Source organism: Gymnoscopelus microlampas, assembly GCF_963454915.1.
Source record: "Gymnoscopelus microlampas genome assembly, chromosome: 8".
NCBI classification, from domain to species: Eukaryota; Metazoa; Chordata; class Actinopteri; order Myctophiformes; family Myctophidae; genus Gymnoscopelus; species Gymnoscopelus microlampas.
The window spans coordinates 15,399,136-15,460,854 of record NC_139945.1 but is presented as its reverse complement, the minus strand read 5'-3'; the positions used below and the strand labels follow the sequence as shown (position 1 = coordinate 15,460,854).

The following is a 61,719-nucleotide window of genomic DNA, read 5'->3' as shown; positions in this document are numbered from 1 at the left end:
GTCCTGCCAGCATCCGAAATCGACAAAGATGTTATTCAGATGATAACTATAGATTGTATTTAGTCTCTTGAGGCTGAATGCTGCATCAAAACAAAAACTGAATGAAGCCCCATTGTCTGATGTTAACAGCAGTAGATGTGGAGTGGTGGGCTGGGATGGGCCAGGCCACCCGTAAAACCAAGCAAGATAAAAATTCTTCATCAATTCCATATGAAGAGGTCACATATGGCGGTCAGAGGCTTGGCAATGTTGAAGATTCAAGATTAAAGACGTTCTACTGTATATGTCACTGACTTATACAGGTACAAGCAGCAACATGTTGGGACTTGTCCAACAGATGTGTTGGTGGTGAACATGAAAGACGGTGGTGGTGACCATAGAACTGGCCCAATCTTGGCAGCAAGAGACATGGCCAAGGTAAGATGATGGCTACTTCAATGATGAACCGAGAGGTCACTGGCGGCAGACACCTATCGTTCCACGGCATAGACGTCAGTACCTTTCTAAAGACTTTTCTATGACACCATCCACCGAGGCAGAGCAGTGAGGCAGCTCCTACAGTAGTAGTACCTGGTGTTGTCTCCCTTGGGATAAATCCAGTCAGTGAACTGCAGGATTTGGAGACAAGCGTGTAACTTGTAGGATTTTAGTGACTTGATTGAAGGTTTCCATTGCACACCACCTGAGAACTCGGTCAAACTCTTCTTAGCCTCGGAAACCCTTTTTTTTTGTTTCAAAAGAAAAAAAGCCTGGGGGAACCTTGCAGGAACGGTGGTTTCTAAACCTTGTTATCTCCTAACCAAACAGAGTGCAGAGGGGCGTCGCTCTAAATTTGGTGACGTCAGCGTGTTCCGTGCACAGGCCGGGGGGGGGGGAGCGGGGAGCGGGGACATAGATTGATGAAGCAATAGGAAGCGGCGCTGGTACCGAGCGCAAGGCTTTGGATCCGCCCTTCAAGACCTTCTATAGGGTTGGCTCCTCTTGTCTAAACTCTTCTTGCCTTTACTCAGGTTGTAGGAAATTCTCTTCTAGCTCTACTCTGCTCCACCACAACCTCACCTTCTCCCTCTTTCTTCTCTTCCTTTCCCATCAGTTTCTCATAGTCCCGCTCACACTGACACAGCAGCTCTAGGATCTCCTCTTCCTTCAACCGTTTCAGAGGATTATTCATTGCCTTCTGAAGTGAGGCACCTCGCCCGAGGAAGGTCTGAAAGGCAGAAATCTGCAGTCTCTCATACTTCTCCAAAAGAAACTTGTCATCGGGGGGATAAATTCGTTGGTAGTTACCTAGATGTAGTTTTTCATGCTCCTCCCTGGAGATCTGCTTCTGGACCTGTGCCAGATGCTCTTTCAGTTCTTTTTTCCTTTTTTCCAACATGTGCTTCTGTTTCTCCCTGCCTGAGTAATTGGCTGACAACCTCTTCACGGAACCGTGTCCATAGAGCCGTGTCTGAGCCTCCACCTTCTGCTGAACCAGATTACGCTTCTTATCAGTAGCCTTAATGTTGAGCAGTGTAAGGGCATCGAAAAGCATCCCCTTCTTCACGTCGTAATCTACCTTCCGTTTAGTCCCAAAGCTCGGAGTTCGATTGATCTCCAGCAGCCAGGGTTTGAGCTTACGATCCAGGATGATATCAAAGCCCAGCACCTCGAAGCAGACACTGTCACTCCCTGGTGGCTGACCAGGGCGACACATGCGGTAGGCATATGATACATGGGGCTCTGCCACAATCAGAGTCTTAACTACCAGTTCAGAGATGTCGCCCCAGAACTTGGCCACATCATAGTTCTTGACACGGAGGAACTCAATGAACCAGCTAATGGATCTCTTGTTGCCTTTGTCTGCCGTCTCGCCATGCGTGAATTTTTTGTTGTGTCTGTTGACAGAGTAGTTTGTTAGGTGCATGTAATGCTGGCTCATGTTGGCCTCATTGGGTGCACGATACTTTTCAGTGCACATTCGCACCAAGCCATCATTGTAGAGAAAGATGCGTAGTGGATCACAGGAAGTAACCAGGACGTAAATTCGGAGGTCAAACTTGTAGCCCTCCAAAAGGAAGGGCTTTTCGAAGTACTCCTGGACAATTAAGTGCTTATGAGCAGGTATCTTCTCACAGTTACGGATCAAATAGATCCCGCGACCCTCTGCTTCGTTGACGGGTTTGACAATGAACGTCTTCTTCTTGTGTTTTCTGCGAAGATCTATGGTGTAGTTCTGGAATTGAGTGTACTCAGCAGGGAAGACCCACACCTTGGGGGTGAAGCTGTACTCATGAGGTTGGCACTTGAGCATTTTGGCCATGTTTCTTGCGAGTAAGTCTTTCTGGCAGATCTCTCCCATTCCGGGGTAGTGGTTGATTCTCTGGTAGTCCTTGAGCTGAGCGATTGTATTCTTCTGCACCACTGCATCTTTCCATATGAGGTTAACCACCTTGTCCTTGTCCCAGGTCTTGAGGAAAGCCAATTCAGTGATGACGATTTGAATAATCTCGAATCTGGTGCCACCCACGTAGGCAGTGACGGTGCACTTCTTCTTGGGGCATACCATACTTGTCTCACTGCTCTGGAAGTCTGCAGATGGCCCATTTGTGAGGGATAATCCACCACATATGCCTCCTCCCCCTATCCTCTCCTCCCCTTCCATCTCCTCCTCTTCTTCAGATGATGAGTAGGAGTTGTCAGTGCTACTCCCACTCGTTAATTCACTGAGTTCTTCTGGTATCTGTGTCCTGATTGTCAGTGAGGACACAGCGGCTCCCCCGGCTTGGAAAGTCTGAAAGGCAGCAGACAGCAGCCCATCATACTTCTTCAAAAGCTTCTTGTCGTCTGGAGGGTAAATACATCTGTAGTTCCCCAGATTTTGCTGTTCATGCATGTGGATTGCAGCCTGTTGATCTTTCAATCTTTCTTTACTCTGTGTCAGCATGTGTTGCTGTTTCTCCCTGTCTGACGAAGTGGCTGACAGCTTCTTCGTGGGGTCATGTAAATAGAGCCGTCTCTGAGCCGCTTCCCTCTGCTGAGCTAGGTTACACTTCCTATCGCTGGCCTTAATGTTGAGCAGTTTGAGGGTGCTGAGAAGCACCCCTTTCTTGACGTCATAATCTATCTTCTGATGAGTCCTAAAGCTTGGAGTTCGATTGATCTCCAGCAGCCAGGGTTTGAGCATATGATCCAGCAAGATATCAAAGCCCAGCACCTCGAAGCAGACGCTGCCACTCCCTGGTGGCTGACCAGGGCGACACCTGCGGTAGGCGTGCAATAAATGGGGCTCTGCCACAATCAAACTCTTCACTACCAGTTCAGAGATGTTTCCCCAGAATGTAGCCACATTGTAGCTGTTGGCACGTAGGAACTCGATGAACCAGCCGATAGATCTCTTGCTGCCTTTGTCTGCTGTCTCGCCATTCATGAAGTTCTCACTCTGCCTGTTGACTGAGTAGTTGGTTAGGTGCATGTAATGCTGGCTCAGGTTGGCTTCATTGGGTGGATGATACTTCTCAGTGCACATTCGCACCAAGCCATCATTGTAGAGGTAGATACGTAGCGGATCACAGGAAGTAACCAGGACATAGATGCGGAGGTCAAACTTGTAACCCTCTACCAGGAAGGGCTTGTCCAAGTACTCCTGGGCAATGAAGTGCTCTTGAACAGGGAGCTTATAATACTTACGGATCAGATAGATTCCGCGGCCCTCTGCTCCGTAGGAAGGTTTGATGATGAACGTCTTCTGCTTGCCATTCCTGTGTTGCTCTTTGACATAGTTCTGGAACTGAGTGTACTCAGTGGTTAAGTTCCACGTCCTAGGAATGAAGCTGTACTCCTGAGGTTGGCACTTGATCATTTTGGCCATGTTTCTTGCCAGTAAGTCTTTCCGGCAGATCTCTGACATCCCAGGGTAGTGGTTAATTCTCTGGTAGTTTCTGAGCTCTGTGATTTTCTCGTGCTGCACCAGTGAATCAGTCCAGATGAGGTTGGCCTCATCCGCGCCCCAGGTTTTGCGGAAAGCCATTTCATTGATGACTATATGTAGAATGTCGAATTTGGCCCCAGCCACATTGGCTGTGATGGCGTTTCTGTTCTTGCGGGAAACTTTCCTCTTCCCATTGCTCTGGCAGGAACTTGCAGATTGACCATTCTCGGATTCTCCTTGATCCTCTCCATCATCATTGGGATGGGAGGATATGTCAGAGGCCAGCAGAAGATTGAAGTTGTGAGCCTCGCTCCCCCCGAGACTCAGCCGGTGAGTCGTCTGGTCCTCAGTGACTTGTTCAGGCATTAACTGGCAGAGAGCATTCTATTGTATTGTACTTCTTTCTGTGACTCTTGCACATTGACATGCCTGTGCAAGTCAGCTGTATGGCTGTTACCTGCCTTTGAAAGATCCGCTATTTCGACACTGTTACGTCACTGTTACATCACAACGGGCATGTCGTGACATGTGCACCAACATCAAATGAGCTGACACAGAAAACGTAGGGCATTCCTGAAATATCGAAAGCTGATTCATTACAGTTTCTAGGACCCTAGTCATTTATGGTTGTGTCGGGTCAGGGGGTGCAATTGTCTTTCCACTCAACGCTCAAAATGTGCAGGTTTGAACCCGATTATAACCTATTCCGTCCACCATATATGGCTTGCCAACTCTGTTTTTGATTTCCGTCAAAAGTGGTTCTAGGACTGCATTTGCAGAACTTAGTGAAACTGCAGCATCCGGTATCGTATAAACGGGGTCATGCTTATGTTCCCTCAGCCTTATGTTCCCTCAGCCCTATGTTCCCCCAATCCCAAATTAGACCCTATGTCCCCTTAGCCCTATGTTCCCCAATCCCAAATTAGACCCTAAATTCCCTCAGCCCAATGTTCCCCAATCCCAAATTAGACCCTATGTTCCCTCAGCCTCAGTTTATTTAATTTCGTTGGCTATCCCTTGGCCTTATGACAAGGGATAGCCTAAAATGTGTAGAATAAATAAAAAGTTTCAACATTTTTTCAACTAAAACTTGCGTTGTAGCCTGCGAAACATTTATTGGCAAGGCGCCAGACATCTACTCTGTAGATGAGGCCGCAGCGATTTTTAAAAAAGGTTGTCACTGTCGGGTGGAAACCTTGTATGTCCAAAAGGTTACTTTTAGGTAATCTCTCTTAGATTCAGAGCTCCACGACAAAAACTTTTTCCCCCTTTTTTTGCCGATGGGTCTCCTGATTGCTTTTTAGCAAATGGAAAGAAGAAACTGTGTTCCATTGGATCCAATACAAAAAAGGTAACAAAATCTAATATTTTTCCTTGGTTCAATATTCATAAAATCCACAGACACACTTAACCACTTTAACTTTCACTTTCAAATAAATAAATAAATAATTTGTGATTCGACTCGTTGTGAGCTAGTAGATCGGCTCTTCTTTCCACAATTAAAATACATATCATGTAAATATTAAATATTAAATAAAGGTCGACCTGAGCAATACTTCTTCTGTACCAGACAGTACGAAAGGTGAAGGAGAGACCGTGTATGAGAGACAGTAGGAAAGCCAAGATAGAGAGAGTGTAGGAGAGACAGTGAGTAGGAAAGCTGAGAGGGATACAGTGAGACAGACAGAAGTTGTAAAGCTGCCAACCAGGGAGAAGGTGTTGGAGTGAGAGACAGTAGGAGAGCTAAGAGGGAGACAGTGTAGGAGAAACAGTATAGGAAAGTGAGAGAGCGAGAGAGACAGTGTAGGAGAGACATCCCGTAGGAAAGATGAGAGGGAGACAGTGTAAGAGAGACATCCAGTCAGAAAGCTAAGAGGGAGACAGTGTTTCAGAGAGACAGAAGGAAAGCTCAGAAGATAAAATCTTAAAATCTATTCTAAAAGTTACTGGCAGCCAGTGCTCTGATCTCTTGGTCACAGCAATGAGTCTGGCAGTGGCATTCTGTAGCAACTGCAGGCGGTGTATGGATCCCAAATCATTCAAAAATGAATGAAAATAGCAGATCTACAAGCTCACAGCTGTCGATGAAGTTTGAAATAGTTCAGTGGGTTAATCGATGCCTTGATATAACACGAAATAAAATGCATTAAAAAATCGATTATTCAATTAATTGTAAAAAGTAATCAATAGAATAATAAGAAAATAATCAATATTTTGCAGCCCTAATTAATGTATTGTATAAATGTATCACTAACTGAGCTGAGTTATTGAATTGAACTAAGTCCTAGACAGATATACGATTCAATTATTTTTGCGTGATTTGTTTGTGTTCTTTTTCATTTTAAATACAATCTCATGGGGTGGTGTAACACTGACTGTATAAACACTGGACGTGACAACAATTTCAAACACAAGGGGGCACCGTTTTACCACTTATTACAAACTGTAATTTCATTTCTTTGTTGGGCCTATGCCTACATAACCTTGTGTCACCAGTTTAATGCCTACATAGTACAAGTGACACTGACAGCTTTTACAAAGTCCACCATGATACCCTCATCACCCATAAAGTATCTCTGGGTAACCTGGGTCCATTCAATCAACTTTATAAGAGGAATGAATTGAAACACATGGCCAATAAGTCAAATAATGTAGTGCCTTATACGCTAAGTTCAATTTAATAATTATTTCAAGATTTAAAAAAAAAGGCAATGTTCAGTATTGAATAATTCTGATTTCCCTACATGGATTATTTAAATATATACGCATCGTATGCTTATATAACCCTATAGCCTGGCTCCAGACCATAGACCCTGCAGGCTAATATAACCAAGTTAAAGAAAGTACTTACATCTTAAATACCTTATAGACAGTGCTTAAATCCAGGTGTATATAAAAAAGGACTTATTTTTCTTTGTGTGACAATTTCCTAATGAGAAAAGAGCCCTAGCACAGAAACTAGATACTTTTATTTCAAAGGGGCATTAAAAGGCATTAATCCTTAGTGTTCATTTATCAACTTTCCTTTTGGTTACATTTGCACAGTGATGGAAGTAGTACATTTTTGATACATTGCACTACTGAATGTGTACACTTCTCAGAGTTACCACAATGGCAATAAGCTATCAGCTTTTTTTGCATTTCATCCTTTTGACTGACATGTATAAATATTATGTTCATGTATATGCTTTGTTCTATTTATTGTGTCTCTACTTCCAGCAGATGGAAGTAGAGGTCTAATTCAGCACACATCTGTGTTCTTACTTTCTTTCTTTTACTCACTAAAAGGACAGCTTCAAGCAATGTATACTGCTGCAACTCTCATGATAATAAGACAAATATCCTTAGTGAAACCCCTCACTAATTACAGAAAGAGAGAATATTCCTTTGCTGTTCTTTGTCTGGACTCTCACCTGTATCCAGTCCGCTGAACCTCTCTCAGGAGTTCTCAACCCCACACCGGCATAGGACCCAGCACCAGGGTCACTGAATCACTCATTCTCTCCACCGTGGCAAGGTCACAGCAAGAGAAGAGGAGGAGGTGGCCCTTATAAGGACTGTTTTTTTGACATGTGTGATTGCCTGAGGTTAATTTCACAAACTGATGGTTAATGTACAAGTAGATGGAATTACCTGCTTGGCATTGCTGCCTGTCGCACCTCCTCCGGTGCCCACGGGTCAGCTGCAGGGTCATCAGCTAGGAACCACCATTCCTCAACGTTTCGCTCCTTTAATCACTAGAACGTCTCCTGGTGGCGGAGCAGTGACAGGGACGTCTCCCTGTCACCCCCTGCAGCTGACAGTTGTTACCCCCTGCGGCTGTTGTCGGGGTTAGTTGTTCTTTCCCCAGCTCCTATCCTTCCTCCTCAACCAGAGCCAAAAGCTTCCTTTCTCGGCCTCTTCTGCCAGGTCTTTTATGGCCTTCCTCAGCTTCCCTCCTGTCACTCCTGCATCCCTCAGGAGGCGTGTGACTGACTGCCCCACGTAGCCTCGGCAGCCAACCTCCACTGGGTAGATGGTGGCCTTCCAGCCGGCCTCCCGGCACTCAGCAGCCAGCTCTGAGTACTTGGCCTTCTTGCGCTCGAAGGCGGCCTCAATCCCCTCCTCTGATGGCACTGTCAGTTCGATGAGGTGCACCGCTCTTGCCTTGGTGGACCACACCACGATGTCAGGGCGGAGAGATGTAATTGTGATCTCCGTGGGGAACCGGAGCTGCGTCTTGAGATCAACTCTCATGTCCCACTCCTGGTCGGGGGAGAAGGGCCTCGATGTCTCTCTTGGCCTGTTGTTTCTTCGTCCACCCCCTTCCATGACAAAGCTGGTGTGGTTCTCTGCTGGTGATTCTTTGCTGCCCCGTCGGCGCTCCTCCAGCACCTCAGCCAGTTTCCCCAGGACTTGGTCGTGGCGCCATCTATAGCGCCCCTGGGAGAGTGCGATCTTGCAGCCTGACAAAATGTGCTGGAGGCTTGCGTTGGGAGCACTGCAGAGTGAGCAGCATTCCTCATTCCCGAACCATTGATGCAGGTTACGAGGACAGGGAAGCGTGTCATAAGTAGCACGAATGAGGAAGCTGATCCTTGCCTGTGGAATCTTCCACAGGTCAGACCAACTGATCTTCCGGTTGACAACTCCCTCCCAGGTTGTCCAACTTCCTTGTCGGCTCTGTGACACGGCCTTGATCTTGTAGCGCTCTTCCTCTATCCTTGACACCTCTGCCACCACCATCTCCTTCCTCTCCTTACGGTTAGCCTTGGACCAGAACCGTGGCGCTTCTCCCCATCCTAGCCCTGTTCTTCCTGCTTGGACTCTACCCATGATTTCTCTGTGCTGCAGCCTACTGACGGCTTGGTCAACCTCTGCTTGGGCGTTCCACTTTCTGCCAGTGGGAACCCTGGCGTTGGCGTTCCTCACTGACTGGTCTGTGGACTCTCTTAGCTCGAGGACCAGCCTGGACTTCTCCTGCATGTAGCCGAGACTGATGGACTGCAGTGGAAGCTGCAGTGCATTCTTCCCAAAGAGGCCAGTTTCAGAAAGGCAACGTGGCAGTCCCAGCCACTTTCTGATGAATGAATTGGCTTTTCCATCCATCTTACTCACGGCGGATGAGGGGATCTCGCTCATTTTCAGGGGCCACATCACCCTTCTGTAGAGTATCATCTGGTAGCACCAGACCTTGTACTTCCCAGGGAGTTGGCTCTGGTCAATCCTTGCCAGACCGTCCGTGAGCTGTTTCATGACGGTCCTCCCCATCTGTTTATCAGATAGCTCTGCGGTGTACTGCCTCCCCAGACTTTTGAGGGGTTGTTCAGACAGGAGGGGGATTTTCTCTTCCCCGACGACAAAGATGGCATTGTCGTTTCTGACTCAGTAATCAGTGCCAAATCTCTTGTTCATGCTGCCAGTAAGGCAGAGGAAGTGCCTCCACACGTCTTTTCATCACCTATCTTTTGAAATATTGAAATACAATTCTAATAGAACTCAATGGGGGTCGGATCTTCATTATTGTATGTACTAGACCGGTCACCGGCCTACTCGGGAGCGATGCAAGTCAGGAACAATGCAAATAGGGAACGCATGCCCCACCCGTTTCTGCAATACACATTATACCCGTCTGCCCATCTGTCCGTCCGTCCGTCTGTCTGTGTCCCTTTTGTGCCCATATATAGAGATCTCTGTAGCTGTCTGTCCGCCTGTGTGCATGTTATGCCCATATATGGAGACCTCTATCTGTCCGTCTCTTTTATGCCCATATATGGAGATCCCTGATGTCATCAGTATGGCCATATGGGCATATCGGTTGGATCGGCAGTTCTGGACAACTGGATCTCTATGCCTATATATGGGCATATCGGTCGAATGCATGAAATCTGAGACACATTGTTATCAGACCCGGTGGTCTTTTTGTTTGTGATTTTTATGTTTATTTTTGCTTTAAATGAAAATGACTACTTAGTCAGGATCGATCCAAATATACCTGTTGTACCCGCCTGTCTGTCTGCGTCCGTTTTGTGCTCATATATGAAGATCTCTGTATCTGTCGGTCTGCCTGTGTCCCTATTATTACCAGATATGCATATGGATATCTCTATATCTGTATGTCCTTGTCCCTTGTGTGCCCATATACGGAGATCCCTGATGTCATCAGTATATGGCCATATATGGGCATATCGGTTGGACAACCACCTATCCGAACATGATCCATGTGATTCTCTTTTTCTTTTGTTTTCTTATTTTTTAGATGATGGGAGCAGGGTCCACTGACATTGCATTTGTTTGTCTTAATTGTGTCTCACATCTCACATGACACTGGCCTGTTTTTCTCTCTGCTGCTGCTAGAGGATCTCATCGGTAAAAAAAATACATATATATATATACTAGAAGTTCGGGCCGCTACGCGGCCCGAACGTCTAGCGTGACGCGTCGTTCACTTTGCAGTGCCACCTTACAGGCACCTCACAGTGTGAGAGAGAGTTTTGTGCTCTCCTAAATCCACGGCAGGCTTTGAAAGTACCCACTTCAGAAAGAGGTGACGTGCATCACCTCTCCAATGACCAAAACCCACTATGGAAGCCGTCGAACTGGTGCGATCTGACGGCATCCTAGAATTTATAGGTAGGATGTGATGTCATTACGTCACACTGGCGTTGTGTCCATATTCGGGACGACCGTCTCATCGTGATGTCAGATTACGTCACACTGGCGTGATGTCAGATTACGTCACACCGTCACACTGGCGTCGCATACGGACAACCGACATGGCGCAGGATTCAAATTGTATATATAGATTTGAATCACCCTCAAAAGGTTATTTTCTCTTCTCTTCTCTATTCTTCCTTTCTTCTTTCGCTTTATTTTTTATATTATCTTTCTTTTCTCATTTTCCTGTCTCCTCTTCTTTTTTGCTTGGGTGCTTGCTTTGCACAACTAACGCAGCCTTCTCTTTATTTGGTCTTTTAAAGGGGAAATGAGCATTCTTCCTAAATCCGGTGTATTTACACAGCATTTTGCGTGTGGTGTTCATTAATATGCGCTGTACCGTCCAAATAAAAGTATAAATAAATAAAGGCTTAAATTGCACCGGCATTGCCGACAATTTCTGACAATTTCCTATACTCATCATCACTGATCGGTATATCTGGCATGGTGCCCTGATAAACTGCTGCACCCATGTCTTGGGCCGGTGCATTGTACACCTGCATAGTAGATGGACCGTGGGACAAAGCGTTGATCTGCTGGACGTGCTGATCCTGTGGGGCCTGGATGTAGTGCCCTTGCTGAGGGTAAGGCGGAGGCTGTGGGTACAGGTAAATTGGCTGCTGCCCTCGCTGCGGGGTGTAGATGGTCGGCACCTGCAGCATCCGGATGTGCTGTTGGGTGGGCTGCTCCTGTGTCTGGGTCAGGGCGTGGTGGTTAGGCTGAAACTGGGCCGGGACATACTGGTACTGCTGCTGCTGCAGCAGCTGGTTTAGCTGGCCTTGGCTAATGATGGGCAAGGCGGTTTCTGGTGGCAATACAGTGATCTGCTGCTGGGCCGACACAGGCCTCCCTTGGATGGTGGTGGCGGCTGTGGGCACCGTGGACTTGACACTGCTGCTGTTGGCGGTGGCCGGTAGAATGGCCCTGTTGTTAAATACCAGGTTGAAACCATTGTTAGTGTGCTGCCCCAGGACGCTCACAGACTCAGACATCTCCTCCTTCTTAAAGACTGTGGTGCTCCTGCGCTCCTCAGTGGATGGATCATGCTGCGGTGACAGGTCCTTGGAGTGGAGACACGTTTTGATGAGGGCTTTGGCCTCCTCCACCACGGGCTGGAGCTTGGGAGTGGCCCATGCATAGATGCGTCCCGTTTCACTGACCAGTAGCACGACAACTTGGGTTCCTGTCAGCGTGGCGAGCTGTTGGGCCTTCTTTATCAAACCATTTTTCCGCTTGCTGAAGATTGTACGTCGCCTGAGGGCGTTGTTAACATATGCATTTGCTAACTTTACACGCCCCCGCGACGTCTTGGGCTTTCTTGCCTTTGGGGCTGCAGTCTCCTCCCCTCTTCCACGCATCTTCCTGGGCTTTTTAGCCCGTTGGACCGCTACCTCCTCCCTTTGTCCTCTCTCACGCTTCATCGCCCCCCTCCTCTTACTGCCTTTCTTAGTTGAACCAATGGGGTCTTCATTCTCTGCCGTTGACTTTGATACGTTTTCTGAGCTATCCAGACTATCTCTGCACATGACTCCCTGCCTAACGACTGCCGTCTGGTTTAAGTCGACCAAATTGGGACGAGGCTCGCTCCCAACGACTCCAGGAATGGGACTGTCTAAAACTGGCCTGTTTGCTGCTGATTGTTGCAACAACACAGACTGACCCATTATCCTTTTATGGAAACTGGGTATCAAGACCAGGCGAAGTAGTTATCTTATCTTCTCTGGTGGTTCTCTCTCTGGCACTTGCACGTCTGACACCTTGTCATAAGTGTGGCTATGAAGTTGCCTTTTAAAGAGATAAACTCTGCGACGTCACCTCTACATCACGACATACGTGTACATCGTGAACATGGCTGTGACGCGTCGCCACCTAGTGACAAACTGACAAACTGCGCGACGCGACAGTTTCTGTGTCAATGTAAACATAAATAAACAAACAAACTAACCCAGTGGTGGAAAAAGTACTGAAATGTTTTACTTAAGTAAAAGTATCAATACCACAATCCATAAATACTCAAGTTACACGTCAAAGTCTGGTATTTAAAATTAACTTGAGTAGGCTACCAAGTACCTAAAGTAAAAGTAGGCTACTCATTATGCAGAATGTCCCATTTCACAATTAGTTCAATATGTGTACAAATCTTTTGAAAATAGCTCTACAAGCCCAAAATGTGTCGCATTGTGTCGCATCGATGTTGTACTTAAGTAGGCCTACAGTAGGCTATTTGAGCAGAATTTGAGTAAATGTACTTAATTAGTCAGCCTACTTTACACCACTGAACAAACCACAATTGCGGCCGGTAGGCAGGCTATAGAATGGGTTTACTTTTTTTGTTTTTGTTTTGTTGTTTAATTTTGAGAGAGAGAGAGAGAGAGAGAGAGAGAGAGAGAGAGAGAGAGAGAGAGAGAGAGAGAGAGAGAGAGAGAGAGACATTGTTGCCATGTCCGCTTAGTATAAGCGACTTGTTTTTCTGTAAAGTTGCTTGTAAATATTGGTAGTTGCCTTTTTTGGGCTTGTTTCCTAAAATGTTGTTTAAACCAGTGCGTGGTTCTAAAATATTTTCATGTCAAGGACCCCCAAATGAATATGTAATTATCCAAGAACCCACAATCTGAAAATATTTTGTGCCAGGGACTACAAGATTTATGTTGTTAAAATGTTTCAAAAATATTCAAAATGTTTTGCTTTTCTTTCAAGATTTGTTTGAAAATAACGGATCTACAAGCTCACAACGCGTTCTTTTGGCCTTGTTTTCATAGACCTGGTTGCCTATTTCTCTCACAGAATTTGGCAACACGGAGAGAGAGAGAGAGAGCAGCATCCATTCTCAAGCTTAGGCTAACCTCGCATCACCAGTCAGGCAGAAAGACGTGACAGAGAAGAGGGAGGGGGCAGAGAGACATAGAGATATACAGAGAGAGAGAGAGAGAGAGAGGGAGAGAGAGAGCAGCATCCATTCTCAAGCAGCAGCAGCAGCATCATCATCCGCCGTCGTTATTCTCTCCTATCTGGACCACTATATTTACCAAGAGGAGAGTCGTTAACAACAACAACCAGAGCCTTGTTTTCAGGTAAATAAAACGCATCCTTTTCCTAAATACCATCATGTCAGTATTTATTGCTCTATAATATAGTATATTATTTGGCTTTTCGTGTTGTTGTTTCGCTGCAGGCTGCGTTAAATGTCTCGTTAAGATGGAGATGCTGCTGAGATTGAGAGAAATTGGAGATATAATCACATCGTATGGTGTTTTCCCCCTGGATTACATGACTATAATATAATAATAACGTGTATGAATGCTGTCATCGTTGGCTACGATTTAAGGAGGCCTGTATATAATGTAATATAATTTAAGGAGATATAATCACATCGTATGGTGTTTTATTCCCCTGGATTACATGAATATAATACGATAATCAGTGTGAGTGAATGCAGACAATCGTCGTTGGCTGCTGTGATAATTCAAACGGCGTTAATTGTTATTTCTACCAAAGAGCGTCTTTTCTTCATTGTTTGTCAACGGGGCGTTTTTTTTCTTCTTTCTGTTTGAATGCCAAACGCTCGCCCCGGAAACACAGTCGCCCCCCCGGGGCAAATCCGGCGATCTCGGAACGGTCGCCACAGCTAGTATTCCTAAACCTAACCAGTGGTGTAAAGTAACTAAGTACATTTACTTAAGGACTGTACTTCAGTAAAATTTTGAGGTATTTGTATTTTAATTGAGTATTTCCAATTTCCAATACTTTTACTTGTACTCCACTACATTTATTTGAAAACTTTAGTTACTAGTTACTTTTCAGATATAAATTATTACATTATAAAACATACATTAACTACTTTAGCCCCCTATTTGACTCTCCTTCTCACAAGGCGTTGCAGCGCGATGCCTTGTGAGCTTGTAGATCTGCTATTTTCACATATTTAGTACTTTTACTTTTGATACTTTAAGTACATTTTGATGCCAATACTTTTGTACTTTTACTCAAGTAAATTGAATTCTGGACTTTTACTTGTAAGGGCGCGCTCCCACCGCACTTTTATTTTACCTCTGGGGCAGAATCTGCCAATGCTTTGTCAATGCAAATGCGTGGATTCTTGGGAAAAATCCGCAAGACCAGGAATCCACGCATTTGCATTGACAAAGCATTGGCAGATTCTGCCCCAGGGGTAAAATAAAGGTGCGGTGGGAGCGCGCCCTAACAGAGTATTTTTATATTGCAGTATTGGTACTTTTACTTAAGTAAAGAATTTGATTACTTTTTCCACCACTGAACCAAACCTCAGTAAACAATGCCTAAAACCCAACCTTATTCCTAAACGTAACCCCAGTAAACTATGCCTAAAACCTAACCTTATTCCTAAACGTAACCCCAGTAAAACTATGGCTAAACCTAAACTTGTTTATTTCTAGCCTTATCCTCAGTAAAACAAATACAAGAAAAGAACCGAGCGGTCCGCGAAAAAAATGGGGGCGAGCGTGTTTTGGGGCGAGTCTTCCGGTTACCTTCTATTTAACTACGCACATTGGCACAATGAAGTCACGAACGGATCACAGTTTGAGCTACGCACGTCACACAAAAACATCAAATAATGAACAACGTGGATTTAAAATAAACGTGATGACATGCTATTGATTTGGCATTTCTTTGCATTTGGACTGTTATTGTTTTTTTGTAAGATGGAGGATCATAGCTGCCTGCTGCTGCTGCTGCCCCAGTCATGGGCTGAGGGAGGCCTCCCATTCCCACCTGCATACTGTACATTCTAGACTAGAGTGTAGACCTATTATCTAGTGCAGGGGTCTTCAACGTTTTCAGGCCTAGGACCCCCTAGCTGAGAGAGAGATGAAGCAGGGACCCCCTACTCTATATTGTATACAATTGTGTTTCAGATTTATTTTTATTTTTTTACGTAGTCTGCTCTTTTCCCCCTCTACATAGCCTCTTTGCCAAAAATAGCCGATCTACAATAGCTTGTAGATCTGCTATTTTCGGCTAATGTTCCCCTCAGAAAAGGAATTCTAGGGTTCAAGTGGTTAATGTAAAAAAAAAAGAAATCCTATCACACAAAGATTTGGCGGACCCCCTATAGTAGCTCTGAGGACCCCCTAGGGGTCCCGGACCCCCTGTTGAAGACCCCTGATCTAGTGGTCGAAAAAGTACTCACATGTTTTCACATGTAAAAAGTATCAATACTGCAATGTAGAAATAGCCTATTCTGTTATAAGTAAAAGTCCGGACTTCAAATTTACTTGAGTAAAATTACAAACATATTGGTATCAAAATGTAGGCTACTTAAAGTACCAAAAATATAAAGTACTTATTATGCAGAATGTCCCATTTCACAAGTTTTCAAATGTGTAAAATGTAAAAATCTTTTGAAAATAGCAGATCTACAAGCTCACAATGCGTCGCATTGCAACACATTGTGAGCTTGTAGATGTGCTATTTTCAAATAGTTGAAATATAAGGCTGAATGTGGTTAATGTATGTTTTGTAATAATGATCAAAATCTACATAGTAACTAGTAACTAAAGTTATCAAATAATTGTAGTGCAGTAAAAGTATAATATCTGCCTCTGAGATGTAGTGGAGTAGAAGTAAAAGTACTGAAAATTGGAAATATAAAGTAAAAATACCTCAAAATTGTACTTAAGTACAGTACTTGAGTAAATGTTCTTAGTTACCTTAAGCACCACTGGTACATCTTCAGTGTAGACCTATTAGCCTACAAATGAACTCTGAAGGTGTACAAAAATAAATAAATGAACACCCAGTGTTAATTTAACAGTATAGGCTACTGTGCACTGTTTTATTAGACCGGAGTGGTGGATTCAGCTACTACACAGTGGGGTCTGGGGACCCCCAGGGGTCCTTGAGGGGGTTTGATGGGGTCCCCAGCAAAATTAGTTAGTATAACATCAAAATCAGTTCAACCACTTTAACCTGCATACATTGGCAAATAGTAGATATACAAGCTCACAACGCCTGGCGATGTGATACATTATGAGCTTTTTTTTACTGTTTTTGAAACATTTTAACACATCGGGTGCCAGCATTTTTTCATAACAACTTACCGTGGGTGCCAGCATTCTCCCCATTGACTGCGCTTTGCTGTTTAAAATGTCCGCGTGCGTTACAAGCAAATCCACGCAAAAAAAAGCATCGATTCATGTTCTGCCATGAGCCTGGCTACAGGCTGGAACCATAACATTCCACTCGCGGGTTACAACGGGGGGGGGGGATCGCGCATCGCGCATGACCGTTTTTCCCCACAGGAAACAGATTTGGAGATATAGGCGTTTCAAAGTAGGAAATAGACAGGAAGCGGGTGGGGGAAAAAAAAGTGTTTCCGGTGAGCGATCTGGCACTTCCTTCGCAGGATTACAATGGGTGCTCCCAGAGCTGCTCTAGCCCCGCCCGCGCGGAGAAAAACGAAAAAAACAAAAAGACTGAAATCACGGTTCAGACCGTGAACGGCACCGAAGCTTCGGAACCGCCACTAAGTAAACACACGGTTCAGACCGTGTTTGGCACCCGATGTGTTAAGAACACAAATCTTGCATGAGGGTCCATGGCCCAAAATCGTGTCAGATGGCGGTCCGCGGCCAAATCCTTATTAATGTGGGTGTCCTTGACATGGAAAGGTTTGAGAACCACTGCTTTAGTATGCGGACCCCCATCTCTGGGACCGCAATTTATACAGTAAAATTCTCACGGTTAATTTAATCCTGAGATTGGTTACATTTGTGCACTAAAGTACACTAAAGTACACTAGAGTTTCAGACCTGTAAAAGTCCATAATGGTTCCTAACTATCAATCGGTTAGCCAGAGATCCCCTGGAAGGATACAGGACGCGCGTTGTTGTGAGCTGATAGAGATCTTCTCAGTGCACCATCATATCATCAGATCTCCAAACAGCCAAATGGTCTCTTATGGCAGTGGTTCTCAACCTTTTCAGGCCGCGAACCCCCAAATCATATTTGAACTGGGGACCCCCCACCCTGACAACTACAAGCACTTGGAATCAATGGAATGTAGAAGTTGAGGCATTACATTTAGTTTGTCTCGGTTCGATAGCCTCTTTCTTATATTATTTGACAATTTGGCCAATGTTAGTTTAACCAGTTTTTATAGTATAGTTTGTTGATTACTTTTGACTAGACCATACCCGGTCGGCGCAGCGCATCCGTGGGGGGATATGCGCACATGATCTGGCAACCCGGGAGCCAGTCCCATAGCTGGGCAGGCCCGTAACCATGGCGACAGTGTTTCACACAAAAACGCTAATAAGAAGCTGAGATTTGATGAAATTGAAAAACGGGCTTCACAGTTAAGTTCAGATGGTAATGGTCAATGGCTGTGTGCAAAATCAGAGCAATTGCTCCAGCCAGTGAGGAGAACCGGGTAGCTTCACCTACCACTACAGAGAGACAAACAGACAGAGGTTACTAGAATTATAGTAGGATAGTAGGATGCAGTAATGGTCTATTTAATTTTCATTTCTTTCTTTTATTTCCTTTTTTTTAGGTATTAACACATCGGGTGCCGATCACGGTCTGGACCGTGTTTTCACATAGTAACGCTCTGGTGCCGAACACGGTCCGAACCGTGTTTGGTGTCTTTTTGTTTTTTTCGTTTTTCCCCATACGGGAGCTTTGGGATCACCCACGGTGAATCTGACAAGGATGGGCCAGATGCATCATCGTGTCAAAAAACATGGCGCACATCCGCTTCCGCTCTATTTCCTTCTCTAAAACCCCTATAACTCCAAAACTTTTTACGCTGGGGAAAACGACTCATTTTGTGTGCACGATCGCTCCGCCATTTTTACTCGCGTGAGCGATGTTATCGTTCCAGGCGTTAGCCAGCACCATCGGCTAAAATGGAGACATGCTTTTTTTTCTCATGGAATGCACGTCGTGGGGTCTACAGTTTAAACAGCGCTGCGCAGCTCAACGGTGAGATTTCGGCACCGAACGTAACCCCCCCCCCAAATCATGTGGTAACTCCCTGGGGGTCCCGACCCACAGGTTGAGAACCTGAGGGGGACAGTCTTCCAAAATAATACATTCTTTTTTTTAAAAGGCGCTCAGGGTTCTAAGATGCCCACTATTCCGGTAACCCCCTCAAGGACCCTTGGGTCTCCAAACCCCACATAAGATTATGTTGTTTTATTGCTTCACAAAATCCAGATGTTGTACACTGTACACTGTACACAGGCAATGCCAGTATGAGAATGGTAGGTCTATCTCTGTTTACGTGCAATTAACCACTTGAATCCCAGCATCCTTATTCTTATTCTGTATACACTCCATACTTTTGCTGAAGTATGGAGTGTTTAAATACGTCCCATGTTTGTACAGTGGGGAGACTTTCCCAGAACCCAAAATGAACTTAAATTAATAAGGCTTTGCCCTGAAAACGTAGGGCAGTGGTTCTCAATGTGGGTCCAGGGACACCCAGGAGTCCTTGAGGGGATAAAATCTACAAGCTCACAACACGTTGCTGTTAGATCTGCTATTTTCACAATGTTTTGATAGACTAGACCGGTGCCTGTTGGGTACCGGCCTACTCGGGATGCAAATAGGGAATGCATGCCCCACCCTGTGATGCAATACTCGTTATACCCATATATGGAGATGCCTGATGTTATCAGTATATGTCCATAATATGGGCATGCCCATATATGGGCATATCGGGGATCAGTCTCTAGAAAGTCCTTAAATGTCTGGAGAATATTTGGATAAAGTGGACTGACTAAGTAATCAAGTAATGGCAGGTGTGGGGAATTCGGTATTGGGAATCGTTGGGAATCCAAATGGGGTGGGCTGGGGTTGTCATCTTGCAATAAATGCAAGGAATCTCTGTACGTACGTATATATGTACGTTTGCAATACACATATCTCGAGAACCGTTCGACCGACCGATACATTTCAAATTCTGCACGCACGTCGCGGATGACCCGAGGGAGTGCCGTGCCTGGCGTCGAGTCGGTCGGATAGGCGGTTGTACAGAACCGCCATAAAAGGCTCTGGCCCAAATGAGCCAATTGATTTCCATGGCAACCCCAGCCTATAAGCTTGATTTGCCAAATTCGCCACACCTGTTGAATTCCCCACACCTGCCATTTGATTACTTAGTCAGTCCACTTTCCACAGGCAGTTTGCACATTCTTCACACATTCTCCACAGACGTTTACCACTCCACAAGGACTTTCCAGAACCCCGATATGCCCATATATGACCATGCCCATATATGGCCATAAACTGATAACATCAGGGATCTGTCTTGCTGATATTGCATAACAAGGTGGGGCATGCATTCCCTTTTTGTATCGTTCCCAACTTGTATTCTTCCCGAGAAGGCCGGTGCCCAACGCTCACTGCTATTGATAACATGAGGGATCTCCACATATGGGCATAAAAGGGACAAGGACACACGGATATAGAGATCTCACTAATGGGCATAAAAGGGACACAGGCAGACACAGATACAGAGATATCCATATATGGGCACAAAAGGGACACGGACAGACAGATGGTTACAATGGGTTCTCTAACAGCGGGTATAATGTTATCGCATAACAGGGCGGCTCATTTGGGCCTTGCACTCTTGAGACATTCGGTTCTGGACAAACGCCTATTCGACGACACAACGCCAAGCGCGGCACTCCCTCCGGTCGTTGGCGTGTGTGCCGCGTGTGCCGAATTTGATTGAGTCGATTGGTTCTTGTGATACTTGAATTACAGGTGTACGTACAGAGATTCCATGCATTTATTGTAAGATGTTGTCCATATAATTATGTGCCCAAAATAGGGATGCTAGATTGTGGTTAATTTCACTATTATGGCTAGAGGTTAGACCAATGCGAGAATAAGAAAGGCTATTCAGATCATAGGTTTTACTGTCTTCACCTACAGATATACTGTTTATAGAATTCTGCACTAAATCTAACATCATCTTCTCTTATGGGGGTACCTGCCACAAAATCCTTTCAGATGATGGTTCTTGACCTACAACATATCAATTTGGGGTCCTTAATATGAAAATGTTTGAGAACCACTGCCGTAGGGTAACTAGCAGAGGTGACTATATAATCTTATTTGAATGCTGCTCGCCTCCTAGCCTCTTTGTCCATAGAGAGACGTCAGTTTGTCTACACTTGCTGTTAAGAAGACTAAAGGTGTAAGGACAGGATGGAACAATGAATGATAGTGTTGGCTAAGTGAAGAAGAGTGATGAGGGAGCAGAAATGCAAACAATATTTTAGAGTAATAGATTTCTTTGAGGTTGACTCATCGATCATTCTGATTGTTAAGTCAAATTTATGGCTACTCATCTCTGATTTCAGAGATGAGCTACCTGCATGGATATATTACTTATCTGAATTAAAAGTTATTCTGTTTCTGGCAGGAAAGACAAATCCACTGGGGCAGAGAGTTGAGAACTGCAGCCACGTTAAGAAGTGATTTTATGTCTAACAACCACGAAATAAAGACCAGATAACAATAGTCATATTTAGAGCCAAGAATGGAGTATTTTATTTTCTAAATTATCTATTTTGTCTTCTAAATCCTTACAGTCTTATGAAAAAACAGTGGTTCTCATACTTTTTCATGTCAAGGACCCCAAAATTATGTGTATTTGACTACCGACCCCCATATCAAAATATGTTGTTCCAGGGACCCCCAGAATCAAAGATTTGAGTTAAAAATGTCCGCTTTAAAAATATATATATATTCAAATTTTTCATTTTATTCATTTTCAAGAGTTTTCAAAAATAGAAGATCTACAAGCTTGTATATCTGCTATTTTTGAATAGCCAAAGTATTAAATATTGGTTAAAGTCATTAAAATCTAAAATGTCACAGATACTTTCCTGGTTTTAATGGGTTAATTGTGGTGGGTGTGAGGTGTTTTCATCTCCCTGAAATCTTCCTAGGTTCTTACTGTGTTTGGGAAACACTTGATCTAGTGGACAGTAACATAGGTTATAAGAATTCCACGATTGCAAAAATGTATTTCTCCTACTCACAAGTACAATCAGTGTTGCCAAAACAAATATAATTCATATCCATGGAGTCATAAACCACTTGAAACAAGTCCCAGAGCCGTGCTGATGCTTTGGTCAACATAATTCATCATTTAATCAGCGCTGTGTATTTTGTCCATGGGCACTTTCAACATGGCATCCTTATTTTGGGCATGTCATAGGCAAACATTTTCTTTTTTAAGTAAAAGAAATAGCGAAAATAGTAGATCTACAAGCTCACAACACATCGCATTGCAATGCATTGTGAGCTTGTAGATAGATTGATTTGAGCATTTTCCCATAATTTCTGAAGCGACGTGAATGTTTTTTTGACCTCCGTCCCCCGCTCATGCACATTGTCGTGTTTACGTTCTGAAAGCTCTCGCCATCGCTTCTTAATGTGGTTGTTGTAGTTGTTTATTCATTTATTCATACATTAATTTTGCTATTTTTGGTAAGGGATAATCAGTGATGAGCCATTGTGGTTATTGAAAAATAATGCATGAGGCAGAGAATATTAACCTAGCAAAATTTAGCTCATCTTTATCCCCTTTGGCGGCGCTGTGAGGAGGGCGACGTGCTGGGAGCTCCACAATAGTTAACAGACTGTGCTACTCTAGGCATAGGTAGCAGTTTAGTAACAGTTTAGTGTAGGTTTTAGGTGAAGGGTCTTGTATCATCGGATCAGATCGGTTGTAGGATGGCGATTGCACAGAGCAACAAAACTGGCAGTACATCTAGCGCCAAACAGATTGCCTACAGCAAACAAATGCTTCTGAACATCAGAGAAGTGTGTTACCTATTCCCCGAACTGAGGAGGACCCAACCGAGGAAGAGAGGCAGACGTGCCGGGACTCTGGTCCGGCTGAGGCGGCGTGCTTACAGAGCCCCACTTCCTAGCCTGTTGCTGGCTAATGTACAGTCTCTGGAGAATAAACTCTGTGAGCTACGGGCAAGGGTCTTCTTCCAGCCCGACATTAGGAGATGCAACGTGATCTGTCTCACAGAGACCTGGCTATCTGCTAAAACACCAAGCCATGCCATTGAGCCCATGGGCGTCTCTGTTCATCGCACAGATCGGGACACGGAGCTCTCGCAGAAGAAAACGGGTGGAGGCGTGTGTCTCATGGTGAACCGGGCCTGGTGTCACGAGGGAAACATCAACACCAACATATTCCTTTCAAGAAAACACGCTGGACCACTGCTACACTCTCTTCCGGAATGGCTACAGAGCCCTCCCCCGCCCGGCTTTTGGCAAATCAGATCACTGCTCAATCCTCCTGCTCCCTGCCTATAGGCAGAGACTGAAGAGGGAGCCCCCGGTCCATAGGACTGTTCGCCGCTGGTCTGACCAATCAGAGGCGATCTTGCAGGACTGTTTTGATCGAACCGACTGGGAGGCGTTCAAGGTAACTGGGAATATTGATGACTACACTAACAAGGTAACCACCTACATCAGGGAGTGTACAGAGGCTGTTGTTCCAGTCAGGAATATAAAGATCATGCCGAACCAGAAGCCATGGATAAATAGTGAAATACGTGCAGCTCTCCACACACGATCTGTAGCCCATAAATCAGGCTCAGTGGAGGAATACAACAACTCACGCTATTCACTCAGAGTGGCCATCAAACAGGCAAAGAAGGATTACAGTCAACGCATGGAGTCAAAACTCATCACCAACAACCCGAGGCACCTGTGGCAGGGGTTTCAAGCCATAACCGACTACAGGGGGAGCACACCTTTAAGTACCTGGGAGTAAACATTGAGAAGGACCTGACCTGGGACTGCCATGTCACTGCAGTCGTAAAACAGGCTCTGGCGCCTGAAAGAATTCCGCCTGAGACCCAACACCATCAGGGACTTCTACAGAGGCACAATAGAGAGCCTCCTAACAAGCAGCTTTACATCCTGGTATGGTAGTTGCATGGACAGAAACCTAAGGCGCTGAGGAGGGTTGTTCGTACTGCAGAGAACATCACCGGGTGTGAGCTGCCCAGTATGGAGGACCTCTACACCCAGCGCTGCCTAAATAAATCACTGAGGATCATTAAAGACCCCACCCACCCCCATAAAATACTTTTTTTCCCGCTAAAATCAAGAAGGGTAAAGGGATACAAGATCCTCTCAGCACGCACCAGCAGGCTGAGGAACAGTTTCTTCCCACAGGCCATCAGGCTGTTAAATGACAATGGAAAATGAAATGTGCAATAACTGTACTCTGCACTATGCACTTTCCTTAAACTGATTTGCCTGTGTTTGTTTGTTTGTTTATTTATTACTTATGAGTGTTTTTAGGTTGTTTTATCATCAGTTTTATTGTTTTATTATTGGATCTTCCGAGCGTAAGTTTTTCACATGTATGTACCTTGTACCTGTGCATATAAGTGACAATAAAAGTGAATCTGAATCTGAATCTATGTTGTCACATAATGACACACAGTAACGGCCATGTGGACCTGTGTGTATTCACTGTATTGTCACACTTGTTTGTGGCTGTGTGTCCTGTACGTGCGTTTGTGCATATATATATTATGCATACAGTATGCTTGTTGTGCATTTTGTGGTCAAGTGTGGTTCCTGTGTGTGGTTCCTTGCCCGGGGCATCTGTGCTCTGTGTCGACTCATATGGCTGACTGCATAACCTTTATCTACACATCAAGAAGTACTAAACGTCCTGTTCCTGAGTTTATTATTATCATTACTATTACTGTCTGCCCTGAAAGCAGCCAAATGACACCGGCCTTTGTTAGATAAATCATATCAAGGACAATATGAGAGAGAAAGGACAATATGAGAGAGAGAGAGAGAGAGAGAGAGAGAGAGAGAGAGAGAGAGAGAGAGAGAGAGAGAGAGAGAGAGAGAGAGAGAGAGAGAGGTGTATGAAAGGATGGGTAAGACTAGAGAGAAATTCAAAATGTCTCTCTAGTCTAGTTTACAGAAAAGATTATTGAAGGAACCTTGTGTAGCCTGGAATCTGCCAGTGCAAAAAAAAAAAGAAGAAAGCCCTTGGTAGATTAGTCTGTCCCCGCTCGGCTGTGATTGGATTTCGCTGCCCCCAAAGTTGTGGGGCACCAATCAGGTGCATGGCCGACTATATCACGCAGTGATATAGTCTGGCCATGCCAGGCTAAGTGAAGGGTGGTGAGATGGTTGGTTGATGGATGGAGGGAGAGATGAAGGAGGATATGATGAAGGGTAAGGGATAGGTGGATACAGGATGGAGCAAGGGATAAGGGATGGATACTAGAGAGGCCAGATGGATGGGTCTCGGCCTCTTGTCCACTTTGCTAATGTGGAATATAGATTCAATCCAATTAGAGGTGTCAACAGCTCCTGATGGACAGGCTGAGTTAGCGTTAGCATTTTTAGCCTTGTCATTATGAGTACAGACTAGCACTCAGTCAGTTAGCCTGCTGCTGCCTCAGTCTCTGTATCGTCTGGCTGTCTCGATTTCTTCCTGACTATTTATCTGTCTTTCTCTCCTCAGTGATTTCTTTGTCGATGTTTCTGTCTCACTCTCTACCTTGCAGTGTTGATTTTGACACCAAATTTTGATTTAGTTTTAGTCTTTTGAATAAAATTCCATTTAGTTTTTGTCATATTTCAGTCATCTGAAATGTTTTCGTTTTTGTCTAGTTTTAGTCGACTAAATATCATAAGATTTTAGTCGACTAAATATACAGTTGATTTAGTCAACTAAAATGTATTTTGGCCTTGACGTAATGGCTGATTTTACACTTGATTTTACACTTGGTTGCATGCCGGAAATAGCCGATCTACAAGCTCACAATGCGTCGTAGCGCGACGCGTTGTGAGCTTGTAGGTCTGCTATTTTCAGACCGCAACACCGGACCGCAACCAAACATAAAATGTCCTTTTAGTTCTTCTGGAATATCTTCTCCACTCGTCCCTCACTAACATTTTAGTCTAGTTTTTATTTGTTGACGAAATTGACAATACATTTAGTCATCGTAGCTTAGTTTTTATTTCGTTTTTATCTAGTTTTTGTCAGTGAAAAAAAGGTAGTTTGTCATTTTTTTTCATAGTTTTAGTCGACGAAATCACTGCTACCTTGTGTACCTTCATGACTCACTGTCTCTCCAGTACCGTCTCTATATTTGTCTCTCTCTATTCCTCACTCTTCATGCAGATAGACACAGCCACACGCAGGCGTATGAGTCAAAGATAGGTCTGGGGAGGCATAAAGGGAAGAGAGGGAGGTGGAGGAGAATTAACCCTTTTAGACCTGAGGCCGATGTAACACGATGTGTTGTGAGCTTGTAGATCAGCTATTTTCACTACCGTATTTTAATATTTTTGTTTATCCTTTTGATTATAAATTGATGACTTTATTAAATTAGCGATTATTTCTTAAAATAGATTAAATGGAGTAGTTTGGTTAACTGTTGCACCCTGACCAGGCAGGAGGTCAGATCAGCACGCATTAGAGGCCCTGCCAGGGATCTACGTACTTCCTCCCCACGGCCTCCGTGATTGGCTGGCAGTTAGGACCGCAATCACATCACATAATTGCAATACTGACAAAGGTCAGTTCCAAATTGCATGGATCTGCAGTTTGTATTAAGAGAAAAATGCTTCAGACAGCTCCTTAAAAACATAATTTCTGCCGTGGTAGGCAGAAGGTGGTGCCTCCAAATCAAGCTGAATATCAGAGGAAATCGTCGATTTTATTTCAAACTAAGCAAATATCAAGTATTAGACTTCCCAGAGTTTAGTGGACATATGAATTACTATCTACTACAGGTCCCATGACAAATGCATGACAACGGCCACATACTGTAACTGTTAATGTCGTCGCCACTGTTGCACGCTGAGTGCTACTGTGAGTTCTTGCCAGCACATGAGATGAGATTGTTTTGTAATTAAAACGTCTATGCTGTATTGAATACACACACGTACATGATCATGAACAACAATAGCCTTGCTGGGTCTGCTGCTAAGTGAAAATTATACAGTCAGTCACATAATATGGAATCACACTGGCCATCCTGACTGCATCTAATACATCATGGTAAGAGGTTGAATTTGTCAGACCTTTATTGCTTCTTATTCTATTTTGGATGTGTTGTTGCTTATCCCATTACTGTTTGCAACTACACAGCTTCTAGCATGACTCAATTTCCTTTTTTAGATGAATAGAATGCATTCAACTTTTATTAATGTTATATTGTAACACTAATGTTGCTTTTGAGGGTCCCGTGGCAGACGGTAGTTGTTTATGGTTTGCTTAGCCGAGGTGTTGGCTTAAGGTGTTGGTTATGGTATTCAACACAATAAGCATCATCAAGTCAGAGGTGGCTGCATGTGAACAGGGAAGGAGATTGCTTATCACCTTCCATACTTTTATATCTATGGGTTCATCAGTCTGCTACTTCTCAGTTGGAAAATATAATGTCGAATCTCAACACGTCTTTTTGGTTCAATAATAAAGATTACATTGGTCCGCCAGGGTGAATTTGATGTGTGTGTGTGTATGTGTGTTTACAGAAATGAAGATGACAACAAAATGGCAGAAAACAGGCTGAATGTTGTATTTTTGTCCCTCTCTCCTTCTCAGGCCCAGCAACAGCAACAACAACAACAACAACAACATCATCATGACTAAAGGGGAGAAGCTGGAGGAGACGGAGGCCCAGGAGAAGGAGAGGCACGACCGGGAGGAGCAGGAGGAGGGCAGGGTAGAGAAGGAGGAGGAAGAGGTGCTGACGGAGGAGGAGGAAGAGGAGGAAGAGGAAGACGAGGGGGAATACGAGCTCGAGGACGAGAGGGAGGGGGAGGGGAGAGCCGAGGAAGGAGGAGGGGAGCAGGAGGAGAGAGAGGAGGGGGAGGAGGCCGTGGAGGAGTCCGCGCCTGGACTACCGGAGCCGGACCAGGAGGGCGAGGTGGAGCCGCTGTCGGTGTCAGAGTACCAGAGCCCCGTCCACGAGCCACGCCGCAGGCCCATGGTGCACCTGTCCGCACAGGCCCCTCTGCCCAAAGACTACGGTAGGTGCTGCCTCCTTAAATACATGCTATGCCACGAAACCAAATGGACCCATAAGTCCATTTGGTTCCATTTTACTCTCTCAAGAGTTAAAGATCTATAAGGGTCCATTTGGTTACCAACTCTCCATCATTAACTCTCCTAATCATTTAGCTGGGGACCACCTGGAACCCCCTGAAGGACCACTGGTGGTCCCCGGACCACTGGTTGAAAACCACTGACCTTCAGTATCATAACCAGTGTTGGTTATGATACGTAACGCAACTACTTTTTGCGGTAACTAATAACGTAACGCGTTGCCTTTTCCAATTCAGTAACGGCGTTATAGTTACTGTGATTTAAAAAGGTGCGTTACTGCGTTACATTAAGTGATCCAACTGCATTGTCTCCCCCGCGGAGCAGCTTGCCTGTCATCTAAACAGGACAGGCAGGCTTGGATGGATACAGGCAAATTCAAGCGCTCCCACTCACTCTAACTTGAGAAAGTGAAAGTTGCCAGAGAGAGAGGAGTGATGATTGGTTAACAGGGGGTAAAATGTCAGCCTAAGCCAATCAGAGACAGAGTTGGGCGGGTCTTGCCATACACACACACACACACACACACACACACACACACACACACACACACACACGGCAACACATCCACCACAACAACCGCACACACACAGTCTCAGCTGAGCGAAAGCGCAGCGTTAGTTTGCAGCTTGGAAATATAACCATTATTTAGAATTTGTGGGGATAAAGGGCGCTAAAGACATTGCAGTGACAGAAAACATTGTCCACATCGAGTAACAGCAATGCTAATCTCCTGAAGCACCTAACTAAAGTACATGGGGTTATAAAACTAGTCGCCAAAGAAGACTCCACCAGCAGTGATCTAGATGGAGCCAAAAAACGAACGCCACAGCATGTCACCCAGACTCAACTAAACAGATTGATTGGCAGGTATGTTGTTGAGGAGGACATGCTTCCCATCGCAACGGTTGAGTTTGTTGCCTTCAGAGAACTAGTCAGCAAAATAGCAGTGAAAGCAGCAGGGCCACTACAGTGCAGAAAGACGTTTAATTGTTCCACTACGTTTCATAATGACTACAATGGTCTTTTCTCTCACGGTGCCACAGAGCAACACTAAAACTCTCTCTTTCTGTGTGTGTGTGTGTGTGTGTGTGTGTGTGTGTGTGTGTGTGTGTGTGTGTGTGTGTGTGTGTGTGTGTGTGTGTGTGTGTGTGTGTGTGTGTGTGTGTGTGTGTGTGTGTGTGTGTAATACAGTACACTGGCATAAGTGTGAGAGGTTTTTTATTTTAAAATAAAAAAAAGGTTTTGTCAGTTAAATTAAGGCCACTCACATCTATATGCAAATGACATCAAATTCATTCAAACTGATAACTGACTGGGGAGGGAGTGTGGGAGATAGGTGGGTAAGGGTTATTGCATTGCTTTGAGTGTAATGATCATTACATCCTGATGTGAAAGAAAATATTTCTAAAGAAGAAGAAACAAATAAACGTTTTTATGTATAGCCTATCAAAATCATTTGGAAATAATATATATATTTTTATTTTATTTTATACATTTTTTCTTATTTAAAAAAAAAGTAAAGTAAAGTAACTAGTTACTAGTTACTTTCATAATTTAGTAACTAGTAAAGTAACGAAATTACATTTTTGGAGCAGTAACTAATAACTATAACTAGTTACTTTTTAAAAGTAACTTGCCCAACACTGATCATAACACTATGTTGCTGCCTTAATACACAAACATGTACAAACACGTGCACACGCTCGCGTGTGCACACACACACACACACACACACACACACACACACACACACACACACACACACACACACACACACACACACACACACACACAATTCAATTTTCAATTCAAAGGGATTTATTGGCATGAGAAAACATACGTTTACATTGCCAAAGCAAAAAGCACAATACAACAATACAGCAATACAATCAAAACAAAAAAAATTACATTTGAAAGTCAGAATCTTCAATAGATCAATTTCTATGTACCAAGATCACTGGGTGCAGGTATAGTGCAGGAATATACACAACTAGAGTTTCGGGGGGCTACGCCCCCCTCAAGCCGCGCACGGGGCCCAGCGTGGGCGCGTGTATATTGGGGTACCCAAATTGCCGGAGTAAAACTGGGGAAAAGTCAAAAAAAAAAAAAAGAAAAATGAGAAGAAATTATATTTTTTATGTTTCAGGGGGTCCGCGGACCCCCTGCTGGTCCACGGACCCCCTGTGGAGTGTCGGGATGCGCGGGGACCCCCGTGGAAGATGACGGACCCCTTCGGTGTTTTGTTTTTTTTCATGTTTTTTAAAAACCTGGCACAAACGTGGCATCCCGACTGACATCACTGACGTATCCTTGGTATTTGTACTTCCGGGTTGCATAATGATGACATCACTGTCGAGTCCTTTGGTGTCATGAACCTAGGCTGGTTTATTTACCAGATTTAGCAGGGCAACGTGCTGTGCTGTGGCCGTGGCCGTTTGTTTTTGTGTTTGGGATGTGCATGGCACGTGAAGGACGGACATATTGTGATCGAGACATGAGTGAAGTGAAAGTAACGGCCTGGGTGGAACAAAGGAGGTACGTAAGAAGGGGGGGGGGGGTTGAAGCAAAGGAGCGGCTTGTGTGTTGTTGTGGAGGAGATGGGCAGAGTTTAATGGCGGCCGCTCGTGTTGTTTCGGCTCAAGCCGTCGCCGTTCGTGTCGGTGGTGTGCACGGTAAACGGTACGAAAGCGATTCACCTTCCGTTTTGTCCGTAATGTCGTGAGTGGAATAAATTCTGTTGCGACGTGGAAACTGTGAAGTGAGCAATGATAGGTGGCCTACGCCACCCGGAAAATCTGCGCGTTTGCCGTGGCTACTGTGTTGGCGAGATGTGGTGTCTGGCCGTTGTGTTTACTCGATTACAGAGCTGTGGCTATAGCGTCAGCGGCGCGCGGAAGTAACTTGCCGTTTATATAATTAGATGATTAGTCTTTAGGGTGGTTGTGTTCCGTTCGATATCCTTCTCCTATCACAGCAACTCACGAATCTTGCTGCTGTGTTTGCACATTGTTGTACTTCGCCCAGCAGATATGGGAGTTTTTTGTCATTGGTCATGTTTTCAAAATCTCTGTGTGTGGTTGTAATCTGTGGGAAGTATGTGTCTCTGATGTCTTGGTACAATGGACAGACGGTTAGGAAGTGTAGCTCGGTTTCCACTTCCTTTTGTGTGCAGTGGGTGCATAGCTGTCTTCTCTCGGGATACAGGTCTGCCTGTGACACACACACACACACACACACACACACACACACACACACACACACACACACACACACACACACACACACACACACACACACACACACACACACACACACACACACACACACACACACACACACACACTGTGTAGATTGCCATAGCTTCTAAGCAGCCTTGGTGTACAGCAGTGGTTCCCAAACCTTTTAGCCCAAGACCCAAAAGAGAGACCCAAACTAGTGAAAATAGCCGATCTAAAGCTCACAAGCTTGTAGATCTGCTATTTTCACTACTTCTTAAATGTTTTTATTTTATTTATTTATGGAAATTATTTAGTGGTAGGAATTCCAACATTCCAAAATGTTGGAATTGTTTTTAATTGATGAAAAGTTGCGATTTTTGCTGTTTAAACTTTTAGAAATCGTTTGAAAAAAATATTTTTAAATATTTACTCGAGACCCATCAAAATGTATCCGCAACCCAGCCATGAGTCCCGACCTTCTGTTTGGGAGACACTGATGTACAGTACCACTTAGGTCTGGGGTCAGACAAGATGAAAAACTCATTTAAAGACACATACACAACCACACATGCCAGATCACTTAACTCAATTTGATGTCAATACATTCTCCTCTGTTGTGATGGGCTTTTGATTCCATATGACAGTCAGTAAGAGGTGGGGTCGATATACAACATTTCATAGCTGGCTATTGATTGTGTTACAGGCAGGGTTGCTGCTATTCAGACAGGGCTCATTGGTATTCAGTGGACAAACAGCAGAGTTGGCCAGTTCCTTTATACGCTTTGTGTGTGTGTGTGTGTGTGTGTGTGTGTGTGTGTGTGTGTGTGTGTGTGTGTGTGTGTGTGTGTGTGTGTGTGCGTGTGCGCGTGTGCGTGTGCGTGTGCGTGTGTCCGTCTGTGTGTGCTGAGAGACAGACAGTGTAGGAGAGACAGACAGTAGGACAGCTGAGAGGGAGACAGTGTAGGAGAGACAGACAGTAGCAAAGCCAGACATGGGTCAAATCAGTTTGGTCCGGCACAACCAAAGTCTTCGCTGTGCATTTCCAGTAAGATCCTGCCTACATCCACAGTCAAGAGAAACACCAACTTGACACCCAAGACATTACAACAGAAATGATTACTGTTACTTAGTGAAATGAAATATCCATATGAGTCAGTACCTACTGCTGGATTTGCTCTAAGAGAAACTGCAAGCCATGCAGAGTAGATTTCCGCTAAGATGAGAGGAGTTCCCATCGTAGTTAATGTTTGCCTCTTCTTCTCTGCTGTCATCCTCTCCTCTCCTCTCCTCTCCTCTCCTCTCCCTTTTTGTCATCTCCCCTTGCTTTCATTCTAATTCCCTTCCCTTCCCTTCCTTCCTGTCCTTCCCTGTCCTCTCTTATATTTCTCCCATCTTTTCCTCATCCGTCTTCTTTCCTGTCTTCTCTCATCTGATTTGCTATGCTCACTAATGGCTTCCTCTCTTCTCCTTTTTCCATTTTGTTCTTCAGACTGCCAAAGGATTGTGGCTTTGTTTCTTACCAGACAGACCATAAATAGAAAGCCCACAGACACACAAACCTTCATAGTGTTCTTGTGTTGTGTGGATGTTCTTGTCTGTCCTTCTGTGTTCCGTTACGCTGATGCACTCAGATTACTACCAATCAGTCGGCAGTTTGAGATGATAATAAAATCTATAATGTAAATGAGCTCTCTCTCTCTCTCTCTCTCTCTCTCTCTCTCTCTCTCTCTCTCTCTCTCTCTCTCTCTCTTCCCTCCAGCCTTTACATTCTTTGACCCCAATGACCCGGCCTGCTTGGAGATCCTGATGGATCCAAAGACCACCATTCCAGAGCTGTTTGCCATCGTCAGACAGTGGGTTCCTCAAGTCCAGCACAAGATAGACATCATTGGCAACGAGGTTAGACACGTGCACACACACAGACGTGCACACGTACACTGTCCAATAAAGCAGAAGTGCCTTAAAAAAATCATAGGGTCTGCCAAAAATACTACTTTTGGCACGGCCCTGAGGTCAGTTTATTTATGAACCAAAGTGGGATACCTGCAGTTTTTGTCTCATATTGTAAGAAACAAAGGGAAGGCCTGAAACATGAGACCAGTGGTGGACAAGGTCCTCATTTTTTTTACTTAAGTAAAAGCATCAATACTGCAATGTAGAAGCACTCTGTTACAAGTAAAAGTCCGGTAATCAAAATGTACTTGAGTAAAAGTACAAAGGTAATGCAGGCTTAAAGTACCAAAAGTAATGCAGTTATGCAGAATGTCCCGTTTCACAAGTTATCATATGTCTAAAATGTATTTAAAAAATATTTTGAAAATAGCCAAGTTTAAAGGTAAGGTATATTTTGTAATAATTATCAAAATCTACAAAGTAAGTGGTAACTATAGTTTTCAAATAATTGTAGAGGAGTAAAAGTACAGTATTTGCCTCTGACATATAGTGGAGTAGAAGTAAAAATCGAAAATTGAAAATACTCCAGTAAAGTAAAAAAAATCCTCAAATGTGTCCTTAAGTACAGTACTTAGTACATGTACTTAGTTACTTTCCACCACTGCATGACACCAGTGCTGAGGAAACTCAACACAGACAGAAAGATAGATAGATATTGATTCCATCTCTCCTCTCCTCACCTCTCCTCTCCTTAATGCTACTATAGGACAGATGGATAGAGTTACTGCTCAACAGCATAGATGGGGGGTGTGTGCGTGCCAGTGCATTCGTGCGTGCGTATGTGGGGCTATGTGTGAACATGTAAGATGAACTGAAGCCTGTATTATTTTAACCCATTAAGACCTGGAACTGTCATTTTTAGATTTGAGCTAAAAAAGCATTATTTTACACTTTGGGCTATTCAAAAATAGCAGATATACAAGCTACGAGCTTGTAGATCTGCTATTTTTTTAAATCGTGAAAATGTGTGCAAATCTTTTAATATATATATTTTTAAAGTGAACATTTTTAACTCAAATCTTTGCTTCTGGGGGGTCCCTGGAACAAAATATTTTGATGGGGGTCCGCGGCCAAATACATATCATTTTGGGGGTCCTTGACATGAAAAAGATTGAGCACCACTGATATAGAAACATAGGTTTTTCAGAATACTGCTGAGATTTAGGAGACATGTAGAATCGGCTTCAGGTCTCAATGGGTTAAAAAGAGGTTTACGGTGGCTCTGTAGTTATGCTCTATTTGTCCTATTTCTGTTCAGCGTTCAGCTCTGCGCATGAATTACTGACACAGCGCCAGGACTGTCACACAGGAAAAAACCCTTGGTGCTTGTTTAACTCTGAGGGAGTAAAACCGGACCCCTAAGGGTCCACTTTTACACTCTCAGAGTTGCAGTGACAGGAGGAGTCTGCAGCTCACTGTGACCCAGATTCGCAACAAAGAAAAGCCAGTTAACTGTATGCAACGTCTATGAAAAGCCAATGGGAGATCTGCCACTTTCATCTCCTTCTGACTTTAATCCATTAAGACCTTAGGCCGATTCTACAAATGCCTTCTAAATCAGTAGTTCTCAAACTTTTTAGTAATTCAATATTAATCAAAAATGTTCAAGATTTTTCTAAAATGTCCAAAAATAGCAGATGTACAAGCTTGTATATCTGCTGTTTCTGAATGGCCAACGGTAAAATCTAAAATGACACAGATGCTTTCCCGGTTTTAATGGGTTCATTAAGCACCTCAGCATGTACTATGGATGACTTGACTCACTACTTTGAGGTACGGTTGTCAATTGTTCAATATTCTAACTCTAATCGAATAATGATAATATATATATTTTTGAAAGATATTTGAGGGTGAAAATTGGGATACCAATTCTATCCAATCAGGAGAGGGAACCACCCAGAGATCATTTATCTGCTTCAGTTTCCAGTTCCAATTTGTCATATGTTTTTCACTTTGTCCTGTATCCTTCCTGTATGATGTATCTCTCTTGATTGGATAACATTGGTATCCTGGCCTAAACAAATATTTTCTATTTAAAAAAGAGCCAGAGAGACAGTGATACCGCTATTACAGCTCTACAGCAATGATTGTGAAATATTATGCTATTTAACACTTATTTTAACCAAAAGATATCACTTACACCTTTTTCTCTGAGAGTGTACAAATGCAACCAAGTGGTTCAGTTTTTTGGGTAAATTTGCACGCTATCAGAGTTACATAATTATGTAAATATTAAAGGAGAAATCCGGTCATTTTAAGTGTTATGTTTGATGTGTGTCAAATCACTTACCAACGTATAAATGAAAATCGCGTAAATCCACAGAGCCCCCTATCGACCCCCACCGTTGTCATTGTAGGAGGATATAGAATAGCCCAAATTCGCCTATTTTAACCAATGCAAAGTCTGTTTTTTTGCTTCTAGTACTCATTGTTGAGTCCCATGATAATGTAACAGGCGCTAAAACTCCCGACAAGCTAACGGCTAATAACAGAACGAGCTAATGCTGGTTGCTGGTTTCTCTCCCGACCTGGCAACCTGGGGCTGCCATTCAGAGAGATAAGCAGCCCCAGCATTAGCTCGTTTGTTATTAGCCGTTAGCTTGTCGGGAGTTTTAGCGCCTGTTACATTATCATGGGACTCAACAATGAGTACTAGAAGCAAAAAAACAGACTTTGCATTGGTTAAAATAGGCGAATTTGGGCTATTCTATATCCTCCTACAATGACAACGGTGGGGGTCGATAGGGGGCTCTGTGGATTTACGCGATTTTCATTTATACGTTGGTAAGTGATTTGACACACATCAAACATAACACTTAAAATGACCGGATTTCTCCTTTAACACTGAGGATGTTACTGTGTTATCAAGGAGAAAAAAGAGAGAGAGAGAGAGATAAAGAGAGAGAGAGAGATTGCTGCAGAGCTCATCTCCAGTGATGGACAGGAAGTGTCAGTGAAGCGTCCTGTCCCCTTACTACACTGCCAGTTCCTGAGTGTTAATTAAACGTGACAGTTGACAAAATGGACCCATACTGTAAATCCAGGCATAAACACATCCAGTCAATGAGCATTATGCATCTGTGGAATTGAAAGACGCTAGCCATCTTTATGTGTGTGTGTGTGTGTGTGTGTGTGTGTGTGTGTGTGTGTGTGTGTGTGTGTGTGTGTGTGTGTGTGTGTGTGTGTGTGTGTGTGTGTGTGTGTGTGTGTGTGTGTGTGTGTGTGAGAGAGAGTGTGAGAGTGTGAGTGTGCGTGTGCGTGTGTGTGCGTGTGCGTGTGCGTGTGCGTGTGCGTGTGCGTGTGCGTGTGCGCGTACGTGCGTTTGTCCAGACCTAATCTCACAAACTGCTGAACCGATCAGTGCCATATTTATTGTGCAGACGGCCAGCAGGTGAACTTAGTATCTCCTCTACTGAGCAGCAAGAAACAAGAGGGGACAATAAAACATATCCACATATAATTCCCACAACTACTATTGTCATTTTCACTAGTTTACTAATAAGTATTTTCCTTTTTCTTCATTTTCCGGTGGCCTTCATGGAAACAAACGGAAAACGTTTTTTTTTTTTTACCGCACAGTAGAGTTCAATGATATGATGTGGAATGATTCAATGACCTTGAAAAATATGTGTGAGTGACTATTCTGACATATGTTTGAATATAACCATTATGAATCTATACATCTCATGTACATGAGTATAGCAGCGGGGAAAACAGAGAGACAGGCAGGCAGGGAGACCGTCTAGTGATAGGACATCACGAAGCAGACAGGAAGAGAGGCATGAAGAGCCTTGAGAGAGGAAAGATAGATGAACTGTGGTAAGTCAGACCCAGTAGAAAGAGAGAGAGAGAGAGAGAGAGAGAGAGAAGGGCACAGAAAGGGAGAGAGATAAGTGAAGACACTGACAGTCAGTGGGGAATTATGAGACAGCAGCGGAAAGAGATAGAGAGAACGTGTCATTGAGGGGCAGACAGAAAGGATGAGGAAAACAAATATGAACAGAAAGAGAGGGAGCGAAAGAAAGAAAGACAGAGAGGGAGAGAATGACGCAGAGGATGAGTAGTGCTGTAGTATGACTCAGCAGGAGACCAGCCTCAGTATACAGACAAAAATGATTCACAAACTGCAAGATTCCTGAGTGATAGGCTCTGGAATCCATAACCTGCATAATTATAAATACTTCTACCTCATTATGGCACAGCTTTGTTGAAAGCTTGACTTTGCAGAGGACTGTTGGCAATAACCTCTCTTTACATGAAATAATTAAATGGAAGCTTGTACGCTAATAAAAAAATTGTTTGATTAGTATTTTCTGTGATTGACTTAGTTTGTCAGTAGTCCACGTGTAAGAAGCAGGATGACATACACTAGAATACCGCAATAACCAGTAATGACTGTCTCACTGTATGTTATCCTTTAAATACATATAAGAAAGGAAAACCGGTGCGCTTCCTCTGGATGCCTTCTTAGTTTAGGCAGTGGGTGCTCAGCTATGTAAATAAATCAAAAGAAAACCACCTAAGTGGAAGAAAGCGGAACTCCAAAATAAAATAAGACAGTGGCTCAGATGTGGTTTCTCATTTTATTGAGATGTGAACGCTAACGCGTTTCGGCCGTAGCCTTCCTCAGAGCAGATTAAAAGAGTGATACTGGGGGTGCATGCACCTCTTTTAAACATACACAAATCCCCACCTGTGTGGGGGGGGGGTACTTGCTTGACAATCAATCAATTACACAGTATCACAGTCACAGTCAGATCAGTGGTTCACAACAAAATCAGTACAAATATCACAGATCATGAAGGCGTCACAGACATCAATTGAATTTCATTTTTTAAGACATCACCCTATAATGAGATCATCCAAATATCAACGAAAGGCCACAAGAGGGATTCACACTTCAGAGAGACTTTGGACATAAAAGAAAGAAAATGTTATTCAGATGATAATACACATAGTATGTCTATAAAAAGGGTTTGTAAGAGAAATCATCATTTAGGCCATTTGGTTGCATAGTGTTGAGTTGGTAAATCCAAAACATTTCTCTCTGAGATAGCAATTTGGGGAGGTTGCCCCCTCTAGGGGTAGTAGCCACTTGTTCAATCCAGATGAGGGTGAACCATGTTTTGCCTCAAGGTAGTGTTTAGCCATGGCATATTCAATATTGCCTGTGCGTATAGCAGTTTTGTGTTCAGAGATCCTTAATTTCAGGCATCTTTTTGTTTGGCCAATATAGGTTAACATGTACACCACACTGGTGGAGTTACAGTTGATGAAACTCTTTTGTTTATACTTTTTACCTGTCAAAGGATGTGAGAAGAATTTACAATTTGTGGTATTGTGGCATTGTGCACACCGTCCACATCTATAGTTGCCCTTGAGGGACAGCCAGGTGGAACAGTCAGGACTAGAAGATGAGTGAATACATACTTTAAATACTTTAAATACATCTTTCCTTCTGTACTTCTCTCCTTTCTCTTCTCTTCCCTCCGTTGCTCCATCAATCCATCTTTCTCTCCAAGTGAAAGAGTCTCTCTGTTCTCTCATCCCTCTCTCCCAGATCCTGAAGCGGGGTTGCCATGTCAACGACCGTGATGGATTGACAGACATGACCCTGCTCCACTACGCTTGTAAGGCTGGAGCTCATGGAGTTGGTGAGTTAGATCAAATATAGACAGACGGACAGACGATTTCACCCCACCCCCAAAAAGTAACGTTAAACCTTTTACATAGCAGCTGCGATAAATGCAACCTGTGGCGAGGCCTCTGCTGGAATTTGTACTTGACAGCCAAAGCAAAAATGGCACTTTCTGTCAGATTTAAACCTGAAATGTCTGTGTGTGTCGTAGGTGATCCAGCAGCAGCTTTGCGTCTGTCCGCTCAGCTGATCTCTCTGGGAGCTGACGTCAGTCTGAGGAGTCGCTGGACCAACATGAACGCTCTGCACTACGCCGCTTACTTTGACGTCCCTGAGCTCATCAGAGTTCTGCTCAAATCAGCCAAACCTAGAGGTACACACACACACACACACACACACACACACACACACACGTGCATCCTCGTGCACCCTCGTGCACCCTCATCTCTATACCTGGCCTTAACCACTTCAAGGCAGATGGAACCCTAGCTTGATTTTGTAGTTTATTTTGGTTTAGGTAAAAAAGATGTTTGGTTAAAAACAGCATAAGACTGCATGTACACTGTGATGTAGCTAATCACATTTATAATTGTGTTAGATCTTGGTGTCTGCTTGCACATTGGTGCACCCATGCCTCACCTAAATCTAACACACCCATTATAAAAATGTTTTGCTTCAGTTGCGTTGCTTGCTGCATGTCTTTAAAATGAACTGGACAACAACTACAAAATCAGCCATGGTATCATGGGTGTCCTTACTGTAGCTGAATGGGTAGAGAGGCCAACCTGGGAGCCAGAAAGTCCCTGGTTCTCCCCCCCGGCCCCAGTGTGTGTGTCGAAGTGTCCCTGAACAAGACACTTAAACCCTAACTGCTCCCAGAGCGCTGTATTAATAGAGCCCACTGCTTCTAATAGTTAGAGATGGGTGAATGCAGAGGGGACATTTTATTTTTTAACTAAATCATTTTTATCCCGCGATTTTTGTAACCCATTTTTTTCACCCGGTGCCAATTTCCTAAGTGATCCTGGGGGCTACACCAGCCCTACACCAGCGCTACACCAGTCCCCCACAGCCTGGGGAGGCCAGGGCCGAGCTCATGCTTCCTTCAGTGCATGAGAGCCAACTGACCTTCTTGTCAACTGACAGGGGGGAGTTTCCCTGGTAGGATGTAGCGCGTGGATGGAACACGTTATTCCAACCAGTTCCCTTCCCCTCCATCAGGCGCCCTGGCTGTCATGGGGGAGGCGGTATAGTGACCACATTACATTACATTACTACATGTTTTTGTGAGGGTATTCCTTTTAACAGGTCGTTCATGAAAGTCCTTGCGGTCTTGTTTCCAATGAGAACCTGTGAGCAATTAGGGGTATTAACTACCCTGGGAGACACGGGGAGAACATGCAAACTCCACACAGTGTAGGCCCTTTCGCCAACCCCACCTAGAGAGGGGACATTTTATATACTAGAGGTTCGGGCCACCACGCGGCCCTCACACCTACGTCGCACCGCCGATTCTACCAATATGTTTGAGTCCTAGTGTCGGGGGCTTTGTCAGACCCGTTATACCTGTCTGTCTGTCCCTTTTATGTCCATAATATATGGAGATCTCTGTATTTGTCTGCCTACCTGTGTCCCTTTATGCCCATATACAGATATCTCTGATGTCATCAGTATATGCCCATATATGGACATGCAGATATGCCCATATATGAAGATCACTTTATCTGTCGGTCCTTGTCTCTTTTATGCCCATATACTGTATGGAGATCCCTGATCCCCATCTATTGGAATGTCCATACATGGGCATATTGGTTGGATCGGCAGTTCTGGACAGCTGGATACTCGACGGCGGGCACTGCACTCCCTCGATTCCTTTTCGCTGCGAGTGCCGAGTTTGAAGTTGCTCGGTGCACATAACCATACAGTATATGGGCATAGCGGTCGGATCTGTGGCTCTGAACGACCGGATCTCTGTATCTGTCAGTCCTTGTCCATTTTGTGCCCATATATGGAGATAGCTGATGTCATCAGTATATGCCCATATATGGGTATGCCCCCTTTTGTGCCCATATATGTAGCTGACTAATTTGTTTGCGCCTGATACCATGACGAGTGACGACACATTGAGGTTAGGCAACACACTCCATATTTGGGTGTGGCTGCATTGGGAATTGAGCCATGGTGACATGAGCGTGACATTAGAGGTCCGCCCGCCTTAAGCCAATTTTGATATAAAGGATGTGCAAATATGTACTGTTACAAAAATACCCCCAAAAGAGTGGGGTAGCCTACTATCTATGATATGCTAACCAATCTGCTTCTTTAGCTATTATTTGTTATGAAATGTTTTGAATATTTCAGAAAATCTCTCCTCACCTGTGTATCTATTGATTAAACTGATGATCTGTAGGAAATAGACCACCATACACCACTACCATTATTTGCATCCCTTTTATGCTAAAGGTACGTAACACACAAGGTCACTGGTTAAATACCTGCAAGAGTACCGTGTCGTGTTGAAGTGTCCTTGAGCTAAGTACGTTTTATCCGTATTTAATGCTCGAGAACACACTGACAGAAGACTCTAATTTCCACAGTAGAAGAAGAAAAGAGAGAGAAAGAAAGAAAGAAAGAAAGAAAGAAAGAAAGAAAACAAACTTACAATAAATGCAGCTAAATGCAGCCTGTTTTGGGCCAGTTGTCCCGAATAAAGCCTAATTTATTTTCCGTCGCACGGCGGTGCCACACGTCGAAAATAGCCTACCTACAAGCTCACAGCAGCTTGTCGGTCTGCTATTTTCCATGCGCGACACCGCCACGCGACGAAGTGCCGGGCTTTAGAGTGTTCATGAACCACTGCATTCTGCTAGCCTAGTTACGGGCTCCCTGAGACTTTAGCCACTTAAACCCCAACACAGTCCCATGGTAGTTGTTGTGGTGGTAGAGCAGCTTTAATGGGGCGTCATAAAAAATGATGTGTGTGCCCAATGCCAATTAACCCATTAAGACGTGAAGCCGATTCTGCAAATGTCTTCTAAATCCCAACAGTATTCTGAAAAAACGTACTGTATGTTTCTATATCAGTGGTGCTAAAACTTTTTAATTTCAATGACCCCCAAAATTATATGGATTTGGCCGCCGACCCCCATCACAAAATATTTTGTTTGAGTTAAAAATGTTCGCTTTAAAACAATATTATATTCAAAGATTTGCACACATTTTCATGATTTTTCAAAAATAGCAGATCTACAAGCTCATAGCGTGGCACTCGGTGCCGCGCTATGAGCTTGTATATCTGCTATTTTTGAATAGCCAAAGTGTAAAATAGTGCTTTTTAGCTCAAATCAAAAAGTGACACAGATGCGTTTCAGTTCTTAATGGGTTAATGGTGCTGTGGTCGGGACATTCACATTGTCACCGGCATACAGTAGTCCTCCAGGACATGGTTCACATTCAGCTACTGTCTGTCTCTCCTACTACACTGTCTACCTCTCAGCTTTCCTGCTGTCTGTCTCTCCTACACTGTCTACCTCTCAGCTTACTGTACGTCTCTCCAACACTGTAATAATTAATCATATTTTGTTCCCCACTCCTTTGCGGTATTTGTTACTGTATATTTGGCATACGCTGTGAAATGTGTCCTCTGCATTGAACCCATCCTAGCAGTAGGTGCTAGTCTAGCTAGGCCTGTCACAATTATTACATAATTGCCTAATCGCAATTTTTTGAGATAATCGCAATAACTTTTTACATAATCATTGAAATGTTAAAAATGTTCATATATTTTCAAAGAAATGCAAAAAATAGTGGAAATAGCAGATCTACAAGCAAGTATAATGGTATAAATACTAAAGTATACAGTAATTAAATATGTGTTATTTGTCATATCTGCCCTGTGCACCTATTGTTTACGAAGCCTAAAAGCCAAACAGAAATGTAATTTGTATTCATAATGTTCCAATAATGTTCAACAACAGAGACACAATTAAATCGTTTATCGCAATTATTTGAGTGACAATTAATCGTCAAGTAAAATGTCTTAATGGTGACAGCCGTAGGCGCTACATAGGGGGGCAGCTCCGCTCAGTGACAATTAGCGGGTCGGGACATGAACCGGGGATCTTCTGTTTCCCAGGCGACCTCTCTATCCGTTCAGCTATGGCCACCTATTACACTGTCTGTCTCAGTAAAAAAAAAAGTGGAACAATTCATGAATTCAGCTAAATGACTAAGTGTGCTCTGTGCTCTGTGCTCTCCTCAGTGCTGAACTCCACGTGCAGTGACTTCCACCACGGGACGGCCCTGCATATCGCTGCCTCCAACCTCTGCCTGGGCTCCGTCAAATGTCTTCTGGAGCACGGAGCCAATCCCACCGTCAGAGTGAGAATACAACGCTGTTCTGCATATATATATATATATATATATATATATATATATATATATATATATATACTGTAAACGCTGATGTCACGTTTTGTTCGGTCACAGACTAGAAATGAACAGAGAGAGCCCTCCGATGCAGATTTGTGTGACAGTGCCGCTCATAGAGCTCTCTTTTGCACTTTTCTGTGACCTGATCTCCTGCCTCAAAGGGGCTATTTCACACAAGTTTGTTGAAATGGTTGATTCATATCATAAGAAACAGGAAAAGAACAATGGTATATTATTAATATCCTTACTGTTCAAAAGGATTTGGTTATGCTTTTGAATGACTGTATGAGAGATCTGCTGATTACACATGACACATCGCACAGACACAGGTGGGCAATGGAAATCGTCTCTCTGTTTCTGGTCTGTGGTGTTCCAGCTGTTCTATCCTGTGGTACTGAGTACTTTACTGTCCTGTAGTATTCTCATCTGTCCAAGGCTGTATTTCTCTCTTTTTGCTTTTGTATTTGGAACATCATATTCATATTCAATCATATTCCATCATCACTATTCTTTCTGCTGTACCATCCCTCTGTATAGAAAGATATACAGTAGCAATAAGAACTCTTATCAATCTAATTACTTGCGCCAGTGAAGCAGCGCAAGTACTGTATTCAGGGCCGTCATGTCGAAAGGAGTACACAACATATTATATAGATATATATATGTATATAGTATATATATATGTATATAGATATATATGTATATACATATGTATATATATAGATATATATATGTATATACATATATATATATGTATATACATATGTATATGTATATACATATGTATATATATACATATATATATGTATATACATATATATATGTATATACATATGTATAGATATACATATATATATGTATATACATATGTGATCACTGGAAGAGAAAGCGGTAGAGAGCGGTAGAGACCCCCTTGGCCTCTACCCCCTGAAAGCGGCCATGACCTCTGTTCTGTTAGAGACCAGAGATCTGTTAGAGGCATTTAATCCTCAATCTCTCTTCCTTCATTCTTTTTTTCTCTTCCTCCTCCTCCTCCTCCTCCTCCTCCTCTTTCCGTCAGAACGAAAAGGGCCAGGGGCCGGCCGACGTGGTCCCCGACCCCATGGACATGACTCTGGACAAGGCGGAGGCGGCCATGGTGGCCAAGGAACTGAAACAGGTGCTGCTGGACGCAGTGCCACTGAGCTGCAACCTGCCCAGAGCCACCCTGCCCAACTACGACAACATCCCTGGCAACCTGATGCTGAGCTCGCTGGGACTGAAGCTAGGGGACCGCGTGGTGCTGGACGACATGAAGGTAACCAAACCATAGTGTTTGTTTTTTTACATAAATACAGTATGACCCAAAGTTTTGATTGTTGGTTGAAGAGCCCGACCGCAACATTGAGCGGCCGATAATGTAATGGCTGATAAAAGGCCCTTCATATAATCATTGGCTGATCGGTGTTTAATTAACTCTGACGTCCCTATTCTGTGCATGTTGTTAAATGTGAAAATTCTCAAAAAATAATGACATAGGCCCATATTCTTCATTTACACTCATTGAACGACAGTGCTGTATGCCAAGAATAGACCATCTACAAGCTGACAAGGCGTTGTCGGTCGGGCTCTAGTGGTTTGTATGTGTGGCATTGTGGGTGGACTGAACGGTCTGTTCTCACTGTGTAGCTCCATAAAGACGAGAGCAGTGAAGACAGCTCCCCTCCAACCCCCCCTGGACAGGTTGGTGGACTGTATACCCATCTGGTCACATGTGGGACCTGCTCTACCACAGTCACCTGGTGGAAGCTCATTCAGAGGATTTTTTACATCAAAATCTAGGTTTTTGTCTGGGATTTGTGTTGATTTCTTTTATTTTTTGTTAAATATTTTTGTAAATAGCATTGTCCCAATTTGGGATTAGGGACATTTTAAATGCTACAGTGCAGTTTGTCTAATGGGCTAAAGTTTGTCAACAGTAAATCAAAATCTAGGTTTTTGTCTGGGATTTGTGTTGAATTAAAATTTCTTTGTTAAATTTGTATTTTTATTTTTTATCATTTGTAAATATCATTGCCCAATTTGGGATTGGGGTTTTCATTTGACATTTTAAATTCTACTGTACAGTTTGTCTAATGGGCAAAAGTCTAAACAGTATTTAGTCGAATTGATTAATCGTTCATTACTTGTCCCCCAGTGCTAAATAATCAAATATGCCAATTAATGGCATAGTGGTGTTAAAATGCTCACCTCACCAGTGTGTGTCATGAGTGTTGTGTGTTGTTGTGTACAAACAATGTTTCAACACAAAATCTTCATCAGGTCAAATCTTTTCGCATACGAAAGAAATAGATTTTTTTCTACCTTATATACTGTAGGCATAGGCACGGGTTGTTTGATTTTGAGCTATTTTCAAATGGGCATAATGTATATAGGGCTGAAGTGGTTAATGTATGTTTTGTAATAATAATGAAAATTTACAAAGTAACTATTAACTAAAGTTTTCAAATAATTGTAGTGGAGTAGAAGTAAAAGTAAAAAAAATGGAAATACTCTAAATAAACAAAAAAAATACCTCAAAATTGTACTGTACCGTACTTGAGTAAATGTACTTTACATTACACCACTGACATCTAAGCACCTTTCTTTGGGTGTTCTACTTTGCGTCTGTTGGGCAGGATGTGTGGACAGGATAGTATTTTAGACAATCAGTTCTTGTGAGAAGGGACTGGAAGTGGAAGTCCAAATCATACATAGTCTCAGTGGTCTTCCATCATCAATATCAGTGACAGAGGGTCTGAATTACAGGGCAGCGTGTCCAGGTTTTTACAGAGCAAATCTCAGGTACGCTTCTGTTAGGCTGGGCTGTAACGGAAGTCTGCGGTTGGTCTGTGCCGTGGTTGGTTGTAAGCATTGGTGGAAAAAGTACTCACATCTTTTACTTAAGTAAAAGTATCAATACTGCTGTGTAAAAATACTCTGTTACAAGTAAAAGTCCGGAATTCAAAATGTACTTGAGTAAAAGTATAAAAGTATTGGCATCAAAATGTACTTAAAGTACCAACAGTAAAAGTACTCATTGTGCAGAATGTCCCATTTCAAGTTTTCAAGTGTATAAACATCTTTTGAAAATAGCAGATCTACAAGCTCACAATGTGTCACATCGTGACACATTGTGAGCTTGTAGATCGGTTATTTTCAAATGGCCGAAATGTATACAAGGCTTATTAATGCATGTTTTGTAATAATAATCAAAATCTACAACACAACTAGTAACTAAAATTTTAAAATAATTAGTAAAAGCACAGTACAGTAAAAGTACAATATTTGCCTCTGAGATGTTGTGGAGTAGAAGTAATAGTAATTGAAATTTGGAAATACTCAAGTAAAGTACAAATTCCTCAAATTTGCATTTAAGTACAGTACTTGAGTAAATGTACTTACATGTAGTTACTTTACACCACTGGTTGTAAGTGTTTGTCACACTTTTCTTTGTCTTACGGGACAGTCCCAGACATTAGATATCTAACTAATTATCTGGCAACTGTCAGACTAAATCATACAACTGTTTATTTGACAGCTATGCAAAACTCTTGAGGCACTTTTGTTCTTCTCAGAATCAGAATGTGGTGACAGTCGATGTGTAAATTCTCCCTGAATATATGAAGCTGGAAAAACTCATGTTTTTATAATTTAGAAACTAAAGAACATCCTCTTCCATGTGGTAAAGCAGGTAACATATGATATGTGGTGGTGTGTACTGTAATATGTAATACTGCATATATTGGTGTGTATACCTTATTTGTCCCTAATGCATACTTGCTTAAACCCTAACATACATTATGCACATACTGTGATTTACCAACTACATGCCCACTGTGCGCTTTTCTGCCCCATATCCTGTTACTAACATACCATAATTACAGTACCTTGATGTACTGTATACCAACTTCATGACTGTCTGACACCGTACAATACTTATGTAACTTAAGCTATTATGTGCAGTATCAATATCAACTTCAGCTGCTTTGTGTGTCTAAAGCTTTCTCATTTATAGTTTAGTTTTTTTGTTTTTCTTTTGCTCTCCCGCAAAACATTTAGAAACAATAAAAGACCCTATATACTGTGCTACTGTTTGCTAACCTTTGACATTTTTTATCTCTTATCTCTTTTTATTTATCTTTTATTCCATCTTTCTCTTTCTTTATTGTTTCTTTTTCATTTTCTGTTTCTCTCTCTCTCTCTGCTTTCTCCCCCTCTCCTCGCTCTATGTCACCTCACTATCTCTCTTCCTCCCTATTGCCTTCTCTCAACTTTTGGCACGCTCTCCTTACTGTCATCACTCTATCCCTCATCCTCCCCCTCATCTCACTGTCTCTCTGTCTGTCTGTTTGTTTGTTTGTTTGTCTCTCTCTCTCTCTCTCTCTCTCTCTCTCTCTCTCTCTCTCTCTCCTCTCTCCTCTCTCCTCTCTCTCTCTCTCTCTCTCTCTCTCTCTCTCTCTCTCTCTCTCTCTCTCTCTCTCAGACTGGTACTCTGAGGTTCTGTGGTACCACAGAGTTTGCCAGTGGTCAGTGGGTGGGAGTGGAGCTTGACGAACCAGAAGGAAAGAATGACGGCAGTGTCGGGGGGGTCCGATACTTCATCTGCCCTCCCAAACTGGGTAATACAACCTCGTACGCCTGTCTAGCTTCAGATCGTAGTCAGCCGAGAACAAAAAAGAACCTGTATTCCGATGTATTTATTACTTACTTATAATACTTACTTATAATATAATGCTTTTCATTGTTTAAATATTAATAAAACCCACAGACACTCTTAACCACTTTAAAATTGCCGTTGCTGTTTTGGGCATATCATTATTGGCGAACATTTTGAAAATCTTTCAAAAATAGTGATGCATTTTGATCTTTTAAATGAACTATTTTTTTTTTTAGTTTTGTGCAAGACTCATACTAAGAAGTATAAAAGTATAAAGGAGATACAAGATAACAAAGTTTCTGCCTAACAGCAGCGATATGAGAGATAGTACAATGCAAAAGACATGGTCAGGTCTCGGCCGTCTATGTTTAGTGTCCAGAGAGTAGTGTATCTTTATAGTGGAGTTTCAGTCTCCAAGGACACATGCCTAATTAGAACACAGAGTGTCACATTACTGTGGGACAGCATCGCTATTTTGATAACACACTGGAAAATGCAGAATTATAGTTGGTACAGCTAAAGATTCTTACCCATGACTGCAATCTCACAAAAACATCACTTTAACCCATTTTAGTTGTTGCTATACTGTATATCGCTGTTGTCGGGCAGAAACCTCTTACCTCCATATTCTAACTTTGTGTTTTTTCGTAAATAAACGCCCATGATCATACAGTGTCACACCAAAGTATCTGCTACTTTTTATATATTTTTTATTTTAATTTTGAAAAGTTACAGTTTTGGACACATTTAGATTTTTCTCAGAAAACTTAGGTAGGATTTAGAAGGCGTTTTTAGAATCGGCCTCAGGTCTAAATGTGTTAACACAGCAAGGCCCCTATTCGGCCAGTAGCAGTCTCCGTTCACCCGTTGAATCGGCAGTGGACCTCATTAGTGAGGGAGAGCTCTCTGCTTGGTTGTTCTGTAAATCAGAACAGAAGTGAGCAACAAGCCAACGACAGATAGAATGAGGACACACAGACACAATATTGACGTGAGAGTGGCTATAAATCCTCAGTTGCGTTCCCAATTGTGGTGCAGGGAGTAACCCCACCCAAGCATAATTTAGAGATTGAGAACATACTATATACAACTGATTGAACATAATACACACAGCAGGTTACAGTAACCAGCTGTTGTTTGAGCCAGTCTCGACTCCAATAGTGCATAAACTCATACAGTGCCTCCTAGATATAGTATTAGTAGTATATAGTATCAGCAGGTTTAAATGCATTGCTCAATACTGAAGCGGTTACATTAGTTCTGAAATTACTCATACTGTATTTTAGTCAAGTCACTGTGTGTAACTCTCTGAAATGCAGAATTTATCTTTCTTCCTGAACTGGGTAAACAGTGCTCCCATTACAGTAATGAAAGTGTGATAACATATAGTTCACCTGTCTTCCTAAACTAGACATTGCTGCTCTATGTACAAATACTTGTTCCAGCAGTGTTCGAACATTCCCATGCTAATGTCTGCCCCGCAAAACCAGACTTTTCTACTTAGAACTCGTTTATGGCTCAGTAAAGGTTAACAACAGAAGGTTTCATGTCTGAAATACTGTCTTGCGTATCTCTCCCAGGTCTCTTCGCCCCGGTCTCTAAAATCAACAAGGTGATGGACCTGCTCCCCTCCTCCGTCACCTCCACCCCCCGTACCCCCCGCATGGATCTGGCATCACGCATCTCCTCTAAGGCCAAGAAAGAGAAGAAGGAGAAAGAAAAGGAGAAAGAGAAAGGTGGGTAGTTCATGTGTGGGTCGTCAGCTTGGCAGATCAGGAGACAGAGATGTTGGCGGTGTTGTGGAAGTTCCTATCAAAATGTAATACTTTACATAATTACTTTCAATTCCAATTAACTTGCAGTATATGGCACAATATTATTTATTGTGAAAATATTACTAATATTATATTATTATTATTCTTATATCACTTTTGCGTTACTTTTATGAAACATCCTTAAATGAAGCTCAAAATAATTAGCCATAATATTAAATGGAAGATGGTAGTCTAAATGGTATGGATTAGTTATTGTTATTGGTATGCAAACACATGGCGCTCAATTTATACACTTCCACTCAAAGGACTCCAATGGAAATAAGCCCTCAAAGTTTATTGTGTTTTATCCTTTTGACAGATAGGTACAATTTCATGTCAACAAATCAATCAAAACGTTATTTTAGTAGCCTACATTTTGTTGTTATGAAAAAATAATATATATATATCAGAAACTGCAGCGCCCTCTGTCTATGCATGCTGAATATTTTGACAAATGGAATAAAACTTTGAATAGTAAATGGTACAGCAGACAAACTACATTGTCATTAGTGTGCATGAAGCTTAAAAAAAACTATAAATGACAGAGTTTCTGATATAGCTACATACTGTGTTACTCATTAAAAAGATTGCTATCATGATCTTGTAGATTGACTATTTTTGGTGCGTGCAAATACCAGCGCACAACTAAGTATGAATCCAACTTTATAAGACCATCATTAACATAAAATGTTAATTTAAAAATACAATAAAATAGAAATGACTGTGATATGTCTTATTATACACTAAATATACAGTATATCGTTGTCGGGTTTGTTGAAAGCAACTACCAAACTCAGGTCTGCATGCTGACGGTGTGTTTGTCTGATCCTGCCCCTCAGCCCAGAAGAAGAAGACATCGGTGGCCAGTCTGGACCCAGATGGGGTGAATGTGGAGGTGGGAGACCAGGTTCTGGTGGCAGGACAGAAGAACGGCATCGTACGATTCTTTGGCAAGACTGACTTTGCCCCAGGTGTGTTGTGCTGTGGGACGATTATAACAGCTTTTCTACAGAGATTCAATTGTTTAGACACTGGATTTTATGTATACGACGGCTGATTGCAAATTGAAATGGTTGTCGATCTGCTATTTTAGAATAAAAAATGCAAATGTTAAAGAAAATGCCATTCATAAAATCACTGTCATAAAATGCTGATGTTTAATTAATTAAATAAATACAAACAAACGTGTGTGTGTGTGTGTGTGTGTGTGTGTGTGTGTGTGTGTGTGTGTGTGTGTGTGTGTGTGTGTGTGTGTGCGTGCGTGCGTGCGTGCGTGCGTGCGTGCGTGCGTGCGTGCGTGCGTGCGTGCGTGCGTGCGTGCGTGCAGGTTTCTGGTTTGGTGTTGAACTGGACCAGCCGACAGGGAAACATGATGGCTCAGTGTTTGGCGTTCGCTACTTCAACTGTCTACCAAAGTATGGCGTGTTCGCCCCACCCTCCCGTGTCCAAAGGTAAGGAGGTGCCTTCAAGACAACAATGGCTACGTTCACATTACAGGCCTTCACCACATTCAACCTGGTGTCCCTATTGTGGACATAGGTGAACATTTTCAAATAATTATTTGACACCACAGCAGAGTCTAGGGGTTCAGTTCCACTGCAGTGTATCCAGCTCGTGTTTGGGGGAGGGAAATTGGGCAGCAAGGTCACTCTTTGTTGCTGCGCTAGCGACTCCTACAGGCTGGGACGTACCTCCACACCGTCATGAACCTTCACTCTGAAACCAGCTAATTCACATGAATTCTGATCGGGCAGTTCTCACAACGGATGTATGGTCTATAGGACCACATGTGAATGTGGCCTTAATCAGATGGGATTTGATTCAGATGTGATTGTAATGTGAACAAAGTCAACATTACATCTATTCATGACATAAAGTTACATGGTTGTGTTTGTATAGTATTAGTATCACTATCGTAAAGTGACATGGTTGTGTTGGTACTGTATTACTATCGTAAAGTGACATGGTTGTGTTGGTACAGTATTACTATCGTAAAGTGACATGGTTGTGTTGGTACTGTATTACTATTGTAAAGTGACATGGTTGTGTTGGTACTGTATTACTATTGTAAAGTGACATGGTTGTGTTGGTACTGTATTACTATCGTAAAGTGACATGGTTGTGTTGGTACTGTATTACTATTGTAAAGTGACATGGTTTTGTTGCTCTCTCAGAATTGGAGGTCCTATAGATGGTTCACAGAACGACAACAACATGGTGAAGAAAGTGCACCAGGTCACCAGTAAGTACAGCCCACTGTGTGTGTGTGTGTGTGTGTGTGTGTGTGTGTGTGTGTGTGTGTGTGCGCGCGCGCGCGTGCGTTCAAGAGAGACAATTCAATGCATACAATTAATAACAACGTTATTATAACAACAAATTGTGTTGCTTTTTGAAAGACGTAATTTGAATTCCTTAGCACTCAAAATTATTGATTATTTTTATTGATAATTAACAGTCAAATGTAAAAGCCTGGGAAAAAAGTAATAGCATACAGTCTTTTGAAGAACTTTGATTGAATTCCTGGCAAGATTTGTATGAAATTATCCTAATGATCCATGCCCGATCACAATATCCTGTTATCCATAGATACTGGTGTAGAGATCTTCTTCACAGGTCCCCCGATTCCGAAAATACCCGACAGGACCCGAGACCCATACGGGTCGGATCCGTGTTTTATCATAATCACTCGGTACCGGGTCGGAATCGCCGCTATTACCTCGGAACTCGGATCTGTCCATCATTATGTGTAATACCTGAGTGGATCCGAGAAGACCCATAGTATGCCTACTGTGTGTGTGCGCGGCTGCACTAATCAGGAGAGAAACGCAAAAAGTGCTGTTTAACTTGTGTGTGATGTTTTAGGCTGACCTAGGATCAGGTTAGTGCAGCAGCGACATGAATGGCTGTGCATTTTGCGTGATGATTATGCTGGTTTAGGATCAGATTACTGCAGCGCAAAAAAAGAAGGTTGAGCTGCACAATTCATGTGCACCATACTGAAAGGCAAGCCAGGCTGATTTGAAAACACCAGCATGTAATCATGGATTCTTCTGACGAGGTGAAAGCAAAGCTTCGATCATAAAATGGTCGTTGGTCAAATAGGTCTGCTATTATTTCATAAATTCCACATTTATTTACAAAGAAAACCTTTTGTCACGCATATGAAATTAATACCTATTTATTTTTGTAATTTCATATGCGCTTTTTTGAAGGGGTGTCTGGGTCGGTTCTGTCTCAGAATCTCGTAACTAATCGGATCTCGGAACAAATTTCATGGGGAGATTTAGGGTCCGATTCTGGAAGAACCAGAAGAAGTCGGAACGGCTCGGAATCGGACCAAATTGTCAGGGGTCCACTCGGTTCGATTCGAGTTTTTTTTACACTTGAAGAGCTCTATACTGGTAATCTCTCAAGAACAGATTCTGCACTGCGTTGGAATCTGTCCTGAAGGTTCGTCAGAACGTGTACACACTGTGTGGGAGTGGGCGTGCCTTCAGATCAGGAAGCAGGCCGCGCTTTACCCAATCAAATGTAGTGGGCGGGATTCACGTGTCCGTCGATCATTCCTTACTGGAAACTAACCGAAACTAATTTAACAATAGCGTCCGCGGAGCAGACAAAACCACGGAAAGATATTCACATTTGAACTTACTCTTTCATCATAGAAACAAGTGGGCTTATAACCAAAACGATCCATGTTCTCTGGGAGAAGTGGTGTTAGTGTTCTGTGTAGAAATATTGTTAGTGGGAATGAAAACGTAGTCGCACCACCCGGAAGTGGAGCGGTGAAGGCAGACTTAAACCCCGGTTTCCTTGCGCACATGTGCTGCGTCGTCATTGTCCCAGAGTTAACTGACATAGTCACAAACAGCAGAGGTCGCTGTTTTTCCGTTGCAGTTAGCTCTGGGTTCCCAGATTGCTATACTGGTGATACTGAGACACTGTCTGTCAATCACAATTCAAATTATTTATTGAACAAAGACGCTTTTTTAACACATCGGGTGCCAGCATTTCTTCATAACAACTTACCGTGGGTGCCAGCATTCTCCCCATTGACTGCGCTTTGCTGTTTAAAGCTTCTGCGTGCGTTACAAGCAAATCCACGCAAAAAAAAGCATCGATTCATGTTGTGCCATGAGCCTGGCTACAGCCTGGAACCATAACATTTCCCTCGCGAGTTACAATGGGGGGGGATCGCGCATCGCGCATGACCGGTTTTCCCCACAGGAAACAGATTCGGAGATATAGGCGTTTCAAAGTAGGAAATAGACAGGAAGCAGATGGGGGAAAAAAATGTGTTTCCGGTGAGCGATCTGGCACTTCCTTCGCAGGATTACAATGGGTGCTCCCAGAGCTGCTCTAGCCCCGCCCGCGCGGAGAAAAACGAAAAAAACAAAAAGACTAAACTCACGGTTCAGACCGTGTTCGGCACCGAAGCGCCACTATGTAAACACACGGTTCAGACCGTGTTCGGCACCCGATGTGTTAAGTGCCACCCAGGGTTTCACCATTAGCCTTTGAAACAAGGAAATCTTCACAAATGTTCCTGACCTGTGTGTGTGTGTGTGTGTGTGTGTGTGTGTGTGTGTGTGTGTGTGTGTGTGTGTGTGTGTGTGTGTGTGTGTGTGTGTGTGTGTGTGTGTGTGTGTGTGTGTGTGTGTGTGTGTGTGTGTGTGTCTGTGTGTGTGTCTGTGTGTGTGTGCGCGCCTCCTGCAGTGGCCCAGCCCAAGCGTAACTTCAATACCATGCATCCTAAAGACCTTACATCTGAGAGCTCCATATCCAGGTACACTACATCACATCAGCAATACATGACATCACATGTACATCCAGCGTAGTCATTCGACTGACACAACATGTACATGTCTCCAACCTGAATCACAATGATGTACATGTGCTCCGTGTGGGAGGAGTGGGCCTGTCTAATCAACAACATGTTGATTAGATATAAAACAGTTGTTTGCATGCTCACATATCATCGCTGTGGGGTAGAAACCTTGTGTGTCAAATATAATTATTAATATAATGTTATTATTTAGTCACAAGCTCTTGCTAATACTTTTCATTGGTTAAATATTTATAAACCCGCAGACACACTTAAAGGAGTAGTTCACCCAAAAAATTACTTATTTTCTATCAATTACACACCCCATGAAGCCTTGAATTCATGTTTTTTTTGTTTTTGTCGCATTCCTAAGCCAATAATTTGATTACCGTCTCCTACCGGCTAATGTATCCGGTAGGAGACACAAAGGAGACTCTTTGTAGACCTACCGGAAATACACATGGTCATCAAATTATTGGCTTAGGATTGCGACAAAAAAATCTCCACAAATTCAAGGCTTCATGGGGTGTGTAATTGATTGAAAAAATACTATTTTTTGGGTGAACTATTCCTTTAACCACTTTCAACCAGGTGTCCCTATTTTGGATTTTTTTAAATAGATAAATCTGTTATTTCCGCTATTTGTCATATGACGAATTATTTAGGGCTTAACCCATTAATACCTGAGGCCGATTCTACATATGCCTTCTAAATCAGTAGTTTTCAAACTTTTTCGTGGCAAGGACCCCCCAAATTAATATATATTTCACAGCGGACCCCCCCATCAAAAGGTTTTGTGTCAGGGACCCTCATAAGAGAAGATTTGTGTTAATTTAGAATATTCTCTGTGATGGATAATTTATTAAAAATATCCAAAATAATTCAACATTTTTCAATACTTTCAAGATCTTCAATTCAATAACATTTTATTAAAGTGGCAAATCACAACAAGTTGTCTCAAGACACTTTACATGTAGAGCAGAGACCCGACATTGTCCCTCACTGAGTAAGCAATTTTGCGACAGTGGCAACGAAACACTCCCCCTTAACTGGAAGAAACGTCAGGTAGACCCAGGCTCCAGGGTGGGGGCCATCTGCCTCGACCGTGTTGGGGGGGAAAAGGAGAGAGAGAGAGAGAGAGAGAGAGAGAGAGATACAAGTAGTATAGCAATAACAATAATTATTAAAAATCAAAATAGCAAATGTACAAGCTCGCAGCGTAGCATGAAGTGCGCTGTTTTCTTAAAAACGTATTTTACTATATATACTGTATAGCTAAAATGACACAGATGCTTTCCCGGTTTTAATGGGTTAAGCGGTAAATGAAGATCTGCCTAATCCTTCTGGGTCTTCTCCAGGTTGCTGTTCTGCTGTTGGTTTCCATGGATGCTACGTGCTGAGATGCAGTCCTAACTCCTCCTCCGCCAGACCCGTGTCTCTGCTCATCGGCCATTCTTTTCCTTTGTTTTACCGTCTCAGACTTATCGCCGGTGTCCAAAGTCAAATGTTATCATGGTTGACCATATATTTCCTTCCCTTCTCTCCTTCTCTTCCTCCATTTCACTCCCAGTCCATTCATAGCTCCATTCTATAGCAAGATCTAGTGCCTTGTATCTCAACAGCAAATGTCCTGCGTTCTCTGTAAAACATACAGAGAATCAGATCAGTGTAATTGTAATGATAGATCCAGTACTCCTTCAAAAGCAGTTCTCCCCCCCGAGTCCCTACAATTTTAACCTATACTGTAATTTGGCCCACTTTTATTGTAAGGAGTTCTCAACCGCTCACTTTTGCCAAACTGTCGTAGCTTGTTCCCTTATAAATCTCTGTTGGATTAGTTCTGTCAGGTTGTCTACAATAAGGCCAATGCTCACACTGCTACAAGTTATATTATGCTGCTACCAGCCTTCGGTTGAGTCCAAATAGGGAAAATACTTCATGGTTTGTTTCATTCTGTTTAAGTGCCAGATGGGTGGGATTGGTGTTACGGTTGACGGCTAAGAATTAAAAATAATCGATTTAGAATATTCTCTGTGATGGGCAATTTAAAGACATGATTTGAATTGGCCTGATGTAAAAAAATAAATCCCATCGGAGGGTGAAAACACGCAAATAATTGTTTGACTATTAACAACTATATGAGTCTGGTTTCTACAAGCTACTGTAGTTGTGCATGTGAGAGCAAGGTTCTCTGTAGTACTTTCTGCCAGTTATGGTTTGAGAAAGAATCTTGCCAAGTATACTGAAAAGAACGTAGTAGATTTAGATCTGCTCTTTTCGGTGTGTGATACCATCATACGACATAAAATAAGCACCATATGCTGCCTATCTGGAAAAATGACAACAAAATGACAACAAAATTTGATTGTTTTGTTATTGGTTCTCTGACAAAGAAAGAAAGGCACAGGCTTGAAATTCATGCAATACGTTACATGAGACATCAAAAGGGGATGACACCCCTTTTGTCGTGACATATGGCAGCATGTCTCTTGTAAACAGGCCTCCTTTCTACCATGATGTTTGGAGCATAAAGTCTGTAATCTCAGATGTCAAACAGAAAACAGGGTCAAACATACGTATTTTTCAGGGTTCTGTCGCCATTTTGTATAGCCTTTTTGAACTTCAAATTAGGCTAATTTTGCCATTGTGTTTTGGGTCTCCAGTGATATTTTTTTTGGTCTCCAGTTTTCTTGGTTTTGGAAACGAGTGTTAAATGAATAGATCTTATTTACCTTAGATTCAGTCTCATTTTGATTTGATTTTATACACTCTACATGGCTTGAATCGAAAGACAGTGGATAGATTCTAAAATGTAGCATCAGTCGCAAAACAGAAGTGAAAGCATAGGAAATACACAGATCTAATCATCACCCATATATCCCCAAACAATAGTGCAGAAAATATGACATTTGTGACTAAACACTCAACAATGTCTGTCATTATTAAACAGTATATGACCAATGCAGACCATATGATGTGCAAGTATGTGTAGGAATACAAATATATATGAAATCTTCATAAGTACCCTTGGAAGATTTAACATGTTAATCAAACTGGCAAACAGCCCGGAAATGAAATGTTTCCACGCAGTGTCAATTTCGGTCCCGTTCCTAGCAAATATTGTTTTGTAGTTGAGTATGATCACTTAAAGTCCTACCATCGTGTTTATATCATAAACAAACAAACATCTTCAGTCATTCTCAGCTTTAAAAGTACACTCAATATATATATACACAATCAGATGGAAGTTGAATACTTTATAAAAATACATAATGTGAATGATAATCAAGTCATACAGCTCTATGTGTCTAGACCAAACAGTACCCTCCTCTCCATCTAAATATTTTCTTTTCCTTTATTTGTTTAAGAAAACAACTTTTTATAAAATATAACATTTCCAGGCTAGATTTAGACCTGCTATTTAAAATGCTTCTTCTTCTCCTTTACCTTCCCTCTATCCTGCCCTTCCTCGTCTTGTCTCCTCTCTCTCTCCTCCTCTCCTCTCTACACAAATAAGACTTTGGTATGTTTTGTGAACGTGAGCATCCCAAAAAAAAGAAACCTAATGTCACGTGTGCTTAATCTTGAAATCTATCTGATTCTGTGCATAATTTAAAACATCAATATGTAAGCAGTGCACCTGCAGTGTATGTATCTGTGTTTGGCAGTGGTCCATGTCATGTGTTCCTACTACCGCACACTGTAAACACACTAATACAGAGAGGACAACATCTTATACATCACTATCATTATAACTATATACAGTACTATCTGCTGCACCAGGGTGCGAGAGTGTCGCCATCTACTGGCAAAATGCTCGTACTGGTTTTGCTGGTATGTTTTGAGTACGATAGCAGCCACACCAAGGAAGATGTAATGACATTTTTTTTAAAGGGGGGAAAACTAAAAACAGAAAAAATCAATTTTGAATTTTGGAACCCACAGAATAGAAGGGAAAACATGCAGTTCTTAATTATTGAGTCATATTTCTGTGGTTTCAGAACCATTGGAAAGAGACTTGCATGTATGAATCATCCTGTAGGTCCAAACTGTGGCTAAAACAACATGCTTGGTGGTTGCTCCTGCACTCTCTCCTTTAAAACTTAATACTGTTGTGACAACTGTTGTATGTTTGTGTATTGGGCTACTGCACCGTGGATTCAGCTTTGAGATGATCATAAAGAATTACTGTAGAACCTAAAACTCATCTGAGCTAGCTGCCTGTAGCTGCCGTGCAGTTTAGCTCAACCACCACAGTGTAGTGTGTGAAGGTGTTAACGGTGAACACAACACAATACTACAGGGGTGAGGCTCTGGAATGGCAGAACTTGCCGCTGGGCTTTCTGTAGGTGTCGTAGGCCTAATTCAACCAGATACCTGTGACGAGGTCCACACTTCCACCCATAATTCTACTGCCACATTACGGCTGCATGGCATACTGTGTATACCTTCAGCATTTCACCTCATGTTTGGTGTATTTGCACATAAACAAGTGATGAGACAGGTGAAGATCAGAAACAACAGGTGATCTGAATGGTATTTGAAAATCAGTAAGGGGCTTAGAAAACCACCTTTAGGAAACGTTGCTTCGGTACAACTATCATTAGGATAATGCACTGACGAAGGCTTTCGTGGCCCCCCTGTCTTTAACAGCCTGTTGACAATGCTGTAGCGGTTTCATGGTGGAATAAGACTACTACACATGGAGGGACAGTTGTTGGGCACCTGTGCATCCTTAAAGCCTGATTTAAGATTCATCATACAACAGTGTTGCTCCCTGAATATAGCCGATCTATACGCTTGTAGATCGCCTGTATTTGGAAGATAAATTGAGCATTAGGCTGAGATCTCCCATGTCTACTCTTCACATGCTTGGCATCGCACCATGTCCATGACTGACAGTGAAAGTGAAAGGAAAAGATTGCCAGCCTGACGGTCAGATCGTGGCTAGCAGGTTTTGCTAATGCATTCGTGAGATAGAGCAGTGCTGCAGTGGTACTTTAGTTTTGAGAAAATGTTAACTTTCTTTTCTGCTAGCTATAGTGAATTGCATTTACCTGGTGTGCCACGTAAAACTGCCTCTGATTAGATTATTTGGATTATTGAAACCCAGGCCACGACTTGAGTTGAAACGACAGGTTTATAGTTGCCCCGCTGTCAGTACTGAAAGAATACTTCTTTAGACCCTGTTCATTTCCCATATCTTTTATTGGTTTCCTGAACAACCAGATTTCAAGTCTTAAGATACACATAATGGTGCAGGATTTGTTATTCAGTGTGTCCACATGTTGGTAGCTACTTCATTAGCCTCCCATGCATGTGTGACTCACATTCCCATACTAAAGAGGCTAATGAAAGTACCAACATGTTGGCCTGTGTCACTGTAAGACTGTATGTATGTTGTCTCTTAACAACACACTCTCTCTGGTGTACGTATGTCTTTTGTACAGTGAATGTACAGTTACATTAATGTCTCAGTGAATCTGTTGACTTTTTTAAAGGTGGTCTTACTACTAACGTGGCGGGATCTCTGGAATGCTCAGTGAAGTGTTACTTGTGTCACACTTTGTCATCTTACTAGGAGCAAAATGATAAATATGCTTTTACTCCATTCCTCAGCCTTTGTTCACCTTAAAGCATTTATTGATACACGTCTGTGCAGCCTTTATAATGTTGTTAAGTCTAGAAATGCGCTCTTTAACATCAACGATCATGGAATCATTCTCATGCAAACTAACTCAACACTAATCCACACGCTAGTTGTTTTTAACATACTCTTTTGAGTCTTTAAAAATATATAACCTATATTTTGATAATTTCACAAAGTGTACTTTTTATTTTACAGTTTTTATTTTGTAGCCTGTAGCCTATTATTAACTTATTCTGTGCTCGGTTGTGCAGTCCACGTGTGTGATACACTCCTGTTTTAAAGTGTGTGAACCCTGATGGACGCTAGGGGTGGGGTGGGGTGGGATGGGTGAGAATAAGTATTGGACTTTACTGCTGCTGCAGTCCTCATCAAAGTGAATATTCATTGCATGCTCTCTCTTTCATTCTATCTTTCTCTTGTCTCTTAGTATTTTGTGGTGGTTTAATTTCTTCTTCTTTTTTTTCAACAACAGTGTATCTTCTCATCAGCATGAAAATGATTATAACAATAACAACAATGACCACTCTATGAATATAATAAAGAATTTGATGTTGTTTTATACTTGCACTGTCCCATTGTCTCCTTTACACACTGTGTGTGTGTGTGTGTGTGTGTGTGTGTGTGTGTGTGTGTGTGTGTGTGTGTGTGCGTGCGTGCGTGCGTGCGTGCGTGCGTGCGTGCGTGTGTGTGTGTGCGTGCGTGCGTGTTTTCAGTGCAGTGTAGCGTTTTACAGTCTAGGCAAACAGCCAGAATAGATTATTGCACTAGTCGCAGCACATCTTTAGGGCAAGATCATTAAATCAGCTTTTGTAGTGTTGGATTGAATGAAAAAGATTCCCCTGGCGGGTATGCAGCTTATTTTTATATTGCTCAGTTCAGTTGATTGCCAATTAAAACATAAGCCTATAAAGAGACAATAGCCTACATCGAGTCAGTATAATGTGCATTTATTTTAGCTCAAACAAATTACATGGATGCATAAACAAGACGAGTTAAACTACAATCCGTTCTGTCAGCTGGTGTCCATCATCAGAGACCACCTCCACTCACTGCAGAGGTGGTAATCACGTTAACATAGGCTACCATACAGATTGGTAAAAATAATTAATAAAAATCATTCAAATGAGTCCCGGATTGTTGCTTTAGTTGTGCTAAAAGTCAATAAATTAAATAGCCCTACAGACAATTCAAGCATACAATTACAGACTTTATAATCAAACACTTGCTGTTAGCATCATTGTGTTGTAATTAAAGCAGTGCAGTAAGTCCATTAGGGGATATTTTGAACCGTGATGACCCCAGGCAGCCATCCTGGACACCGGTAGACGGTCTACGGTTCTGATGAGGGCTGCACACTGGTAGACACCAGATCCCCACGTTATCAGCAAATTGAATGGGCGTTATAGCCTACTGCCACCACATAACATATCCCATACATTAGGGTCCCATAGGGGTCTGATAACGTTACTGCTAGGCTCAGGAGGCGCTTATCAGCCATGTATTTCAGTGGAGCCCGTTGGTCTTGGACGCAGTAGGGGGGCGAGAATAAGGAGATGTGTCCACTCTGCTGCAGTGCTTCTTCTTCCTGCGAGCCCTGCGGTTCTTAAACCAAACCTGGAAGGAGAGAAAAGAGACATTAATGAATGGCGAAGTGCGGCCATGCATGCGTAAAGGGAACATTTTGGATAGGTTTTACGCACTCAATTTGTAGCCTATGTGTACATACCCGAACAGTTTCTTCGGTCAGCCCGGCGTTCCGTGCCAGTTCAGCCCGGGTCTCCACTCCG

The 61,719-nt window shown here is 42.8% G+C and overlaps 2 protein-coding genes across 3 annotated transcripts; one reads left to right on the top strand and one right to left on the bottom strand.

The window, feature by feature from the left end:
* Positions 1 to 1,006: 1,006 nt before the first annotated feature.
* LOC311050013 (tubulin polyglutamylase TTLL7-like) lies at positions 1,007 to 4,276 on the bottom strand (the record flags this gene model as incomplete). Its single annotated transcript, XM_084063980.1, has 2 exons — positions 1,007 to 2,145; positions 3,670 to 4,276. The coding sequence occupies 2 exons, from the start codon at positions 4,274 to 4,276 to the stop codon at positions 1,007 to 1,009; spliced, it is 1,746 nt and encodes a 581-aa protein (XP_083920106.1).
* Positions 4,277 to 13,558: 9,282 nt separating this feature from the next.
* clip3 (CAP-GLY domain containing linker protein 3) lies at positions 13,559 to 57,083 on the top strand. 2 transcript variants are annotated; one of them, XM_084064201.1, is made up of 15 exons: positions 13,559 to 13,677; positions 27,222 to 27,649; positions 32,703 to 32,842; positions 38,457 to 38,550; positions 38,746 to 38,907; positions 42,796 to 42,914; positions 44,026 to 44,262; positions 44,634 to 44,687; positions 47,470 to 47,605; positions 49,224 to 49,379; positions 50,297 to 50,428; positions 50,785 to 50,908; positions 51,632 to 51,699; positions 54,174 to 54,243; positions 55,641 to 57,083. In XM_084064201.1, the coding sequence occupies exons 2-15, from the start codon at positions 27,262 to 27,264 to the stop codon at positions 55,693 to 55,695; spliced, it is 1,935 nt and encodes a 644-aa protein (XP_083920327.1). In that variant the 5' UTR covers positions 13,559 to 13,677; positions 27,222 to 27,261; the 3' UTR covers positions 55,696 to 57,083. The 2 variants fall into 2 exon arrangements, with proteins under 2 accessions (XP_083920327.1, XP_083920328.1); XM_084064202.1 differs by lacking the exon at positions 13,559 to 13,677 and having other exon boundaries at positions 27,515 to 27,649; positions 44,035 to 44,262.
* Positions 57,084 to 61,719: the final 4,636 nt, after the last annotated feature.

Coding starts and splice junctions, on each gene's coding strand:
- clip3 (XM_084064201.1), top strand. CDS start 27,262: ATGACTAAAGGGGAGAAGCTGGAGGAGACGGAGGCCCAGGAGAAGGAG. Junction 32,843..38,456: donor TAGACATCATTGGCAACGAG/GTTAGACACGTG, acceptor CCTCTCTCCCAG/ATCCTGAAGCGGGGTTGCCA. Junction 50,909..51,631: donor CCACCCTCCCGTGTCCAAAG/GTAAGGAGGTGC, acceptor TTGCTCTCTCAG/AATTGGAGGTCCTATAGATG.